Here is a 60,948-nt window from a genome sequence, read left to right on the forward strand (position 1 = left end):
CTTAACCACTGTCCCACCAGTGAAGTCCCAAGAACCATTTGCAGTAACAAAAATTATGATGGAAATTGTTTCTTTATTTTAGATAATACTACACATATTGACTAAATAGTTTTGGCTAGAATTTTATCACCCCAGTCTAGTTACACTGGATATCTATTCCTCATGAGCTCTGATTAACTGGACTCTTTGACTTCTTACCTACTGTGTATAGGGCACCGTGTTCGAGGGAGACAGAGACAAAAAAAGACATTCTTTCCATTTCAGGAAGCTTTCAGTCTAGGGAGGGAAGCATATCTTAAAATATTTTCTTTCAAATTATTATAATATTTTCTTAATGTAAACCAAACAGTAGAAAAGTATTTATCTTTTAGATACTAGAGGGCCGTTGAGGGATATTATGCTCAGGCAAGGCAGTAAATTGGCATTTGGAAAGATGCTCCTGGCTGACATGTAGAGGTTGGCCTAGCTGGGCCTGGCTGGAGGCAGGAAAGCTGGAAGACTTGCAAAGAGGCCATGCAGGCACCCAGAGATGGGGGCCTGACCCAGGGAGGAGGCTGCTGGCGTGGGTTTGAAAGATCACTGGGAGGAAATGTGTTGGGGGACTGAGAATAGGGAAAATAAAGCCACTTTGACTTAAGAAATGGGTTTTTCTAGACAACACTTTTCACAAACTGGTCTCCTGGAAAAGGCCTTGAAGACACAGCTAACCAAACAAGTGTCCCTCCCGGGCAAAGGCTCCCCACCAGGTGAATGGTTTGCCATATTTCCGATTCCGGGAACTGGCTGGAATAACACTTATGCAATGGGAACACATGAGGCCCATGTCCTGGAGCCTGGCTTCTGGAGAACTTGGCAAGGCTGGAGTGCTCTGTGGAGTGGAAAGTCCTGCTGATCTGCCACAAGTGGACTTCCCCTGGATGGCTGGCTCGGGAAGTCAGAGCTGGCTGTGCGGATGGTTGTGTGGACGGCTATGTGGGCCTGAGGTCTCTGGCAAGGAGGAGCTGGGGGTGGGCAGGGAGGGGTGGATTACCCTTCACGGCCTCTTCTTTGATAGAACAGACAGAGGACACTGGTCAGATAGGAAGCTCTACTGTCTCTCCTTTGCAGTGGGTAAAGTGAGGTTTTAAGAGCCCAAATATTAGCGTTCCCCTGCTGGCTCAGTGGTGAACATCCCCTGGCAATGCGGGACACTGCCTGCTAATGCTGGAGACGTGGGTTGGATCCCTGGGCTGGGAAGATCCCCTGGAGAAGGAAATGGTAACTGCCTCCAGTATTCTTGCCTGGGAAATCCCTTGGACAGAGGAGCTGGCAGACTACAGTCCACGGGGTCATAAGGGTCAGATATGACTCAGAGACTAAACCACCACCACAAGAGCCCAAATAGCCTGCTCTGTCACTTCAGCACCGTGGGACCCTGGGCAAGTCATTTAACCTCTTTGATCCTCAGTGTCCTTGGGTGTGTAATGAGGATAAGCATAGCAGTTATCATCTAGGATTGTAGCAAGAATAAGAGAAAATTAGTGATAACTGATTGGAGAAGGCAATGGCACCCCACTCTAGTACTCTTGCCTGGAAAATCCCATGGATGGAGAAGACTGGTAGCCTGCAGTCCATGGGGTCTCGGAGAGTCGGACACGACTAAACGACTTGACTTTCACTTTTCAGTTTCATGCATTGGAGAAGGAAATGGCAACCCACTCCAGTGTTCTTGCCTGGAGAATCCCAGGGACGGAGAGTCGGACACGACTGAAGTGACTTAGCAGTAGCAGCAGCAGCAATGATAACTGATAATACTATTCCCAGCACCTTGCTGAAAGTAAATCAGTGATAATCACCGTTTCAAGGGTCATAACTCTATATGCAGCTCCTGGGAGGTTGGGGTGGGCAGGTGCAGAGAGGCAGAGGCCATCTGTCAAGTCAGAAGACAAGTAAAGAATAAACTTATAATAATAAAGGCATTCTCTGTGCACCTGGAGTAAGTAGGCTTCTGAATATTTGTTTATGATTCAAACATGTGTAAATAAAATCATTCTCAAAGCCTCAAGGAGGGTTCTTGTATCCAGGTATCCTAGTGGGAGACTTTGTAAATCGATGCTATCACTGATTACAATAAATGCTACTGTCTCACCTGGGGCAGTTAGAGGAAAGAAATAATTTTTCTATATAACTTCAGCACCTCTTTGGTCCTCTCTCTTTATTTTTTTTTTGAACCAAATTGCTGAATCTCATATTTATGTAGCGTTATTGGTCAAATTGTTGTTCAGTCATGTCAGACTCTTGGTGGTCCCATGGACTGAAGCACCCCAGGCTTCCCTGTCCTTCACCATCTCCTGGTGCTTGCTCAAACTCATGTCCATTGAGTCAGTGATGCCATCCAACTATCTCATCCTCTGTCATCTACTTCTCCTCCTGCCTTCAATCTTTCCTAGCATCAGGGTTTTTCCAATGAGTCAGCTCTTTGCATCAGGTGGCCAAAGTATTGGAGCCTCAGCTTCAGCATCAGTCCTTCCAATGAATATTCAGGACTGATTTCCTTTAGGACTGACTGGATTGATCTCCTTGTAGTCCAAGAGTCTTCTCCAACACCACAGTTCAAAAGCATGATTTCTTCGACGGTCAACCTTCTTTATGGTCCAACCCTCACATCCATACATGACTACTGGAAAAACCATAGCTTTGACTAGATGGACCTTTGTTGGCAAAGTAATGTCTCTAATTTTTAATATGCTGCCTAGGTTTTTCACCTCTTTTCTTCCAAGGAGCAAGAATCTTTTAATTTCATGGGTGCAGTCACCATCTGCAGTGATCTTGGAGCCCAAGAAGATAAAGTCTCTCACTGTTTCCATTGTTTCATCATCTATTTGCCATGAAGTGATGGGACCGGATGCCATGATCTTAGTTTTTTGAATGTTGAGTTTTAAGCCAGCTTTTTCACTCTCCTCTTTCACCTTCATCAAGAAGCTCTTTAGTTCCTCTTCGCTTTTTGCCATAAGGGTGAGGTTATCTGCATATCTGAGGTTATTGATATTTCTCCTGGAAATCTTGATTCCAGCTTGTGCTTCACCCAACCCAGCATTTCACATGATGTACTCTGCATGTAAGTTAAATAACCAGGGTGACAATATACAACCTATATGTACTCCTTTCCCAATTTGGAACTAGACTGTTGCTCCATGTCCGGTTCTAACTGTTGCTTCTTGGCCTCATACACGTTTCACAGGAGGCAGGTAAGGTGGTCTGGTATTCCCATCTTTTTAAGAATTTTCCATATTTTGTTGTGATCCACACAGTCAAAGGTTTTAGCATAGTCAATGAAGCAGAAGTAGATGTCCTTCTGGAATTCTCTTGCTTTTTCTACACAGAATTGTAGATTAAGGTTAGATTCGAATCTGTTTTATTTATTTATTTATGAAACACTGACTTGAAATTTAGTTGATTTGCAATGTGGTGTCAGTTTCAGGTGTCCTGCGAAGTATTTCATTATAGATATAGATATACCCATTCTTTCTCATATTCTGTTCCACTGTAGACTATTATAAGTCATTGAGTACAATTCCCTGTGCTACACAGTAGGACCTTATTGCTTATTTTATGTTTGGTTAGCCAAAAAGTTCATTTGGGTTTTTCCATAACATCTTACGAAAAACCCAAATGAACCTTTTGCCGAACCCAGTATACATAGTAATGTGTCTATATTGATTCCAAACTCTCAATTTGTCTCCCTACCTCCTTTTCTCTTTGGTAACTATATAGTTTGTTTTCTGTGTCTGTGAGTCTATTTCTGTTTTGTAAATAAGTTCATTTGTATCATTTTAAGATTCCACATATAGGCAATATCCTATATTTGTCTTTGTCTATATGATTTATCAAGTCTCTATTTTAAGGTGAGAAACAGAAGCTCAGAGGGATCAATCACATGGTTTCCCTAAAGTCACTAAGCTAGGAAGGGGTGGATTTAGAATCCAAATCCATGTCTTCTGTGTCTCAGGCCAGTGTTTGTGCTTCTCAGCTTTCAACTTTTCTCAGGGATGTGATGAGCCTTCCCTCTCTTGCATACGTATAAAAGGCAGGACACTGAAGACCCAGTGATGGGGAGTGGGTGGGTGAACAGGCGGTGGGATTTCACCATGGAGCATGGTTGTCTTGTGTCTGAGTGTAAGTGTGTAGGAGAAACACTCACCCGGCTTGTGTGTGTGGGAGGGAATTCTGGGTCACCACCAGCAGCACCACGACCATTAGAAGATTAATAATGTGTTCTTCAGGGCACAGCCTAGAAATCCTCCATCAAACTCATCACCGGGTTCTAGGTTTTAGATAAAGAGTTCTAGCAAGGATTAGCCTGAAAATTTCTCACGTCTCCTTCACCAGCCTCTCCCAGCCTAGATGCTTCTGTGTTAGTGACCTTCATTGCTGGGTAGGAATATCCAGGGAACAGGACTCTTGCCCCTGCTCTGATCAGAAGCAGGACTCACTTTCCCCCATCAAAGTAATGCCCCATGTTAAGGGTTATCATAGATGGGTGTTTTTTAGATTTGTAACAAGTGATTAGGAAGTTCATTTGCATTTTGACATCAAAGGACTGAAAGGTAGTTTCTGCATTGCCCCTCAGAAGAGGGATGATCTAGCTTTGAATTCTGGTGCTCTAAGTGGGGATGGACAAGAGGGGTCCTGGAAAAGGTGGCATTTGAGCTGAAACTTGAGTGAGGAGGAGGAGCTGGCATGTAAATCGATAGGGAAGCACATTCCAGAAGGAGAGAACAGTGGTTGTCCAGGAGGTGCCAAGGCCTTGAGGTGGGAGTGAGGTAGGAGTGATTTTGGAGAGTTCAAGGAACAGAAGGAAGATTAGTATAGCTTTAACCAAGCATGCACCTACTTGTGAGGTGTGGAGACTATCTAAAGAAGTGGGAGAGGCCAGTGTTGTAGGACTTTGATTTTCTCCTGTGCTATGTGCAGATAACTTCTCTCCTACTAGATTCTAGGCAGGTGAAAGAACTTCTCATTCTGGGATGCACTCTTCCAAGCCTACATCATTTTCTCTTGGTCCTGTTTCTCCAAGGACTAGGGGGACATCCAAATACAAGACAGCTGTGCTGGTGGTAGTCGTTTCGTCCCTAAGTCATGTCTGACTCTTATGACTCCATGGACTGCAGCCCATCAGGTTCCTCTGTCCATGGGATTTCCCAGGCAAGGATATTGGAGTGGGTTGTGATTTCTTTCTCCAGGGAATCTTCCTGACCCAGGGATTGAACCCACATCTCCTGCATTGCAGGCAGATTCTTTACTGCTGAGCCACCAGGGAGGCACAAGACAGCTGTGGGCTGCAGTCTTTTCTTGGTTTTCCTGTCACCCGATAGGCAAGAGAGCAAATAGCAAGACCAAAGCTTCTGGTTTGGCAAAAGCACTCTGCTTGTGGCCATCTTATAATCAGCCTGTGGGGTCTGAGTGATGGGCACAGACCGAATGTCATCACAGCCAGCTGCAGCACCACTATCTTAGACTTGAGAGAGCCAGAGGAAGGGCTGGGAGCACTCAGGCCCAGACCGAAGACCCTTTTCCGAGAGCCCTCCTCTCCCTGCTGTCTTCAGATGGTTTGCCATCATTCCTCCAGCATTTGGTGACACGATGTGGCCTCTGGCCAGTGGGAAGCTCACTTGATACAGTTCAATTTCTCAAAAACCCATAGTGTTTGTTTTCTGACAATATGTTCCAGGGATGGTGGAGGGGAAGACCTAAATCTTGTTTCCCTTGTTAGGCTGACTAGGGACTGAACTGGTACAGATGAAAAGTATCAGTGGAGTCAGGCACTCATCTTTGAGCTCTGGTTCATAGGCTAGTGCACGGGGCACACTCAATAATTAAAGGCACATTTCAGAAACATGCTAAGGGTTTCCCCTGCAGGCTTTTTAAGCCCACTCATGTTCCAGGTGCTGCTTGAGGGGGAAACCCACTGTTTCCTTTGTCCTCAAGGAAAGCTTCTGAGACGTGGTGGTGGGGCCCATTCTGTGCTCTTTTTTTGTACTACATTTGGTCCATGCTCCTTTCAAGTCCTTTGCTTCTGTTTTAATTTCTGGACTCACTTTCCCTCTTCACCCTGATAATCAGCTTTATTTATTCTACCACCACTGGGGCTCCCCTTCAACCCTGAATTCTAGCCCCTCATGGTCTAACTCATGCCTGGGAACCCAACAACCTTGATATTTCCCTCCAGTGGGCAATCTTATGGAGCCCCTAGGGACCCTAAAAGCTAGAACTAACACAAAGAATTACCCTTGGGCAACTGGTCTACCCCATGACCCATTGCATTCATGCTTCAGGGTGTAGTATCTTCCTCTAGGGCCTTCCCAGGTGGCAGAGTGGTAAAGAACCCATCTGCCAATGCAGGAGATGCAAGAGATGAAGTTTCTATCCCTGGGTCAGGATGATCCCCTGGAGAAGGAAATGGCAACCCACTCCAGTATCCTTGCTTGGGAAATCCCATGGGCAAGAGGAGGTTGGCTGGCTACAATGGGGTCACAAAGAGTCAGACACAACTGAGCAACACACACACACACACACATATAAATACATACACACACACACACACACATACACACACACACACATCTTCCTCTAGCTCTAAGGGAATATATTCACCCAACAGCCGCACTTACTTTCCAGCATTTATAGGGTATCTAGGAATGTGCTGGATTAGCATTATAAGAAAAGGAGAGGAGGTTTGTTATAACAGAGAAGAAATAGACTTTGGAATACAAGAAGACATTCGAGTTCAAAATACAGCTGCATTAATTAGTCATATGACCTTGGGTCAGTTACTTGACTCTTTTAGCCTCTGTTGTCCCATCTGCCTAATGGAGCTAATTGCTATCTTATATGGTGATGAGTGAATTGGAATGTTCAGTGGGATTAAGCATTTAAAATACTTGGCCTTCAGGAGCTGCTGAATGAATGGCAGCGCTGCACAATGCCCACAGACACACTGGCAAATATTGGGATAAAAAATAAAGTGTTAGCCTCAAGTATGGAGAAATTATCTGTTTCTCCCACTTCTTTGCCCCTGTGCCATCTTCTCCCTGCCTATTAGCATGTGACCAGTTGTGCTTCTCAAATGAGGCAGGTTAATACTGAGATTGCTCCTTTATTTGTAAACCAGCTTTCTTAAATAGGGACCCAGTGTGCTGCCTTGAAATTGCCACCACAAAAGAACACTGCACGTTCCCCTGGGTGTGTGTGCTTGTGTGTGTGTGTGACAAAGCTAGGCATGGTGTGTGTGTGTGATACTATGCAGGTCTTTTATGTGTATTCTCCTATTTGCCCTTATTTATTAATTGTGGTAAAAATACTTAATATAGAATTTATCATCTAAACCATTTCTAAGTGCACAGTTCAATTGTGTTAAATATATTCACTTTGCTGTATAACCCGTCTCTAGAATTTTCTCACCTTGCAAAACTGAAACTTGATAACTCATTAAACATTTCCCCATTTTCCCCTCCTGTTAACTTCTGGAAACCACCATTCTATTTTCTGTCTCTGTGAGTTTGAATACTCCAGGTACCTCATGTAAGTGGAATCACACAACGTTTATCTTTTTAACTGGCTAATGTATTCTCTTGTTTAATCTTTAAAACCATTCTGTGAGATGTATGTGCCTGCTCAGTCGCTCAGTCATGTCCGACTCTTTGTGACCCCATGAACTGTGGCCTGCCAGACTCCTCTGTCCATGGGATTCTCCAGGCAAGAATACTGGAGTGGGTTGCCATGCCCCTCTCCAGGGGATCTTCCCCACCCAGGGATGGAAACTGTGTCTCCTGCATCTTCTGCATTGCAGGCAGATTCTTTACTGCTGAGCCACCAGGGAAGCCCCCTGTGAGATATTCTTTATTATTATTTCTACTGATGGCTGAGGAAATAAAATCTCCAGGACATTAAGAAATTTGTTCAATGTCACATGTGCATGAACCAGGCAGGATTCAAACTCAGTTCTCATAGTTCCATGTTGGACCCCACAGGCACACATACATATGAATATCCTGGAAAATAGTGCAGAAAAAGTAGATAAATATGCTTTTATGTATACATTTAAATCTCTATATACACACACACACGCATGTATTTATAAATATATAACTATATGCAGCATTATCTTAAAAAGAAAGAACTTTTTGGCTCCACATCTGTCTTAGAGGGTTGTTGTGATACTTGGAAATAGAAGTATAACATTTTCCCTGGTGATGGCCATGCTTTGAAGTTTATTTGGGGAAACCTGTGTAGTTGATGGAAAGAGCACAGGCTGGGGAGTAAGGAGAATGGGGAACTTACCATTTAAGCTTCAACATTTACCATTTGGGGAGCTCAGGTTGGTCAGTCTGCTTTCAGATGATAATAGCTGTTCCCCAGCGTGGCCCAGAGGGTCCAGGGAGGTGGTGTGTATGAGAATCCTGCTCTGCCCCCACTCCATCTCCCCCTCCACAGCACACCCTTCTCAGGAAGCACTTTCCTACCTGTCTCTGTGTCCTGGATTCTAACAGAGGCTGTTTTCCCCCCTTCTTTCTCCTCCCTCTTTCTCTCCAAACTTCCTTCTCTCTTCCCTTCATCCTTCCTTCTCTCCCAGATTGTTTCACCTCTAAAGGCTCTTGCCCATGGACGAATTCACTAAGAAACTGAATTCCATGTTCAGGATGACTGCAGAACTCCCACTGCTGTCAAGGAGATTTCTAGGCCTTTAATGAGGGGAGAATTTGATCCTAAGACTCCTTGTTAAGATAAAGACCTGGCTGGTTTATTAACTCTATCCAGCTGGGGTACAGACTCACAGAAAAATAATTAAACGCTCTCTGCCTAAAGAAGGGCCAGAGCTGCAGAGAAAACCTGGCCTGGATCTTGCAAGAAAGAGGGGAAGGGTGATCCCTTGCTGCTTTTAGGAATCATTTCTTCTTGAGTGCCTAAAGCTGGTCTGAGAACTCTCTTCTCCCTTCCACATATCTGGCTGCTGCTGCTGCTAAGTCGCTTCAGTCGTGTCTGACTCTGTGCGACCCCATAGAAGGCAGCCCACCAAGCTCCTCTGTCCGTGGGATTCTCCAGGCAAGAGTACTGGAGTGGGGTGCCATTGCCTTCTCCGCCACATATCTGGACTTTATCATAAAGTGCACCTCAGAGTGGCAGAGTTTATTTATTCATTTGACAAATGTTTATCAAATATCTACTATGTGCCAGATACTATGCTGAGTTTGGGGTGAAAATTGACATACTTAGGGGACATTCGGAGAAGTCAATGGCACTCTACTCCAGTACTCTTGCCTGGAAAATCCCACAGATGGAGGAGCCTGGTGGGCTGCAGTCCATGGGGTCGCGAAGAGTCGGACACGACTGAGCGACTTCACTTTCACTTTTCACTTTCATGCATTGGAGAAGGAAATGGCAACCCACTCCAATGTTCTTGCCTGGAGAATCCCAGGGACGGGGGAGCCTGGAGGGCTGTCGTCTATGGGATCGCACAGAGTCAGACATGACTGAAGTGAGTTAGCAGGGGACATTCAACTCATTAATATCATTTTACATAGAAAGAAATTGAGACCCAGGGAGAAATAACTTATCTATGATAACAGATTCAGTCAGGACCTGGTCCCTCTTTTCCTGATATAAAATACTTTCTCATGCTAAGCAGTTCTGCAGGTGGCTCAGTGGTAAAGGATCCACCTGCCAATGCAGGAGATACTGGAGATGAGGGTTCATTCCCTGAGTTGGGAAGATGCCTGGAGAAGGAAACAGAAATCCAGACCAGTATTCTTGCCTGGAAAATCCCATGGACAGAGGAGCCTGGTGGGCTACAGTCCTTGGGGTTGCCAAAGAATCAGAAACAACTTAGCAACTAAATAACAATAACCCCCTCCATACCTAGTCTGGCCCTCCCTCATCTGTTAGGACTTTAACCCTTTTTGTTGTTGGCACCTCAGAGATTCAGCTGCTAGGCAGTAAGCTCCCTTTGATGGAACCATGCCTTCCACCTCTTGGCTGGCTCTGTAGCCTGTATCTCAGTAATCAGATGACTACAGATAAATTGTTTATTAAAATAGATGGAATATAAGACTTCCCTGGTGGTCCAGAGGTTAAGACTCCATCTTGCAATGCAAGGGATGAGGGTTTGATCCCTGATTGGGGAACTATGATCCCACATGTTGTGGAGAAGTGGGCCTACAAGCTGCAACTGGAGAGTCTGTGCACCATGAAAGATCCTGCGTGATGCAACTAAGACCCCATGTAGCCAAGTAAATAAAACTGGAGAAAACAGTAGATGAAATTCAATGAAGAAGACCTTTCTTCATTGTGAGAGAAAGTATTTAAATAGTCTTAAAAGAAGGGATAGTGTTCAAGAGAGAGATTAAGGATCAGATGGGGCATGTGCTTATGTGTGTGTGTGGTGTGCACACATGCTCGTGTGTGGGCAGGGGTGTTTGTGGATGTATAGGCCATTGTAGACCCAATAACCTAAGTGGGTTCTGCATGAAACTTGGTATGTTTGCAGAATGATAATTTTGAAAGCCTGTCCTGGAAGGTGTTTTCATGAGGCAGGCACATGGGGAGGAAACAGAAGGAAAAAGGACCCAAGGTGTGTGTGGCTGGTGGGGGTGGAGTTCAAATCTCCATTCTCTGACTTACTAGTTGTGTGACTCTGGGCAAGTCCCTTATCTCAGCTGGTTTCCTTTTCTGTGAAATGATCATAATACTGACTACAGCAAGGTGATTTAAGTATTAAGTGTAATCAGGCATGTCAACACCACGTGGCCTAGGGCCAGTTTCTTTTAGGTGTACAGGATCAGTTAGTACTGTCTTTCAACAGAGGAAAGGGTTGTTTTGTGGTTGGTGATGCAAGGTCTAGAAGGAGTCTTAGGGCTGATCATGAAGCATAAAATGTCAGACTGAAAAGTCTGAATAGTGTGCCCCTGATTTGGCAGGTGTTGGAGGTTTGTGAGGAGTGATGTGGACAAATCATTTTTTTGCTTGCTTTTGTCTGTTTGTTGCTTTTAGAAAATTGTGCTTAGGATAGGAACACAGGAATGTGGAGGCAGATCCGGCAGGGAGTTGCTTAAAGGATTTCAGTGAGAAGAGAAATTCCTGAGAATAATGAGCTAGGAGGGGCCTCCCAGGTGGTTCTAGTGGTAAACAACCCGCCCGCCAATGCAGGAGACATAAAAGACTCAGGTTTGATCCCTGGGTCAGGACAGGATAACCCACTCTGTTATTCTTGCCTGGAGAATCCCATGGACAGAGGAACCTGGCGTGCTACAGTCCATAGGGTTGCAAAGAGTTGGACACGACTGAAGTGACTTAGCACACACGTAAGCAATGTGACAGGAGAGGAATGGGGAGGCAAGGCAGAGATAAATGATCAGAGAACAACAAAAATAACATGCATTGCATACTTGCTATGTATAGGTATTGTTCTAAGCATGTTAAAGACTTAGCTTATTTAATGTGTCAAATGTATTATCCTGTCCAATACTTAGAGCGTACCTGAAGGTGAAACTCTTTTAATGCTACTCAGAGGTACGGAAACTGAGGCACAGAGAAATTAAGGTGCAAAGAAGGCATATCTCCACCCCAACTCATTTAGAATGGATTAAAAAATTCTTCACGAAGCATGCTCACTTTCTGGAAAATTCAGGTTTTAATTTTCTACCTCTCTTCTGCACCCAGTGTGAGTATTTGGTATGTTTCTTTTGAGAATGTTTTAGCCTGTTTTCTCCACGACTTACACGGAACTGTAATAGTGGTGTGCCTTTATAGATTTCATGAGCATATTGCCCCTGTCTTCATGATAGTCATTTTAAATAGTGGTTTCATATTTTATTGAGTGGATATACCAGAGCTATTTTTTCCACTAATATGACCATCTTGGGACATAAATTTTGACAGCACCTCTTATTATGTTTTAAAGATACATTTCCTGAATTTGAATTACTGGCTAAAATAGAGTGACTAATTTCATGGCTTTTAATTCACATTGCCAATTTGTTTTTCCCACAGGGTTGAACATACAACATCCTCAACAATGCAGAAGACTATCAATTTCACTGCACCCTTGCTAGCATTGGGCATTATTGTTATTACTAGTAAAGTTATTAGAGGAAATAAGGTTAGTCACTTTAATTTTAATTTGCATCGCCTTTCCCCTCCCATGGGACTGATACTTGCAGTTTCTCTTTAGTTATTATTGTTATTTTTTTTGGAGGCCATTCTTTCAAAGCAAAAATTTGTGTGTTAGAATGAAGTATACAATAGGGTGAGGAGTGGGGTAAAGTTGAGGAACTAGGAGGTTTTGAGCCTAACAAACTGGGAGAAAAGCCATGCTTTGATATCCACCAGCATCGGAGAAGGCAATGGCACCCCACTCCAGTACTCTCGCCTGGAAAATCCCATGGACAGAGGAGCCTGGTGGGCTGCAGTCCCTGGGGTCGCTAAGAGTCGGGAACGACTGAGCGACTTCACTTTCACTTTTCACTTTCATGCATTGGAGAAGGAAATGGCAACCCACTCCAGTGTTCTTGCCTGGAGAATCCCAGGGATGGGGGAGCCTGGTGGGCTGCCGTCTATGGGGTCGCACAGAGTCGGACACAACTGAAGTGACTTAGCAGCAGCAACAGCATAGGGGAGAACAGATTCACTGGTAGACTGCTTGGAACCAGTGTCCATGCTGTTAGGGACGAGGTGAGGCTTACTGTCTATCTTCTGGCTAACATTTTCTTTTTAACTCTTATTATTCAAATGGAATATGTTCATTGCAGAAAAAATAAAGATAAGGAGGAAAGAGATAAAAATCACAGAGTTAAGGTGCAAAGAATATAGATTCCCAGTATTTAAAGATAAGTCCTTTGATGTTTTATTATATATGGTTATAGAATCTCTTTATATACACAACATTATAGGTTGTGTATACTACACACAGGGCTTCCCTGGTGGCTCAGTGATAGAGAATTAGCCTACCAATGTAGGAGACATGGGTTTTGATCCCTGGGTTGGGAAGATCCCTGGGGAAGGATTTGGCAACCAACTCTGGTATTCTTGCCTAGGAAATGCCAGGGACAGAGAAGCCTGGTGGGCTACAGTCCATGGAGACACAAAAGAGTTGGACACAACTTAGCAACTAAACAATAACAATACTACACACATTCCCACATCTGTATCTGCAGTTGGCTGCAGTTATTTCTGTCTCTTTTGTGTGTATATGACTGATATTATTTGTTGCCATATTCCTTTAACTGATAGAGGACCATTTGGCAAAATTTGGAGGTAGAAACATGGGATAAATCTTATGTGTGTGTTCATGTATATAATCACTTTGGTGCATCTCTGATAATTTTCTTCAAAGAAGTGTTGAAAAAGTTCATGCCTGGCTGATCTAATTATCTCTATGATGAAAGAATTAAAGCTGTAAAGGCAGATTTCTTCATAGGCTCAATTTATGGAAGAGGACCCCACTCTGTTCTTATAGTTCTTTCTTGTCTTTTAAAATCGGTTCTATAGGGATAGTTGGGTTTTAATGACGCCCACTAGGCCAACAGGTCTTAAATTCCCAGTCAGAGGCAGAACTTTAGATGGAGGAGTCATCGCACTTGTGTTACACACCTGATATATGCTATGCTCTTTTGTACATGTATAATCTAAATTTTCTAACCTCTCCAAACCTCAAGTCCTGTGGCTACAAAGTTAGGAATAATAAAAATACCTACTTTATAGATTTGCTTAAATGATATAAAGAAGGCAAACATTTAGTAGAAGGACTGGAAGAAGTGAAAAGTCTCTCTTTTTGTATAAAGGAGCTGGAAGGATGTTCTTATCCTATCACTTACCATGACCTGCAGTCACATTGGAAGTGCCACTGGGAAAAGGATCACCTGCAGACAATATGCAGGATGAGTGACACACACCATACTATCCAATCCCTCCATCATCCTAGAAGGCAAACTATTACCTCCATTGTATTTATTTAAGGATTCAACAATAATTATAAGGTACCTTCTGTGGGCCGAGCACTATTCTAGATGTTTCAGACACAGTGGTGAACAGAGTCAAGTGTTTGCTCTCATGCGACAAGCAATTGCATGAATATTTAGGTGGCAGTAAGATAATGTGGTGTTGGAGAAGATTCTTGAGAGTCCCTTGGACTGCAAGGAGATCCAACGAGTCCATTCTAAAGGAGATCAGTCCTGGGTGTTCTTTGGAAGGACTGATGCTAAAGCTGAAACTCCAATACTTTGGCCACCTCATGCGAAGAGTTGACTCATTGGAAAAGACTCTGATGCTGGGAGGGATTGGGGGCAGGAGGAGAAGGGGACGACAGAGGATGAGATGGTTGGATGGCATCACTGACTCGATGGATATGAGTTTGGGTGAACTCTGGGAGATGGTGATGGACAGGGAGGCCTCGCGTGCTGCAATTCATGGGGTCGCAAAGAGTCAGACATGACTGAGCAACTGAACTGAATTGAACTGAAGATAATGAGGGAGAATAAAGCAGAATATGGAGGATGATGGTGCAGGAAAGGAGGAGGTTGCTGTCATGTAGTAGAGTAAGGGGTGGTGTCTTGGATAGTGTGAAATTTGAGCAGAAACCTAAAGAAAAGGGAGTGAGTGAGTCACATGGATAAGCAGGGGAAGCACCTCTCAGGCAGAGGGAATAGCATCTGTAGGGAGCCCTGAGGTGGGATATGCTCACTGCAGGACAGTGAGGGGGGTGGCATGGAATGGGTTGGGGTGACTTGGATGACAGGGAGTGTGGTGGGAGGAAATGAGAGAAGAAGTGTGGGCTGTGAGAGAGGAGGAAATATTTTGTAGAGCCCTGTAGGACATTGTTAAGACTTTAGCTTCTACTGAATGAGGTGGGAGGTCCCACTGAAGGATTTAAATCAAAAGATGATTTTATAAAGTATCACTATGGCTACTGAGGAACAAAAGTCTAAAAGGGGCAAGAATGGAAGGTTGGAAACTTTCCAGGGAGGTGACTGATGCAATTGTCCAAGCAGGAATATTGGGAACTTGGATCTCAGTGGTAATGGGGTGGGTAGTGAGAAGGTGAGATTGAAGGAGGCAGAGCAGGCAGCCTTTGATGATGGACCAGAAGAGGGGAGTGAATTCCAATATGATTCGAAGGTCTATATACCCACGTCTGTCCTAGAATGGAGTTGCTATTTACTAAAAATAGGGAAGACAGGATGGAGCAGGGATCAAGATGTTGGTTTGGGGCATATAAAGTTTGAGATGTCCATGACATGGTCCAGTCGAGATGTTAGGTGTGTAGTTAAGTATCTGGGTCTGGGATTTTGGTGAGAGGTCTGGGACAAACATTTAAGAGTCACTGGTGCAAACAAAGTATTTAAAGCCAGGAGTAAGATCATGGAAAGTGAAGTAGTCAGAGGACTGAGGCTTCCAACTTCTCAAAGTGTTGCAGGTGAAGGGAGTCTGTTGCACATAAGGAAATAAAAACTTGGGAGTCAAGCAATTTGCTTCACAGTAAGAGACAGAGATGGGAATCTGTGCTCAAGGATCTGACCCTGAAGTCTGTGTTATTAACCCCTCAGTAATACTCCAAAGGCTGGAGCAAAGAAGTCTTTTCCTAGAGACATGAATCATGGGTGGTTTGCCAGGACTTCACCTCTAACTATGCTGGGATAGCAAGCTGAGCCCTCTGCTGCTGCTGCTGCTAAGTTGTTTCAGTCGTGTCCAACTCGGTGCGACCCCATAGATGGCAGCCCACCAGGGTCCCCCGTCCCTGGGATTCTCCAGGCAAGAACACTGGAGTGGGTTGCCATTTCCTTCTCCAATGCATGAAAGTGAAAAGTGAAAGTGAAGTCGCTCAGTCATGTCTGACTCTTAGTGACCCCATGGACTGCAGCCCACCAGGCTCCTCTGTCCATGGGATTTTCCAGGCAAGAGACTGGAGTGGATTGCCATTGCCTTCTCCGAGCTGAGAGCCCTCAGGTCTGAGCAAATAAGACACTTCTCTTTTGCTCCTAGAACCTGACGACTCATCTATCAGCCCCACCTGGTGTAGTACTCAAGGATCTCAGGGGAGCAAGAAAGGTCTGGTAATTAAGAAAGATTCCTTTCCTGAGCTGCAGTGGGTCACAGTGACTGTCAGGGTTAAAAGATTGATGGCTTCATAAAGACCACCTGAAAAGGCAATTGACCAGTAAGGGGAAAAAAACTCATTGCCACCCACCCAGTACTGCAGCGTCTTTATTCAGAGACCTGCCCACAAACAGAGCTACTTGGAACTGCTTGTACCAGTCACTACTTGGCCCCATTTTATGGCTGTAAATAATCCTCAACAAGCAAGGGATGTGTTCCTGCATTCCCTGATCAAAGTTGTATCTTCCTGGTTCCTTGACTGGATGTGTAGGGACAAATAAAACTCAGTTCCCTTACTCTCAGGGGTTCATCATAGAGACCGTCACTGCATTCAAGATACTCAACAAGTCTAATATTCTGTTCTATAATATCGCATGTATTTAAAAATTCACTTCTCTAGTGATATGAGAATCAGAGTCCAGCACGTAGTAAATACTCATTAAGTTATTCACAGAAGTGTGTGTGGAGTTGTAGACAAAGAGTCCAGAATTAAGCCAATCTTGCAGCTATAGCTTTGCTAAGACCAAAGGTTCATGACGTCAGATACGTCATTCCTTCCTGCATCTTAGTTTACCTATCAGTCAAAAAGGGGGTTGGATTAAATTATCCTTGAAGATCTTTTATTGACTGATTGATTTTTAATTGAAGTATAGCTAATATGCATGCTTCCCTGGTGGCTCAGATGGTTAAAAAATCTGTCTGCAATGTAGAAGACCTGGGTTTGATCCCTGGGTTGGGAAGATCTCCTGGAGAAGGAAATGGCAATCCACTCCATTATTCTTGCCTGGATAATTCCATGGACAGAGAAGCCTGGTGGGCTACAGTCCACGAGGTTGCAAAACAGTGAGATACGACTTAGTGGCTGAACAACAACGAATATTCCATTATACACAGACACATCGTATCTTTTTAAATCTATTCACCTGTTGACACTTAGGATGCTTCTGTATTTTGGCTATTGCAAATAACACTGCTATGAACACTGGGGAGCATGTATCTTTCCAAATGAGTGTTTTTATTTCTTTCAGATAAATACCCAGGAGTGAAACTGCCAGGTCATATGGTAGTTCTGTGTTTAGTTTTTTGAGAAAACAGTTTTCCATACTGTTTTCCACAGAGGCTGCACCAATTTACATTTCCACCAACAGTGTAGGGGATGGGGTTTCCTTTTCTCCTTGGAGATCCTTTAGATCAAAGGCAAGATGTGTTGAAAGGTCTGAAAAGCCCCAGTAAAATCTCTCTTCCTAAAATGCTGTTAAATGCCATGATGTGTCTTGATAGGATAGGCATTCTAGAGGGTTTAAGAAAAGAAAGCACCTCCATGCCTCCTGTGTGCAACTGGCCCTTGTCTTTGTGGAATCAACCTCCCCCCAACCCCCCAGTATTCTTTAGATCACAGTTCCCCAGGAGTTTAGCCCAATGGGAGACTTGGCTGGGCAGGTTGCCATGGGGCAGCCCAACAGTGGCAAGGTGGAAAATCTGTGAATTACCTTGCCTTTTTAAGTGCCTGCCAGCATCCGTGCATGTGCTGGCCAGGAATATTGCCATGATAGAGCTTGCTCACACCTTAAGCCAAATGACTCCCCAACCCAGAATTCAGGCAGATGGAAGAAGGCATACTGCAAGGCAGAAAGTTAGTCTTTTCAATCAATACATCCTGAAAGAGAACTTGCTCTATTTTCACCTTAAGTAGAGGAAGCTGCCTTCCGGGGGCTCCTAGAGTGGAGTTTTCCCCTGAGGCTGCTCCCTCCATTCTTGCTGCCATCAGATTAGTTCTGGCCTGGCTTTTTTTTTTTCTCAACAGGACAATTATGAAGTCTTCAGTGAGGATCTGTCTCCAATCTCCTTCCAATCCATTTTTCATTAAGGAACTAGTCATCTATTTGGAAAAAAATAAAAGAGAAAAGAAAATATACCAACCAAACTAGGTCATGTTATCCTCAGGCTCAGGAGCCTTCAAAAGTCTCCCCTGCTTAACATCAAGACAAACACCCACCATGGCCTGCAGGAGCCAGGCAGTGTGGCCTGTCTACCCTTCCAGTCTCTTTTGCCCAAATTATGTCATGTCCCTTCACTCATTAATTCCATCCATTTTGGGTTTCTTGAATTTTCTATGTTCCCTCCTGCCTTGAGGGTTTTGCCTAATCTTCTCTTTCTGCTTGGGGTCCTTTCCTTACTCCCTTTCTTTTCTTTCTTCTTGGATGAAATTCACCTCCTTGGAGAGCCTTTCCCTATTCATTTCACCTGAAGTTAAAGCTCTCAGTCTTTTTCTGGCTCAGCTAATTGTCCGTTACAATGTGCAGATGCTTTTTTTCATTTGTTTATTTGTGTTTTCCCCACCACTCCTATTAAACTGTGAACTGTAAACTCCAGGGAAGCAGAAACCATTTCCGTGTTGTTTATGGTTGTCTTCATCTCCAGGGCTTGCTTCAGTGCCAAGCTGGTACTCCATCATTGTTTGCCAAATGATTAATCTGGTTCTGCTCAGCTTCCTAGCGAGATCCTTCACCCCAGCCCACTTCTCCTGCCCTATCAGAGTACCACCCCCTAAGGGCAGTATTCTTCGAGCCTCTGCTCCTGTGATTGCCCTGTGCCTTCTGCCTGAGATACACATCTTCCCTATTTTCCTCCTGAAAAATGAACTCAGCCTTCAAGACTCTGCTCAAATATCATCTCTGCTTTGATGCCTGTCCCCATGCCTCCTGGCAAAATGAAAAGCATATGCTCCATGGTTTGTGCACATCTGAATCACAGCCTTTGTCACTCAGCATTGTCCTCACGCTTTTCTGTGTCTATTTTCCCCACAAGACGGACCTCTTGGGAGCAAGGAAGAGATCTAATTCATCTTACATTTCCACTTCTTAAAAGTACTTATCACATAGGAAGGTTGGATAAAGGCTTTTGGAGGGGATGCATACATTAATAAATAGAAGCATGTCCTTGGTGAAATTTCTCTGTATGGAATCTTCCTCTCTGAGTAATCCTTATGTACTGACACCCTGTTTGGATATTCTCTCCTGGGAATTTTCTCTGGGGTTCCTGCTTTAGGGAGACCATCTCTCTGTGTTTTGTCTTCTAGGATTATACATCTGGTTTGGTTTAGAAAGCAGAGTTAGCTCTTGCCTGCTTTTTAAAAGGAACCTGGCAGTTCATACATGTCCTGTGGTAGGTAGGGGCTTCACAGGTGGCTCAGTGGTAAAAAAAAAAAAAAAAAAAAAATCCATCTGCCATGCAGGAGATGCAGGTTCGATCCCTGGGTCGGGAGGATCCCCTGGAAGAGGAAACAGCAACCCACTCCAGTATTCTTGCCTGGAGAATCCCATGGACAGAGAAGCCTGGTGAGCTATAGTCCATAGGGTTGCAGAGCACTGGACACAGCTGAGCAACAGAGCACACATGCAGGGGAGGTAAGATAATAAGTAGCCAAGCTTCCCCAAATACTTGTTTTTTCTTTCTTTCTTTTTTTCACTACTTGTCCCAGTCTGGTAGAACTGGTTGTTAAATATTCATTCATTCATTGTCTAGCCATTGTTCTCCTGTTATTTGCCAGATACTGTTTTGGTGCTATGTTCACAGTGATGCAAGAGATCCTGTTCCTAAAGTATTTTTCTTGGAGGGGGAAGCACTGACGGACAAACAATGTGATCAGTGCTCTGATGCAGTGTATGTTTGCAGAGTCATGTGGGAGTAGGAGTAAAAAAGGCTTCCATCTACCTGGGGGGTGGGGGGTGTTAAGGAAGTCTTCTTAGTCCAGAGACTGTTTGTGTTGACTTTTGATAGATGAGTAGAATTGTTTGATGGGAAAGGGACATGAGAAAGGGAGGAAAAGAAAACGAGGGGAGGGACAGGGAATAGCACACACAAAGGCAGAAGCAAGGGGTGGTAAGTGTGGTTTAAAGTCCTGAGAAGCTCACAGAAGTCCAGAGCTTTTGCTGCCCAGTTTGATGTGTGGGTAGCAAGTGCCAGCATCACCTGGGAACCTTCTAGAACAGCAGAATTTTGAGCTTCACCCTGGACCAACTGGGCTTCCCTGGTGGCTCAGATGATAAAGAATCATCCTGCACTGCAGGAGATCCACGCTGGATCCCCGGGTTGGGAAGATCCTCTGGAGGAGGGCACGGCAACCCACTCCAGAATTCTGGCCTGGAGAATTCCACACAGAGGAGCCTGGTGGGCTACTGTCCATGGGGTCACAAAGAGTTGGACATGACTGAGGGACTAACACACACACTCACTGGACCAGCGAAGTCAGAATCTACATTTTACCAAGATCCCCAGGTAGTTCCTGTCCACATTAAAGTTTAAGAAAAAGTAGCTAAGGAGGTGTTTTTCTGGCCATGACATGCATCAAAATCATCCGCGGGGCTTATTAACAGACTGGATCACTGAGTCCTACCTTAGAGTTTCTGAATGAGTAGCCCTGGGTGGACCTGAGAGTGTGCATTTCTCAGAATATGTGATGAGATGTGTGCTGATGCTGACTAGGTGATGCTGATGCTTCTGGTCTGAGGACCACACTTGGAGACCCACTAGGGTTGAGTATAGTGGGAAGGGTAATTTCTGGGAAGTGAGCTTGGGCAGGTAGTAGGATTCAAATCCCAAAGGGCTCTGATGGGGCGGCATGGGCTTTATCCTGGAATGCTGTAGACATTTGCATAGTTTTGATGCTGCAGGGTGAAGTAGTCAGACTTTTCTTTGGGGAAGATCACTCTGGCAGCACGTGGTAGCTGAGCTGGGGAGTGACAAGATGACGGACTGTCACTATATTCCAGGTGAGACTGATGAATTCTGAACTAAGGCAGTGCAGCTGCTCTCAAGACAAATTTGGGGGTCAGAATTTTGGGGAGTCAGTAATTGACTATAAGGGTGAGAATCACAAACCTCCCACCTACCCGGAACCTGGGTGCATATCACAGCCCATGACTCCTTCCCTGCCCATGGCTGTTGCCCTTTCATGCCCAGAAAGCCACCCTGTTTCATCTGCCTCCTTTTCACAAGCCTGCCTCTGGCTTCCTCTGACAGGTTTCAGCCTGCAGTGTTTGAAGAAAGGGGTGCAGTGCAGTAAACCATTCAGAAATAGGATTTATTAATGGGAGGCATGTAATTACTGCCAGACACAGCAATCTGAAGAGTTTATGGCCTAAGTGTTTGGTGTCATTCATTAAAACAAAGTGGGTTCTTGGCATGGACACTGTCACCCTGTGACCAGATCCATCTGTTTCTGTGATAGCCCCTTCCCCACCCCTGCATCTGCAAGTTGAGCCAGGCTGGAGAGGCAAAGGCAGATAAATCACAGGGCAGGGGCTTGGCTCCAGGGACCATGGCCCTCGCCTGGACCCCTTGGATGGGCCGGCCCCAGTTCCCAGCAGGGCTCCTGGAGGGGCTTGTGCCCTGAATGCTTTCTGTCTGGAGGGCTTCTGTTTCTGTAGTAACCTGTCAGCAGACCCTCTGAAGAACATCCTGCACACTTAAGACTTCTCCAAAACCTTCTTCCCACCCATTTCACTTCTTAGTCAACCCTCACTGAACCCTGGGATGCAGGGAGCAGAGCTTAGCATCCCCTTGTGACAAGTGGAAGCCTAGAAGTTTGGGTGAGTCTCCCAAAGTCCTAGGGCCTGGAGGACAAGCTTGTGCCAAGACCCCATGAAGCCATTCCCACCTCTCCACCAGGTAGGCTAGGCTGGCCCCACTCCAGGATGAGAGTGCTGCTTTGCTTTGAGGACAGATTGGGCTGTGAGAGGCACAGCTCCTGCAGGCCTTGGGTTCAAGCCCAGGATTTCTCTTGCCTAGTCCTGTGTTCTTGGGAAAGACGCTCTAAGCCTCAGTTTCCTCAAAGAGAAAATGGAGGGAACAAGGTCAGCTCTTTCCCAGGGCTCTCTGAGAACTAAGAGGCCTTGCAGGGCTTGGCGCTGGCTGGTCCTCTTTCCCGTGACTTGTCATCATCTTCAGGCCTCCCAAAAAACCCTGTAGTACTTGACACAGGGATGCTGAGCTCAGATGAGATAATAGAGGGAATATGCTTTGGAAAATTCAAGCACACCATTCAAATGTGAGGTAATAATAGGAACAACGAATCTGCCGTAACCCTGCCAAAAAAACCCAGCAACTTTTGAGACAAAAAGCAGACCTGGATTCTAGAGTCCTCACCATTATGATTGGTTTTGGACAGAGGAACTTTTCTGCCCTTTCAAACATCTATCTCAAAAGGTTGTTTTGTTCCGAGACTTGCAGAGGCTGATATGGGGGGAAATGGATAACTGGCAGGTACTTGTGTGCTAATTAGGAGGCTGCCGTGCCTGGAACTCTTTCAGGAACTGACACCTTATATATCTTTGTATTTGCTAGTGCCCAGCACAGGGCCTGGCATAGGTAGATACTCAGTGATTATTTATTAAATAATTGGAACCAAGCTCGATTCTGTCCTATCCTGTGGGTTCTTTGAAGGCAGGGCCTGTGTTTTACTCATTTCTCTTTTCCCAGGGCCAATCCTAGTGTCTGGCACAGAGTAGGTGCTTAGTCAATTCAGGCTGGATAGAAATTAAGCCCCATGAAATATAAGGCAGACATATCTAGTGTCTGCCCTGAACCACAGGAGAACCCAGGGCTCCAGGTAGGAAAGGAGTCTGGGATTTGTAGCCGGAGTCGGTACTGGTCAGATGACAGGCTCACTTCAAAGGCACGCGGTGGGGAGGGGAGGGGACTGTGGTTTCTCCAATGCCTTCTTGGCTGCGTGGGAGCTCTTGTTGGCGGCAGAGGTGGGGAGGGGAGGTTGGCAGCCCAGTGGAGGCCTCAGCCGGGACTTCAGGATGGAACAAATGAGCCAGAGGAAAGGAAGCAACTCAGATGGAGACGAATGCGCTTAAAATCTCCTTCCCCTCTCTGCATCCGCCGGAACAGATGTGGCAGTTCTGTGTGTGTGTGTGTGTGTGTGTGTGTGTGTGTGTGCGCGCGCGCGCGCATGCACGCATGCACATGTGTGTGTTGGAAGGAAAACAGGCTTTACAGCCAAATAAATCTCTGCGCCTATCCCCTCAGTGCAAAGCCAGGGCTGTGGGATCTTGAGTATGTTTTATTTTTTTTCTGAATCTCCATTTCCTCATCTTAAAAAATGGGATCAGTGATTCTTACCGTCCAGCGTGGCTGTGGCTATGCAGGGTGTTTTGTAAGCAATAAAACAGCCGTTTATGAAGCACCTGCTCTCTGCTAGGCACTGAGCCTAGTAGCTGGATGGATTTAATCTGTAATCCCCTTAACCATCCTGTGAGGTGGTGATTATCATCTCCAGTCTCCTGAGCAGAGCAGAGGAAGCTGAAGTTCAGAGGCAAGGAGCAATTTGCTCAAGGGAGACTGCCAGAAATTCAACTGGGTTCTCTTTGTAGAGATTACACTATGGAAACACACAGGGTGATTATATTTCGTGAATCTCGGTCAAGCCTAAAACTCTCCCGCAGCGGCAGTTTTCCTTTATTGTCAGCACTTTTTCCTCTTCCATCTCCCTTTTGTAAAAAAGCTAAACCTTTGGCTAACCTGTCTGTCTGTGGAAGAAGGGTGAGCTGTACTCAGTGATTTCAATGTGATTTGATTCTCTTTGTCCAGGTGCTTTTTGGTTTCCATGGGAGGGAGATCAGGAAATTATGTCTAGGTGTTTGTAAGAGGGAAGTGGAAAAGCTGCTGAGACTTACACTTTTGGACAATCCAACAACATCTGAAATATCAGAACTATCATTCCAAAAAAAACCTATCAACCCTTTTGACATTTTTGGGAGTCTTTCTTTAAAGCCTCAGCCAAATATGAGGTAAATGTGGAAGGTCAGGAAAGCCAATTCACTTTTATTAAAATCTACCACGTGCCTGGACGCTCCCCATGGTCACCCTGTATGGTAGGTATTGTTAGATCCACTTGCCACCTGAAGACACTCAGAAAGGTTAACATTTGTCTGAGATCACACAAGGATGAAGCATCAAAGTCAAGGTTCAAACCTTAGCCTAAAACACAGGCTCTTTTTTCTGCCATTTCCTGCTTCCGAGCCCCAAGTCTACTGATGTACACTGTTGCTTTCTCTACACTCCTTCTTTTGGGAGCCTGTCCCTTTTTTATGCATGGCCCCAGGCAGATCTGAAGAAAAGGCATACCTGCAGTTTCAGAAGAAAAAGGCCTTAGCATTGAGACTGCAGGAGACCACCAAAGGCAGCATCAGCAAAGACAGATGATCCCAACTTTTGGAAGATGCTCTTTGTGAAATGGATACTTGTATTTTTGGGTGTGAGTTCCAGCACCAGGAGCAGGCTGTATCTTTTTTTTTTTTTGGCAGGGTGGGTTGGGCTTTCTAGAGGAGGAAGAAAGAAGCAGGGAAGGGAAGCTCCCTAAAGCTCATTCAGTTCAAAACAAGTATCATGGTTTTAAGTCACATAATTGCAGATCCCATTATTGAGTGGATTTATTTAGATCCAGGTCACTGAAGGTGGAAGATGTCCTACCTGTCCCTCCTGATTTAATTTTTAATGAACTTTTGAATTGAAGTCTGGAAAAAAATCAAAACAAGCTACCAAATTCTTGGTTAGCAGGTGATCCCCAGAGTTCTTTCTAGAACGCTGGAAAACTCACAGATTTTGGAGTTTATGAGAGGAGAGTTCAACTTTCAGCCATGTCACTTATCTCTGTGGCTTTGGGCAAGCCGTCTAGCATCACTGACCTCAGTTTCTTCATCTGTAAAATAAGTATAATAATGCCTGCTTTAGAAAGTTGTCCAGGTGGTCAAGTGCTTAGCAGACACTCATTAAATGTTAGTTGCTCTTTCCTCCGTATATCACAAAGTGCAAACTCTTTACCTAAATTCTCGCAGGTAGAGAGCTGGGCATGAGTGAGGACCTGTAACTTTTGGGACAGCTCAGATCCGCCCAGATCATTGGCAGGGCCCATCAGCCATGGTTTAAGACTTAAGCCAATGCCCAATATGTCATTATGGAGCCTGCAGAAGTGATTACTAATGTTACTTTTCCAGTTCACTGTGGAGCAGAGGGGAGAGTTTTTCACACTGCTGGCGTTTTGTTGGAGCACGACGATACAAATCACAGATGGCTTCCTCGGCAGATGTGGCTCTGTAGAACCGCAGTGTGGGTTTACAAGGGGTTTAATGAAAACCTGGCACCCTTCCAGGCTTGAATCAATCCTCCGGGGTTCTCGGCTCATGCACGTTAGGGCCAATCTGCAAATGTCCACCCTGTTGATGGTGAGGGGAGTGCGAGGGTGAAAAGTTTTTACCTGGGAAACAAAGCCAAACCTACCCGGCTAAGTTCACAGCCCTGGGGGCCTGGGAGGTGGAACGGTGACGTGGAAGGGAAGTTGGTAGGAGGAGGGAGGTCTCCAGCTGGAAGGTATTCAGATGGCTGTTGCCTGGCTGGGGGTGAGCGGAGCCCAGGACAGAGCAATGACTTTACCAGATGCTTGGGACTCACTCACACTCTTTTCTTCCTTGCTGTGGGTTAAGCTAACGGAGTGAACGGGAGCCACAAGTCAGGGATATGGAATAAAAAAATAGTTTCAATTTAGTTGACAATATAAACTGAAACTGGATTGGACTATCACTGCCTCTGCTTGAAATGCGATTGCTCTTCAAATGGTTACCTTGCTATTATTTCCTCATCTGTTTTATTTTGGTGTCCATGTCATCGTCTTGGATAAGCCTTCTTTATCAACATCCTAAAAGAGAACCTTCCAGCCATAGCCTATCTGAGCTGTGTATTTGTTTCATAATATAAACACAATTTATTTGCCTGTTTGCTTTCTGTTTTAGTCCCATAGTAAAACACATTGTTCCTTAAAAGAAAGAGCTCATGACTGAAATAGCCCAGCACCCAGTGGAGTACCTGGCACATTGTAGACATTCAATAAATATTGTTGGAAGAATGAATACATTTCAGGACAAAAATAAGATAGATCAGTGTTCGTAGCTTAACACCATGATTAATTAGCTGTAAAACTGTCCAAAATACATAATCTTTCTTAGTCTGGGATTCTTCATCTGTAAAAGGGATAAAAATACAATATAAGGTAGCTGTTTATGTAGAGTAGTGTCTAATGCATAAGAAATAGTCACTAAGTCAAAGCTACTATTATTCAGTCATTGAAGAATTAAGTTAACCACTAATACATATTTACCAGTATTTCCATTCAGCTAATATTTACTGAGATCTAGCCTGTGCTGTGCGCCCTACTAAGCACTTTTATATACATTATCTTATGTGATTCTTGACAACAACCTTGAGAGAGAGTCCTCCCACTTTAGAACAAAAGAAACAGAGATTCAGAGGGATTAAGCGGCTTGACCAAGCTTACACAGCTACTGAGTGGCAGAAGCAGTATTAACTCCATTTCTATTTTTAAAGCCATAATTTTCCTCCATAATTCCAGGCTGCTTCCTATTAACACTCACTCTGGATAAATAAACATAAGGAAGCCACATTCTCTGTCCTCTGGGGGCTCTGGTTTAGGTGATAAGACATGTGTAAGAGTAAAACGAACACTAATAAAAACCCATGTTTTTTCACGCTGCTTTGAAGTTTACAAAGCTTGTTCCAATATTTACAATACATTCGAGTTTTAAAAACTGATTAACCAGGATACATAAATAATTCAAACAAGTCAATAAGAAAAAGGCAAACAACTCAATGGAAAAACTGACCGATTGTGAGCAGGCATTTCAAATGGCCAATAATCACATGAAAAGATGTGTGGCATTACTGATCACAGGGAAATTCAGATGAGAACAATGTGATACCATTTGTCATCCAACAGATTGGCAAGAAGAACAGAGACTATCAAGGATTGATGAGGATAAGGATGCCAAGGTGGTGCTAAAAATTGGTAAAATCAGTTTGGGAAGTAACAGTGAGTAGAGGTGACCATGAACATGCCCTGGCAACCAGGGCTGCCTCTGGGAAGTAAATCCTAGAAAAACTCTTGCCTATGCGCAGAAGGAGAGACACAAAAATGATCACTTTCATCATTTTATCTGATGCTGAAATGTTGGAAATAATCTGAAAGTACATCAATAGGGGAATGGATAAATAGACTGGTCATTTGTAGATGAAATATGAAACAACAGCTGAAGGAATCAGAGCTCCACTCAGTGACAGGGATAAATCACAGACACATACTGTTAAATAAAAAAGAGTGAGTTGCAGAAAGACAGACAAGATAATGTCCTTTATACACATTTAAAAAAACATGTAAAGTAAACCCGCATGTTTAAAATGAACTCTCTTTACATGACGTAAATATCTGGTCAGGAAGAGTATTTACACTATGCAATAGTAATTACTTCTAGGGGAGAAGTGGAGGATTGAGGTCAGGGAAGTTTGCAAAGAGAACTTCTACTGAACCTTCAACTAAATGTTTTAATTAAAAAAAAAAAAAACATCTGAAGCCAATACAGCAAAGTGTTAGCATTGTTAGATCTAGGTGGTGGGTTCAGCCATTTGTTCTGTCAGTCTCTGAACTGTTCTGTATGTACAGGATATTTTATAAAGCAAGCAACGATTCACTAATCCACGTCTTCTTCCCTAACCTTATTCAATGTGCCCCACATGTAAAACTTTGGAAGCAGTGATGGAAGAGAAGATACCCATTCTGCAGTGTTCAGGCTTTCCTCTCCTGGCACCTGCCTTTTCTGTTTGTGTGCATGAACGGGGTAAAGTACTGGGCAGATGGAAAATAAACGAACTGATTTTCTTTAGGAAGGGCCTGCAGCTCTGGTGGGGGCAGGGATAGAAGTCAGACAAAAGAGGGAGACAACCAGAAGACAAAGAGGTGCTAAGGTTTTGAGAAAAGGCTGGAGAAACTGAGGTTCAGAGATGCAGAGTCATTTATCCAAGGCCACATAGAGGCAGAGCTGGAATCTGCCTCTGGTTACCTGTTCCCATATTCAGGCCACAGGCAAGTGCTGGGGGCAGGAGGAGGGACACTGGCCTCGCAGGTCTAGGGCAAATCCCAGCCCTGTTGTTTAGCAGCAGTGAGACCTTGGGCACCCCACCTGACTCTCTGAGATTAAGTCACTCTTACTTTTCTCAGACTGACCTTGGGAGGAACATGTAATGCATGTAAAAAGGCTAGTGGGAAGTGCTGGATGTAAGTCTTGGTATTTATTCCATAAACAGTTACCATCACCATCTGCATCATCATTTCAATTTGTTTCAACCATTCTTTAATAACTTCAGTAACTATTTCTCTCTCCCTGCATTTTCCCCCTGCCCCCAATCAATGTCAGGGCAGTTTCCTTGAGGGCAAGTAATCAGTTTACCTGTGTCCAGGGATTGGTCTGTCAGCAATGAAGTCTGTCAGATCTTCCCTTCTAGTAGCAACTATTCAAAACAAACAAACAAACAAACAAACAAAACAAAACAGCTCCCTCCTTGCACCCATGCAAGCTTTTATTTTGTTATTGTCACGGTCTTAATAGTTTTTTCTCTTTATTGTTGAGGAGTGTGCTGTAAATCATTACTAGCATTATTTGTTTTGCTTTCTCAATTGATTTGACCAGTTCTGTTCAGTTCAGTTCAGTTACTCAGTTGTGTCCAACTCTTTGTGACCCCATGGACTGCAACACCAACTCCCGGAGCTTACTCAAACTCATATCCATTGAGTCGGTGATGCCATCCAACCATCTTATCCTCTGTCGTCCCCTTCTCCTCCCGCCTTTAATCTTTCCCAGCATCAGGGTCTTTTCAAATGAGTCAGTTCTTCACATCAGGTGACCAAAATATTGGAGTTTCAGCTTCAGCATTAGTCCTTCCAATTAATATTCAGGACTGATTTCCTTTAGGATTGACTGGAATCTCCTGGCAGTCCAAGGGACTCTCAAGAGTCTTCTCCAACACCACAGTTCAAAAGCATCAATTCTTCAGTGCTTGATTTGACCAGTAGAGATTCCTTTAAACCAGTGTCTGTCCTTTTGATGTGTCTCCAATGATCTCTCAGTACTTCCTCATTCTCTGGCATAAGATGTTCCAGACTTACCTTGTAATTCCTTGCCCCAGGGCCAGAATCAGCTCTTTTTCCAAGGAGCTCTGGTTCTTTTTGGTGGGGAATGGGATTAGAAACTAAGATTTGGACATTATGTGTGCTCTATATTACAGGGGTATCATTGCTTTGGGGACCTTTCAGTACAGAACTAAAATAAATAAATAAATGTATATGTGTTTACCTATCTCTATCTCTGCTTCTATCGAAGTCTGTGATAGTTAATTTAAATATCAACTTGGTTGGACACACATTATTCTGGATGTTCCTACAAGGATGTTTTTGGATGAGTTTAACATTTAAATATGTGACTTTGAATATAGCAGATGGCCCTCCATAATGTGGGGGGACCTCATTGAATTGGTGGAAAGCCCGACTATGAAAAGACTAATTTTCTCTGAGCCAGAGAGAATTCTGCAGCAGATAGCCTTTGATTTGAATCACAAGTTGGCTCTCTTTTGGATCTCTAGCCTGCTGACCCACCCTGTAGGTTTTGGACTTGTCAGCTTCCATAACGGTGTAACCCAGTTATTAAAAAAACAAAACAAAACAAAACCCTCTATATATACACCTTGGGTATGTTTCTCTGGAGAACCCTAACATGAAGTCTAAAATCCCTAGTTCAAATCTAATATGATTGGGTTCTTTCTCAGCTAACTCATTCAGATTTGTTTCTTAATTTTTTACAGTCAGAATCCCAGTTTCTACTCATTTATTCTAAACCAAACACACATAAGTCAACTATCCTGGGCTCTTCAAAAGTGTCAGTGCCATGAAAGAAAGAAATAAAAAGGGCATAAGAACTATTGTATACTAGAATCTGCCTGTAACTCAGGAGTTTGAGGAGACATGGGTTCCGATCCCTGAGTTGGGAAGATCCGCTGGAGGAGGAAATGGCTGCCAACTCCAGTATTCTTGCTCAGAAAATCCTATGGACAGAGGAGCCTGGTGTGCTACAGTCCATACGGTTGTAAAGAATTGGATATGACTGAGTGCACATGCGTGACACTTGAAAGAGACGTGACATCCAAGTGTGGTGTGTGATACATGTTTGGATGCTGGATTGGAAAAAGAAAGAACAGCTGTAAAGAGAATTACTGGGAAATGTTAAATATTAAACATGTATTCCATAGTATTTTATAAATATTAAATTTGGAAGCATGATAATATAATATGAGAGAATAAAATTGTAAGAGATGCATATTAAATTATTTAGAGATATTAGTGTTTTTATATTGGTAAGTTATGTTCCAATAATTCACAAACTATATATATGTGTGTGTGTGTGTGTGTGTGTGTGTGTGTGCACACATATATAAAGAGAGAGGTAAGGAAAGAGCCAATATGGCAAAATATTAACAGTTATTAAATTTGTATAGAAATCATAGGAATTAATTGAACTATTAATTTTTCTGTTTTAATTTCTCTGAAACTTTAAAAAAGTAAAAGGTGGGTGAAATGGTAGCAGGTATTACATATTAAGGATCATATATCTCGTAGCAAGAGTGTTACATATCAATTACCAAGTGCTGCTGCTGCTGCTAAGTCACTTCAGTCATGTCCGACTCTGTGCGACCCCAGAGACGGCAACCCACCAGGCTCCCCGGTCCCTGGGATTCTCTAGGCAAGAACACTGGAGTGGGTTGCCATTTCCTTCTCCAATGCATGAAAGTGAAAAGTGAAAGTGAAGTCGCTCAGTCGTGTCTGACTCTTCGCGACCCCATGGACTGCAGCCCAGCAGGCTCCTCCGTCCATGGGATTGTCCAGGCAAGAGTACTGGAGTGGGTGCCATCGCCTTCTCCACCAAGTGCTAGTGGCATGTATTACAAGTCAAGTGCTGACTGTGCTAGGCTTGTGTTAAGTGTTTTACATACATCATTAATTTATTTAATCCTCATCACAATCCTCTAAGGCAGCTAACATTCCTTTATACTTGAGGTATCTGAGGTTCAGAGAGGTGCAGAAACTTGTTCAAGGTCACTCAGTTAACAGGGAAGGAAGCAGAGGCACCGAGAGAGGAGTAACCTGCCCGGACCATCACCTAAATAATGGTCATGGCAGGGTTAGGACTGAGGTGTCTGATTCTTAACTGGGATTTGGTCAATTGTATTAAAAAGGTTATTCCTCCTTGTTTTCTTGCCCACTGGGACTCCATCTAGAGAAACTATTCCTCCAGCTCTACTAGACTTATTTCAAAGAGAAAATATTCCATTTTTTCATTCCACTTTGAAAAGATAAGGCATCCAGCTTCCTGTCCTGTGGCTGTTGCTCAGACTTCTGTACTAGTTCTCAGCAATGTGTGTTCTCCATGATTATTGGGTCACCACTTTTATCAGATTCCAGAGATAGGAAAACTCAAGCAGCCAACAGAAGCTCCGGACTGAGAGCAATCAGTCTCTTTCATTACTAGAGGGACAGTGATTCTTTGTCTGCTTCTGACTATTCACTTTAAACACAAGCACAGAGTTAGCCTGATACAGGGTTCTGCAAGCTGAGGGTTATGACCCTTTAGTGGGTCTTGAGATCAACTTAGATGGTGGCTGGCAGCGTTTAGAAAATGATTTTGAAGATAACAACAAGGACCTACTATATAGCACAGAGAACTACATTCAATTTCTTGTAATAGCCTATAATGGGAAAGAATCTGAAAAAGGTATATATATATATATAACTGAATCATTTTTCTGTACATCTGAAACACTGTGAATCAACTATTTTAATAAAAAAGGATTTTAGAATCACATTGAATAGAATAGAAAATATTGGTGTATGTTCATTATGAAGGTAGATTTTTTTTGTGAAAGTACTCACATACAGACACACACACAAGTTTTGGATGATGGTATAAATTTCATTTCTTATTATGAGTCACAGTTAAAACAATTCAAAAGCTACTGCTTTAGGACAGGGGGTCAGCAAATGCTTGTTTTGTGGAACAAAATTTATTGGAACGTAGCCTACCCGCTCATGCATGTATTGTCTTTGGCCGCTATCACACCACAGTGGCAAAGTTGAGAAGTTGTGACGCACCAAATGGCCAGCAAAGCCTGAAATATTTACTATTCGACCTTACATAGAAAAACCTGCTGGACCCTACAGTCTAAGATATTGAGGGAAAAATTTCTAATTCAAATAAAGCTTCCATTATATATAATTTCCAGAATTTCTCTCTTTAGTGTTTGTCCCCCACTAAGTTAATATTCACATATAGATTCATGTAAAGGCATATATAACTCCAGAAAAGTAGGCACAGCGAAAGCAATTATCACCTAAACTCTATATTTCTAACATAATACCAGGAGTATTCAGAGCAAGGTCCTGCTGGCACATGGCAAACAGGATGACCTTTCCATCCTAGGAAAATATGTCAATGTTTAACCTCATTGCACTCAACCAGACGTTTCCTTGCACAAATTTTCAAGTGAAATATTTCAATCCTGCATTCATCTTGGGGGCCACTTGTCTTATCCAAGTTAAATATTTCCAGAAAATAAATGTCTAGACACCGTCTCATATAAATTAAGCACCCGGTTTTTAAAAGATTTCTAGCAGACCTCCTTTTTGGTGTGCGGGTGAGTATAATTTGACTCCTGTGAACAACTCTGGGTCGGATCTGATGTGCCTAAGCCTGTGCACCTGCAGGCGGTTAATGAGCGCTGCTGAGTCACGGTGGACGGTGTGGGTTAGGGGAGGGGGTCGGGGTTAGGGGAAGGTGGTGATGGATGAGGGGGACATGACGGGAAGAGAGGACTCTGGAGGATATTCCATAGAAGAGCAACGAGATCTGTTTACTTGGAGGTCATGATTTTCAAGAATCTTGGATTGAAAAAGTCCTTGTATGCTGAAATCCACCTCAGGGAGGCTTGCCATATTGGTTAACCCTCTCATCGGAGAATAAAGAAAATGTGACTGTACACGAAGGTAAAATTCTATTGTATCTCTGACTTTCTGTTTTATTCACATTTGAGATTTTTTCAAATCATGGTGATGGTTTAGTCACTAAGTCATGTCCGACTCTTGTGAACCCATGGACTGTAACCTGCCAGGCTCTTCTGTCCATGGGATTTCCCAGGCAATAATACTTGAGTGGGTTGCTGTTTCCATCTCCAGGGGATCTTCCTGACCTAGGAATTGAACCCAGGTCTCCTGCACTGCAGGTAGATTCTTTACCAACTGAGCTACGAGGGAAGCCCATGGCTCCCAATCATGGCTTTGTTTAATTCAAGTGAACTATTTTTAATGGTTTTGCTATTTATAGTATTTTCTTTTATATATACTTCTGTGTCACAGTGATTATAAATTACTTTTCCCCCCACTATTTAGAAGTGAAATCTTTAAGAAAGAGCAGATGCTTAGAAGAAAGTTCAAAATGGTTTTTTTAGCTACTCATTATATTTTATAACATATATTTGTATTTTATACTTTTCATAAATATTATAGTTACATAGTAGAAATTTTATATGATATAAATATAAAGCTTATAAAATGTTTTATAAAATATAAATATGATCAATATATTCAACATATTTATACAAATATAAATATTATATATAAATAAATTATATACTATATTTTGTTGTATATTTTATTGTATATTCTTATTACATATTTTTAGCAACACTTAAAAAGAAAGAATTCCATATGAGGGAATTTATAATGGAATGTATTGAACCACCTGAAATTCTGTGGGGAGGTGATTCAAGAAGTAGTCATTATATTTTGCTTTTCTAGATTTTTGTGCATAGTGAGGTAGTTGGGTTCAACTTCTGGGAGTTCTCTGGGTTCTGAATATGAGCTCTGTGGCAGACTGCATTCTCCAAAGACAGCCACAGCAATGTCTCCCAGCCCACATGCCCTTCTTACAATATAATCTTGACATTCACGATTTTAATTACGGGAGTCTAGTTTCTTCATCTTGAATCTAGGTGGGCTTGTGACTATACTAGCAGAGAGTCTATGTAACCTCAGAGACCAGATCATAAAAGGTAACATAACTTCCATTTGGTGCTGTCGGGGTGGTAATGCTTGGAATCCAGGTGCCATGTTGTGAGGAAGCACAGGCAGCCATGTGCTGAGGCTTCCTACGGGAGTTCTGACTGATAGCCTCAGAGGCAGTTCTCACAAACAGCATCAACTCCAGACATATGAGGAAAGGAGCCTTCAGATGGTCCTTGCTCCCACCTGTTGAGTCACCCCAACCCAAAGTTTTCCAGTTGGGTCCCCAGACATTGTAATGCAGAAGACAGATGTACCCATCATGCTTTTTACCAATTCCTGATTCACAGAATCTGGGAGAACAATAAAATGATTGCTGTTTTATGCCCTCAAGTTTGGGTGGTTTATTTCACGGCATTAGACAAATGGACGTATCCTTAGCACCTTTATTGTCAGCTGTGGACATTGGTGGTCTCTTTAGGCAAGAGAGGATACCACTTAGGTTCTAGCGCCATTGTACTAAAAAGTCAACCTTGTGAAATCATTTACTTATAAAATGGAATAGTAGGCTAGACTACTCAGACACGTCAAGGTGGGCCAAAAAGTGGTGATGCTCCCCTCCTGTATATCTTTGCTGGTAGGAAGCCAGATACCATCTATGTCCCTGCACACTCTACCCCACGACTTTCATGCTGCCTTCCAGAATGAGGCCCCTCTTCCACATGACCTTTTCACAGAGCTAAAGACAGGCATTGTCTTCTTGTGGTCCAACCAAATGAAGTCTTTTGCCATTCTTTGAGGGTGGTCTGCAAATTTCCACCTCAGAGGATTTGATCAAGGACTCCTCTCCTGCCTTAAATTCTGCATGCTAACACAGCCTTGTCAGCTGGGAAAAATTCTATTATTTACCTCCTTTGCAGTTTATAGCATTCAGTTTAATAACAGACTCTCTGGAAGTATCTGCCTGATTCAAATCCTTGCTCAATAACTTAGTAGATCTAAGTACATTAAAATATATAAGCTTTCCTAATCTGTAAAATGTGCAGGATGATAATAGTACATATTTCATGGAGATAGTATGAGAATTAAATGAGTTAATCTCTAAGACCATTTTTAAAAAGGTGTGGCTGATATTAAGCATTATAGTAAATACATACACATGAAATATATACTGATATTTAATATAATATACATATAGGAAGTATGTAGGCTATATATAGGATAGGTATACATAAGTATTGTGTATCAATATAGGTATATGGTGTGTGTGTGTGTATATATATATATATATATATATATATATATTTGTTATTGCTTAATCACTAAGTTATGTTGGAATCTTTGCAATTCCGTGGACTGCAGAAGACCAGGCTTTGCTGTCTGTCACTATCTTTTGGAGTTTTCCCAAGTTCATGTCCATTGAGTTGGTGATGCTATCCAACCGTCTCATCCTCTACCACCCTCTTCTCCTTTTGCCTTCAATCTTTCCCAGCATCAGGGTCTTTCCCAGTGAGTTGGCTATTCACATCAGGTGGCCAAAGTATTGGAGCTTCAGCTTCAGTGTTGTGTGTATGTGTACATATATATAATATATGTAAATATATATATAATATGTGCATATATGATATATTTATTTATTTGAAATATATGTATATACATACTTATTCCTTAATGTCCTTGCTACCCTCAATATTATATTAATTGTATTATAGCCATGTGGTTATACATATTCCTTTATTTACAAACCCTGCAAACTCATTGATATGAGTGAGCAAGTTTTAGTCATGGTCATTTCATCTTGGAATAATGCTTCATCTTCTCCAGAGTAGGGTATATACCTTACTTACTTCTATGACCTCAGAAATCCAGCACAACCTTGACCATTGTAACAGCTCTATAAATGTTGCTTGAATTAATGAATGGTGAAGTGATCCAGGTGGGGAGTGTCAGTGTGATGTGAAGCCTAACAGTATGATACTGAAAAATAATCAGTGTCTTCTTCCAGGAGCTCTCTGACTATCTATTGCCTCAAGTGGCAGAAGGCCTGAGACAAGACCCAGTGATCTGACATGTCAGCCCCAGAGACAGCCAAGGTCAGAGAAATATGAGTCAATCCTGAACCATGAAGGAAGAGCTAGAGGAACAGAGAATGTTTTCTGTGTTGTAACATCATCTCCCATCTGTTTATAACGGTGAAAGGGGTTTACCAATGGTTCAGGGAATTTAGAAAGAAAAAGCAATTCAACTTTTCCCCTACATTTAAGAATGTAGATGACCCCAGGCAATGACTTGGGTGCTGAGGTCATTCGCTAGATGGGCTTACAAAATTCATTTTTCATCTATTTCAAGACCAGTGCAAAGCAACTGAAAACATGGATGTGGATGGTTCTGGAAGGTGAGGCAGGAGAGATATAATACTTACCACCCATGATCTGAGTGGGAACTTTTGAAATATGACCTCCTAAGCCTAGGACCAGAGCAGGCTGAAGTGATCAGGCACCTGGTTGTGGAATATGGAGGGAGGAGGGGAAACCGAGTGGAGTATACCCCAGCCCAGGTCATGAGGGAATGTGGAGTCCTGTGCATTTAAGTACAAAGAGGTCAATGTGATCTCTGTCCTCATGACATTAATAATCTAACACAAGGCACCAGCATATAAGCAGACATGTGTACCAAGAGCAGTGAAAGAGGGGAGCAGAGGGGATGTGGAAGCAAGGAGGAGGAGCCCGCATACACCTGCCAACATGAGTAGGTACTGCCAGTGGAGGGAGCTGGGTAGAAGGAACCCTTGACTTATGATCCCCGCATGCCTGACAGGGTGAGCTCTCTAAATTGCTAATGTTACCATATTATTTCCTTCTTGTAACACATTTTTATAATGACCATTTCTACAGACTGGATGTTTGTATCCCTCCCAAAGTCATGTATTGAAGTCCTACTCCCCATTATGATGGTATTTGAAGATAGGGCCTATGGGAAGTAGTTAGGTTTAGATAAGATCCTGAGGGTGGAGCCCCCATACAACAAGCAGATGGCTTTTTGTAAGCCAGGGAGACAGCTTTCACCAAACATGATGGCACCCTGATCTCAGACCTCCAGCCTCTCAGACTGTGACACGTAAACTTCTCTTGCTTATTTCCATGATATTTATTGTAACAGCCTGAACTAAGGCAATAATTAAAAATAGTAATAACTAATATTTGCTAAAGGCTTACTGTGTGTGAAGCTCTGTTCTAAGTGTGTGTTTTTTAAAATTTGTATTAACATTACATCCATAGCTTTCTGTTGCTTATAAGAGAAATTTTAGTTTCCTTGGCAAACCAGTCAAGACTCTCCATGATCTGCCTCTAAACTTGTTTTTCCAGTTTCATTTTCTACTACTTCCCCATGAGAACCTTGAACCACAGCCATACTCAAAGGCTTGCAGTTGCTTCTGAAGAAGCTTCCATGCTTTGGCACCTGCTGTTCTGTTTGTTCTGGTGGTGACTTTCTGCACCTCGTTGGTGAGGTCCCTCCTGCTGCTAAGTCGCTTCAGTCGTGTCCGACTCTGTGCGACCCCATAGACGGCAGCCCACCAGGCTCCGCTGTCCCTGGGATTCTCCAGGCAAGAACATGAGTGGGTTGCCATTTCCTTCTCCAATGCATGAAAATGAAAAGTGAAAGTAAGTCACTCAGTCGTGTCCAACTCTTTGCGACCCCATGGACTGCAGCCTACCAGGCTCCTCTGTCCATGGGATTTTCCAGGCAAGAGTACTGGAGTGGGGTGCTATTGCCTTCTCTGGAGGTCTGTCCTAGTCCCACTCAAATTCACATCTTAAAGTCCTTCAAGGCTCTATCACTTCCTTTGGGAAGATTTCCCTTTCTCTCCAGGGGAGGAATTCATAGTCATGCTCTGTGGGCCTCCACAATGCTGTACTAGTGGCCTGGAATGCTCTTTTTCTGGTTGTTAATTTATCTTTTGAATCTTATCTCCCTGATAATTATGTGATGCAACAGAGACATTAGCTAATGTTATGGTGGTAGCCATATTGGAATATATAAATGTATCAAATCAATACATTGTATGCTTTAAACTTGCAAAAATGTTATAGGACAAATACATCTCAATTAAAAAAATCAATCTCCAGAATCACCCTGTGAAGTCTTCAGCAAGTCTGAAGACTTTACAGACGTAACTGAGAAAACCAGCTGTATCCTCCTGATGCTGCCTCTAGGCCGACTTCTGTTGTTCCACCTGTAACACCTGTGATGCTGGCCTGTGGGCTCCCTGAAGACTAGGGCTGTGGTTCTGTCTCCCAATATTCAATCCTTAGTAAATGTTTGGTAAACAAATAAATGGGTGCATTCATCACATCACATTGCAATTAACCTGCCTACATGTCAATGTGTACCACTGTATGTCATGAGCCCCTTGAAAGCAGCAATTTCTTCCTCTTATCTGTTCTGTGTTCTCTTATTCCATTTTTCTTTCTCCAGCACTGCCGTTCACACGAAATAGTTGGCAGTGTTTGCTGGATGAGTGAGTGAAGACTCAGAAAACTCATCTGCTTGCATTTGGCTTATTTTTAAACCTTAGCTGAAGTGACACAATTAAGAGTCTATGGTGGAGTCAAAACACCTTATAAGAAGCCCTAATCTCTGGACTCTGGACCCAGACCTTGGTCAGCACTTATACAATTTGAATGATTTGTCAGTTAGAGTAAGAATATCTAATACACAAAGTGGTTCTGAAGACCAAACAAGACAGTATACATAAAATGCCTGGCTGAACCAATATTAATTTCCTCTCACTTGGTTAGTGTCATAACATGCTTCGGTTTGGTTAGTTCCTTAAAAGCAAAATTCTGTAGGTCTTTGAGCATTATAGTCTAGTTACATTCGTTGTCAGCTAGATGTTAAATGGCACCCTTGAAACCTGACCCTGGGCTTTGCCAGGAAGATATTAGCCTACTCCCAACTTTTACTATTTTGGGATTTGATGGCTTTGGAAAGAAGATAACAGCTAACTTTTATGCAGATAGAGGATGGCTGTGCTCTGGAACAAAGTGCCAAAACCTCAACTAATGCCACTTGGAAAGAACTCAGCAAGCTCTGAAGTTGGGCATTCAAAGGCTATTATTTCCATGCCAACATAAGAGTTTATTCAGGAAGTTGCAAAAAAAAAAAAAAATGTCAAATCTCATAGCAGTGAACTCCAAGGGAACTAGAAAATTCTCTAACCCTGCTGCTTACACAACAGTCAGGAAGATGGAAAAAAGGGTGCATTTGTCAGGATAGTCTTGGTTATGTTGTAGTTACAAATAACTTCAACATTTCAGGGACTTAAAACAGCAAAAATTTATTTTTTCATTAATGCTACATGCTGATCATGTGGGAGCAGGTTTCTGCTGTTTTCACTCCACAATTGAGGCTGATGGACCCTCCATCAGATGTAGGGTTGTTGTCGGTCCTTGTGTTAGGGCTATAGGTCATGGTGAATCATGTACTGAATCTTACAGCTTCTATCTGGGGGTGACCTACGTTACTTCTGCACATATTTCATTGGCCAAGCAAGTCATAAAGCTTTACCAATGTCATGAAATGAAGATGTGAACCCTGAAAGGGGAGTCCCAGAAAAACCCATGAACCACAAGAGAACAGCACGAGCAGATTCAAGAGATATTTGAGGAGTAGAATTAATAGGATTCAGATGAAGAATAAAAGGGAAAGGAAGAAGTTTAGGCTGATATACATTGGTTTCTGGTTTGGATGACTGAGTAAAGATGGCACAAATTGCTGAAACTGTATGCTGGTCTGAGCACATTGCATTTGCTCTGGCTAAAGGCAACCAGGAGGAGATGGTATACAAGGAGTTAAATATATGGATCTGGAGCTTAGGAGAAACTTTTTTTTTCTTTGTTGAGGCAAGGAATAGTGACTTTACTTGGAAAGCCGGCAGTCCAGGAAAATGACAGACTGATGTCTTAAAATAACCATCTTATTAGAGTCTGGACGATGGTATATTTAATTGAAGAGAGAGAGAGAGGAGGTGAGGAAATAAAGTAAAAAGGCCATTAATCTTGCAATTATCTCATTAAATGGCAGGCCTCGGTTGGGCATGTATTACTCTCTTTTTTCTTGCAGCCATTCACAGGTGGGCAGGGTCAGATTGAGGAGAAACATATTAGCTAGAGGTCAATGTTTGGTGGTCAGCAGCTCAGAAGTGGTGGTTGAAACTAGGGGAGAGTTGATAGAGTAAAAATTAACTTAGAAAAGTATGACAAGATCAAGTGTCGGTAAGGATGGCAAACAACTGGAATATTTATGCAGTGAGGATGGAAATATAAGTTAATGCAGCCATTCGTAAAAACAATTTTTACCTAGGGAAAATCTGCAGCCCCTCTCATCCAGCAGTACTGATCCTGATTCTATAACCTAGACAATTTCGGGGATGACATATTAAAAAAGTTCATAGGAGCATTGTGCTAGCAAAAAAATGGGACACAACCCAAATATCCATCAACAGGAGAAAAGCTAAATAAATCCTGGAGTAGTCATACAATGGAATGATGAACCAATAAAAAATAATGAAACAGAACCTCAGAAACATGGATGAACCTCAAGAACGTAAAGTGAAGTAGAAAAGAGAAAATCACAGAAGAGAACATCCAGTATGGTTCCTTTTATATAAAATGCAAGTGCTTGCAAAAGTAAATGGTTGTGGAGAAACTTTAAAATGAGGAAATGATAAACACAAAAGTCAGGAAATGGTAAAAGTGAGAGTTTTCAGAGAAAACTCTGAAGGAAAAGTGTAGGGCATAGGATCCCAGAAGTGCATACAGGGCATTTCAAGATGATATAATGTTCTATTTCTTCAAAAAGTTGGTAAAAACAGGGGCATGAGTTGTCTTTGTTTCTTTTTTAACTTACATCTATTTCACAATTTTTTTTTTGTTTCTACTCATTACTTTTTTACTACTTTGCTTTTTAAACTAGTAATCTAAAATGTAAAAACAAAAACAAAATAAAGGAGTCTTTGTAACAGGAGGGAAAGGGGCAGGGCACAACTTTTGAAAGAATGACATAGCCCAAGGGCATGACCTAAACCAATTAGAATCAAATCCTAGATGGCAGATAAGAATTCGATAAGACCTTGATCCTCAGTCAGCAAGCTAAATGACACACCTAGAGGTGCCATGGAGTTCCAGGTCACTGTCAAAAGACTAAGGAGTGGGCAGTGGCCCAGTTCCTGGAAATCACCACCCCTTCCCAAAAATAGTTGGAATAACACTCCCACAAGATGGTGGAGTAGAAGGATGTGCACTCATCTCCTCCTGTGAGAACTCCAAAATTACAACTCACTGCTGAACAACCGTCGACAGGAGAGTGTTGGATCCCACCAACAAAAGATACCCCACATGTAAGGCCAAAGGAGAAGCCCCAGCAAGATGGTAAGAAGGGCAAAATCCTGTTTAGAATCAAACCCCACACCCACCAGAAACGCTTGGAGGGCTCAAACAAAACTTGTGTGCACCAGGACCCAGGAGAAAGGAGTGGAGACCTCACAACAGACTGACCTAGACTTGCCTGTGAGTGTCCAGGAGTCTCTGGCAGAGGCGCGGGTTGGCGGTGGCCTGCTGCAGGGTCGGGGCATGAGTGCAGCAGTGCATGCATGGGACTTTTTGAAGGAGGTCACCATTATCTTCATTACCTCCACCATAGTTTGGCCCCAGGTCAAACAACAGGGAAGGAACACAGCCTCGCCCACCCATCAACAGAAAATTGAATTAAAGATTTACTGAGCTTGGCCCCACCCATCAAAATAAGACCCTGTACTCCACAGGTCAGTAGGTGCCCAATATGCTATTGGAGGTCAGTGGAGAAATAACTCCAGAAAGAATGAAGGGATGGAGACAAAGCAAAAACAATACCCAGCTGTGGATGTAACTGGTGATAGAAGCAAGGTCCAATGCTGTAAAGAGCAATATTGCATAGGAACCTGGAATGTCAGGTCCATGAATCAAGGCAAATTGGAAGTGGTCAAACAAGAGATGGCAAGAGTGAATTTCGACATTCTAGGAATCAGCGAACTGAAATGGACTGGAATGGGTGAATTTAACTCAGAGGACCATTGTACCTACTACTGTGGACAGGAATCCCTCAGAAGAAATTGAGTGGCCATCACTGTCAACAGAAGAGTCTGAAATGCAGTACTTGGATGCAATCTCAAAAACGACAGAATGATCTCTCTTCGTTTCCAAGGCAAACCATTCAATATCACAGTAATCCAAGTCTATGCCCCAATCAGTAACGCTGAAGAAGCTGAAGTTGAACGGTTCTATGAAGACCTACAATACCTTTTAGAACTAACACCCAAAAAAGATGTCCTTTTCATTATAGGGGACTGAATGCAAAAGTAGGAAGTCAAGAAACACCTGGAGTAACAGGCAAATTTGGCCTTGGAATACAGAATGAAGCAGGGCAAAGACTAAGAGAGTTTTGCCAAGAGAACGCACTGGTCATAACAAACACCCTCTTCCAACAACACAAGAGAAGACTCTATACATGGACATCACCAGATGGTCAACACCGAAATCAGATTGATTATATTCTTTGCAGCCAAAGATGGAGAAGCTCTATACAGTCAGCAAAAACAAGACCAGGAGCTGACTGTGGCTCAGACCATGAACTCCTTATTGCCAAATTCAGACTGAAATTGAAGAAAGTAGGGAAAACCACTAGACCATTCAGGTATGACCTAAATCAAATCCCTTATGATTATACAGTGGAAGTGAGAAATAGATTTAAGGGCCTAGATCTGATAGATAGAGTACCTGATGAGCTATGGAATGAGGTTCATGACATTGTACAGGAGACAGGGATCAAGACCATCCCCATGGAAAAGAAATGCAAAAAAGCAAAATGGCTGTCTGGGGAGGCCTTACAAATAGCTGTGAAAAGAAGAGAAGTGAAAAGCAAAGGAAAAAAGGAAAGATATAAACATCTGAATGCAGAGTTCCAAAGAATAGCAAGAAGAGATAAGAAAGACTTCTTCAGCGATCAATGCAAAGAAATAGAGGAAACCAGCAGAATGGGAAAGACTAGAGATCTCTTCAGGAAAATCAGAGATACCAAAGAAACATTTCATGCAAAGATGAGCTCGATAAAGGACAGAAATGGTATGGACCTAACAGAAGCAGAAGATATTAAGAAGAGATGGCAAGAATACACAGAAGAACTATACAAAAAAGATCTTCACGACCCAGATAATCACGATGGTGTGATCACTGACCTAGAGCCAGACATCCTGGAATGTGAAGTCAAGTGGGTCTTAGAAAGCATCACTACGAACAAAGCTAGTGGAGCTGATAGAATTCCAGTTGAGCTATTCCAAATCCTGAAAGATGATGCTGTGAAAGTGCTGCACTCAATATGCCAGCAAATTTGGAAAACTCAGCAGTGGCCACAGGACTGGAAAAGGTCAGTTTTCATTCCAATCCCAAAGAAAGCTCAAACTACTGCACAATTGCACTTATCTCACACGCTAGTAAAGTAATGCTCAAAATTCTCCAAGCCAGGCTTCAGCAATATGTGAATCGTGAACTTCCTGATGTTCAAGCTGGTTTTAGAAAAGGCAGAGGAACCAGAGATCAAATTGCCAACATCTGCTGGATCATCGAAAAAGCAAGAGAGTTCCAGAAAAACATCTATTTCTGCTTTATTGACTATGCCAAAGCCTTTGACTATGTGGATCACAAGAAACTGTGGAAAATTCTTCAAGAGATGGGAATACCAGACCACCTGATCTGCCTCATGAGAAATCTGTATGCAGGTCAGGAAGCAACAGTTAGAACTGGACATGGAACAACAGACTGGTTCCAAATAGGAAAAGGAGTACGTCAAGGCTGTATATTGTCACCCTGTTTATTTAACTTATATGCAGAGTACACCATGAGAAACGCTGGACTGGAAGAAACACAAGTGGAGTCAAGATTGCCGGGAGAAATATCAATAACCTCAGATATGCAGATGACACCACCCTTATGGCAGAAAGTGAAGAGGAACTAAAAAGCCTCTCGATGAAAGTGAAAGTGGAGAGTGAAAAAGTTGGCTTAAAGCTGAACATTCAGAAAACGAAGATCATGGCATCCGGTCCCATCACTTCATGGGAAATAGATGGGGAAACAGTGTCAGCCTTTATTTTTCTGGGCTCCAAAATCACTGCAGATAGTGACTGCAGCATTGAAATTAAAAGATGCTTACTCCTTGGAAGGAAAGTTATGACCAACATAGATAGCATGTTCAAAAGCAGAGACATTACTTTGCCAACAAAGGTTCGTCTAGTCAAGGCTATGATTTTTCCTGTGGTCATGTATGGATGTGAGAGTTGGACTGTGAAGAAGGCTGAGTGCTGAAGAATTGATGCTTTGAACTGTGGTGTTGGAGAAGACTCTTGAGAGTCCCTTGGACTTCAAGGAGATCCAACCAGTCCATTCTGAAGGAGATCAGCCCTGGGATTTCTTTGGAAGGAATGATGCTAAAGCTGAAACTCCAGTACTTTGGCCACCTCATGTGAAGAGTTGACTCATTGGAAAAGACCATGATGCTGGGAGGGATTGGGGGCAAGAGGAGAAGGGTACGACAGAGGATGAGATGGCTGGATGGCATCCCTGACTCGATGGACATGAGTCCGAGTGAACTCCGGGAGTTGGTGATGGACAGGGAGGCCTGGCGTGCTGCGATTCATGGGGTCACAAAGAGTCGGACATGACTGAATGACTGATCTGATCTGATCCCCCTCAGTCAGTCTCTCCCATCAAGAAGCTTCCATAAGCCTCTTATCCTTCTCCATCAGAGGGCAGATAGAATGAAAATCAGAATCACAGAAAATTAACCAAATGGATCACATGGACCACAGCATTGTCTAGCTCAATAAAACTATGAGCCATGCCATGTATGGCCACCCAAGATGGACGGGTCATGGTGGAGAGTTCTGACAAAACATGGTCTACTGGAGAAGGGAATGGCAAACTACTTCAGTATTCTTGCCTTGAGAAACCCATGAACAGTATGAAAAGGAAAAAGATAGGATACTGAAAGATGAACTCCCCAGACCAGTAGGTGCCCAATGTGGTTATGCTACTGGAGACCCGTGGAGAAATAACTCCAGAATGAAGAGACAGAGCCAAAGCAAAAACAACACCCAGTTTTCGACGTGACTGGTGATAGAAGTCAAGTCCGATGCTGTAAAGAGCAATACTGCATAGGAACCTGGATTGTTAGGTCCGTGAATCAAGGCAAATTGGAAGTGGTCAAACAGGGGATGGCAAGAGTGAACATCAACATTTTAGGAATCAGTGAACTAAAATAGACTGGAATGGGTGAATTTAACTCAGATGACCATTATATCCACTACTCTGGGCAAGAATTCCTTAGAAGAAATGGAGTAGCCATCATAGTCAACAAGTGAGTCCAAAATGCAGTACTTGGATGCAGTCTCAAAAATGACAGAATGATCTCTGTTCATTTCCAAGGCAAACCATTCAATATCACAATAATCCAAGTCTATGCCCTGTCCAGTAATGCTGAAGAAGCTAAAATTGAATGGTTCTATGAAGACCTACAAGACCTTCTAGAACTAACGCCCAAAAAAGATGTCCTTTTCATTATAGGGGACTGGAATGCACAGGTAGGAAGTCAGGAGATACCTGGAGTAATGGGCAAGTTTGGCCTTGGAGTACAAAACAAAGCAGGGCAAAGGCTAATAGAGTTTTGCCAAGAGAACGCACTGGTCATAGCAAACACTTTCTTCCAACAACACAAGAGAAGACTCTACACATGGAAATCAGATGGTCAATACCAAAATCAGATTGATTAGATTATTTGAAGTCAAAGATGGAGAAGCTCTATACAGTAAGCAAAAACAAGACTGGGAGCTCATTGTGGCTCAGATCATGAACTCCTTATTGCTAAATTCAGACTTAAATCAAAGAAAGTAGGGGAAACCATTAGACCATTCAGGTATGACCTAAATCAAATCCCTTATGATTGTACAGTGGAAGTGACAAATAGATTCAAGGGATTAGATCTGGTAGACAGAGTGCGTAAAGAACTATAGACAGATGTTCATGACATTGTACAGGAGGCAGTGATCAAGACCATCCCCATGGAAAAGAAATGCAAAAAGGCAAAATGATTGTCTGAAGAGGCCTTAAAAATAGCAGAGAAGAGAAGCTAAGGGCAAAGGAGAAAAGGAAATATATACCCATTTGAATGAATAGCAAAAGAATAGTTCCAAGGAATAGCAAAGACTAATAAGAAAGCCTTCCTCAGTGATCAATGCAAAGAAACAGAGGAAAGCAATAGAATGGGAAAGACTAGAGATTTCTTCAAGAGAATTAGAGATACCAAGGGAACATTTCATGCAAAGATGGGCTCAATAAAGGACAGAAATCATATGGACTTAACAGAAGCAGAAGATATTAAGAAGAGGTGGCAAGAATACACAGAAGAACTGTACAAACTATATATAAATATACATACTATATATAACTATACAAAAAAAATCTTTATGACCCAGAGAACCACGGTGGTGTGATCACTCAATTAGAGCCAGACATCCTGGAATGCAAAGTCAAGTGGGCCTTAGGAAGCATCACTATGAATGAAGTTAGTGGAAGTGATGGAATTCTCGCTGAGCTATTTCAAATCCTAAAAGATGATGCTGTGAAAGTGCTGCACTCAATATGTCAGCAAACTTGGAAAACTCAGCAGTGGCCACAGGACTGGAAAAGGTCAGTTTTCATTCCAATCCCAAAGAAAGGCAATGCCAAAGAATGCTCAAACTACCTCATAATTGCACTCATCTTACATGCTAAGAAAGCAATGCTCAAAATTCTCCAAGCCAGGCTTCAGTGATACTTGAACACAGAGTCAGACATGACTGAGTGACTGACCTGAGCTGAACTGATCCATAGTACCCGCAGTGCAGTAGAATGGTGCTCAGTTCAGTTCAGTTGCTGAATTGTGTTCGACTCTGTGACCCCATGGACAGCTGCAGCACGCCAGGCTTTCCTGTGCATCACCGTCTCCCAGAGCTTGCTCAAACTCATGTCCATTGCGTCAGTGATGTCAGCCAACCATCACATCTTTTGTTGTCCCCTTCTCCTCCTGCCTTCAATTTTTCTCAGCATCAGGGTCCTTTCTAAGGAGTCAGTTCTTTGCATCAGGTGGCCAAAGAATTGGAGCTTCAGCTTCAGCATCAGTCCTTCCAATGAATATTCAGGATTGATTTCCTTTATGATTGACCAGTTTGATATCCTTGCAATCCAAGGGATTCTCAAGAGTCTTTTCCAACACCACAGTTCAAAAACATCCATCTTTTGGTGCTCAGCTTTCCTTATGGTCCAACTCTCACATCCATACATGACTACTGGAAAAACCATAGCTTTGATTAGATGGGTCTTTGTCTGCAAAATAATGTCTCTGCATTTTAGTATGCTGTCTAGGTTGGTTATACATTTTCTTCCAAGGATCAAGTGCCTTTTAATTTCATGGCTGCAATCACCATCTGCAGTGATTTTGGACCCCAAGAAAATATTCTTTCACTGTTTCCATCGTTTCCCCATCTATTCACCATGAAGTGATGTAACCAGATGCCATGATCTTAGTTTTTTGAATGTTGAGTTTTAACTTTTTCACTTTTCTCTTTCACTTTCATCAAGAGGCTCTGTAGTTCATCTTCACTTTCTGCCATAAGGGTGGTGTCATCTGCATATCTGAGGTTATTGATATTTCTTCCAGCAATCTTGGTTCCAGCTTGTGCTTTATCCAGTCTGGCATTTTGCAAGATGTACTTTGCATATAAGTTAAAATAAGCAGGGTGACAATATACAGCCTTGAAGATCTCCTTTCTCAATTTGGAACTAGTCTGTTGTTCCATGTCTGGTTCTAACTGTTGCTTCTTGACCTGCATGCAGATTTCTCAGGAGGCAGGTCAGGTGGTCTGGTATTCCCATCTCTTGAAGAATATTCTATAGTTTGTTGTGATCCACACAGGCAAAGGCTTTAGTGTCATCAATAAAGCAGAAATAGATGTTTTTCTGGAACTCTCGTGCTTTTTCTATGGTCCAATGGATGTTGGCAACTTGATCTCTGGTTCCTCTGCCTTTTCTAAATCCAGCTTGAACATCTCGAAGTTCACGGTTCACATATTGCTGAAGCCTGGCTTGGAGAATTTTGAGCATTACTTTGCTAGCATGTGAGATGACTGCAATTATATGGTAGTTTGAGCATTCTTTGGCATTGCCTTTCTTTGAGATTGGAATGAAATCTGACCTTTTCCTGTCCTGTGTCCACTGCTGAATTTTCCAAATTTGCTGGCATACTGACTGCAGCACTTTAACAGCATCATCTTTTAGGATGCTGAATGCTGCTAGTGAAATTCAAATTGCATTGGATCAAAACATGAATTGGAAGTGATAAATTCAAATAGAGTATAGAATATTCCTTGGATGGTGGCTGTTTAGTTGCTAAATCATGTCCCATTCTTTTACAACCCCATGGATTGTAGCCTGCCAGGCTCCTCTGTCCATTAATACTGGAGCGGGTTAACATTTCCTTCCCCAAGGGATCTTCCCGACCCAGAGATCCAACTGGAATCTCCTGAGTTATAAGAGGATTCTTTACCACTGAGCCACCAGGTAAGTCCTTAAAGGAGAAAAATAGTCTTAGGCAAAAGTTGCCTTAATGTGGTGATAACTGGCAATCTGGGTAAGTAGGAGAATTATCAGTGGGTTGCAAAATCAGGGATCTGATTTGAATCAGGAAAGAGAGGATGGGAATATGTGAGCAAGAAGGCTCATGAGGAAACAGCCAGGGTAGGTGACTTCCACTTTTAACCAGGATGCAGTAACAATGAATGAACTTCACCTCCTTGCAAACTACAAACATGAGGACAAAATATATAAAGCATCTCTTTTCCAAGATTGGACAACAGGCAGTGCAGGGCTATAATCCTTGAGGAAAGGTAAACAAATAAGATGAATTTAAATTTGTGAACTGCAGGATCAGGACAGAAGAACCTGAATGAGCCTGGAGACCTCACTGACTTGGGGACAACAGCAAAGACGAGGTAGTTGTGCTATTAGGAATTTTTAGGGAAGAGTTACAGAAGGGAGCTATGCCAAAAAATAACTCCAAAAATCTGCATAGGAGTCCCCTAAAATCTTTGCTGAGTAAAAAGTCACTAATATTTAGAGTGAAAAAAAGCCAAAGAATGAGCAAGTGTTATAATCAGAACAATTTCCAGAATTCATAAAAGTCAAGGAAACATTCAATTTCCAAGTCAAATTCAACAGACTTGGTGATCATCTGGGGAATTCATTGAAAACTCTGGAGGGATCATTCCTATCATGAGCTGGACAATTCCCCTAGTAAAGCTTGTTCTGTAACTGCCTTAGAAAAATTTAAAATCAGGTCTCTAAGGAATCAAACAGATCCATAAGCAATTTAACTACCTGCAAAAACAACTGTTTTCAGAAACACATTATGACTGGAGAAGAAAACTATCTAAGATTAAAATATTATGTGCTTACTAATAAAACTCAGATAAAAATTTTAAGATCTCAGTAGACACAGAAAAAGCATTTGACAAACTACAACATGCTTTAAAAATAAAAACTCTTGACAGAATTGGTATAGAAGGAACATACTTCAACATAATGAGTCATTCAATGCAAAACATTTGAAAGCTTTTCCTCTAAGATCAGGAGCAAGACAAGGATTCTCACTTTTACCACTCTTATGCATATGGTACTGGACAACAATCAGGCCAAAGAAATAAAAGGCATCCAAAGTGGAAAAAAATATGTAAAAATGTTGCTATTTGGAGATGATCTAATTTTGTGTTTAGAAAATCCTGAAGACTCAACCAAAAATACTCTTGGAATGAATCAAGAATTGCAATAAAGTTGCAGGATACAAAATCAGCTTACAAAAACCAGTTGCATTTCTACTTACTAATGATCTGGCTTCTTATATTCTTCACGATCCAACCCTTGCTGTTCTGTCCAGTCTCATCCCTCACCACTCCTCTCACCAAGTTTTAAGCTTGTGGTCTTCCATGCCTAATACTTCTGTCACCCTATGCCTAGATTCCACTGTTACTACTCTCTGGAATATCTTTTCTTCATATGTTAACTAGGTTAAGCCATACTTGAATTTCAAGACTTAAGTCACCCGAGAAGTCCTCCTAGAAGGCTTTCTGACTTTCCCCTCTCTGTACTCCATTACCCCAGGGCTGTGCTACATAATGTTTGTCTGAGTCCCCATATACCTTCAGTTCAGTTCAGTCACTCAGTCGTGTCCAACTCTTTGTGACCCCATGAATCGCAGCATGCCAGGCCTCCCTGTCCATCACCGACTCCTGGAGTTCACTCAGACTCACGTCCATCGAGTCAGTGATACCATCCAGCCATCTCATCCTCTGTCGTCCCCTTCTCCTCCTGCCCCCAATCCCTCCCAGCATCAGAGTCTTTTCCAAAGAGTCAACTCTTCGCATGAGGTGGCCAAAGTACTGGACTTTCAGCTTTAGCATCATTCCTGCCAAAGAAATCCCAGGGCTGATCTCCTTCAGAATGGACTGGTTGGATCTCCTTGCAGTCCAAGGGACTCTCAAGAGTCTTCTCCAACACCACAGTTCAAAAGCATCAATTCTTCAGCACTCAGCTTTCTTCACAGTCCAACTGTCACATCCATACATGACCACGGGAAAAACCATAGCCTTGACTAGATGGACCTTTGTTGGCAAAGTAATGTCTCTGCTTTTGAATATACCATCTAGGTTGGTCATAACTTTCCTTCCAAGGAGTAAGTGTCTTTAAATTTCATGGCTGCAGTCACCATCTGCAGTGATTTTGGAGCCCAGAAAAATAAAGTCTGACACTGTTTCCACTGTTTCCCCATCTATTTCCCATGAAGTGATGGGACCGGATGCCATGATCTTCATTTTCTGAATGTTGAGCTTTAAGCCAACTTTTTCACTCTCCACTTTCACTTTCATCAAGAGGCTTTTGAGTTCCTCTTCACTTTCTGCCATAAGGGTGGTGTCATCTGCATATCTGAGGTTATTAATATTTCACCTGGCAATCTTGATTCCAGCTTGTGTTTCTTCCAGTCCAGCGTTTCTCATGATGTACTCTGCATATAAGTTAAATAAGCAGGGTGACAATATACAGCCTTGACGTACTCCTTTTCCTATTTGGAACCAGTCTGTTGTTCCATGTCCAGTTCTAACTGTTGCTTCCTGACCTGCATACAGATTTCTCAAGAGGCAGGTCAGGTGGTCTGGTATTCCCATCTCTTTCAGAATTTCCCACAGTTTATTGTGACCATAGACCTTAATCACTGTGTCTTTTTTGAACATACGGGGCAGTTTCCTTCCAATCTTTCATCCTAATCTTGAAGGCAAGGATTGTCCATCTCTGTTTTTTTTTTTTTTAATAACACCCAGAGCATTGGTTGGTATCTAGCAGGTATCAATAAACATTTATTGAATGGGTGGTTTAAGAATCACACAATTCATAGTTTATGAAAAGAAACTCTTCCTCAATAGAATGTGATATTCCTTTACACCCTCAACCCACCTCCAATGCTTAGTGCAGAACCTTGAACAGAGAAGGGATTTAATTAATGTTGACACCTTTGTTGAAATGTACATTTAAAAGAGGTTGCCTTTAGTACTTCTTTTTATCTTAAAATCAAGACTTTAGTTCTAGATTTGCTTCTGTTGACCTTGTGAATTTGGATATTCATTTTTTCTTCTCTTCACTTAATTTTCTACATCTAAATAATGGGAACAGTAAAACTTACCACTACGTTTATTTTGAGAATTAAGTGAGATGTCATGTAGATCCAGAACTCTTTATTGCATTTGAAATTGTCAAGCAGGGCTTACCCCCAGGGTGATAACCACAGTTATCCAGAGGGATTCATGTCTGGATGACCTGAGAACACTATTTTAGAAAGGTTTCATAGGGTATATAGAACAGTTTTGAGGTCTTGGCTGACAGAAAATCTTGAAAGAGCGTCATGGATTGTGGCATAGCAAGGAGAGGCCAGATATTTCCCCGCCTCTTTCTTCCTTCTGTCACATCTGGTTTAGGTCATCAGGTAAAATTAATTTGTTAGTTTCATCCTGTTGACATCTGTCTCTGTCAATGGAAGCCCCAGGCAACTTGGGTGCAAATCAGCACAAGTGTTAGCCTTCTCCCTGAAGAAACCCAGAGATTATGCCTGGATTAAGAAGGGGATTTGGGGATGAGGGAAAAGCAATTTCATGATGTCGTCTGTGTATATTTTGGGTGCACTAAATGAAAAATCTAGAGGAAGGGTTACCTCTGGGTTTTATAATAGGTTTTAAATCTCTCTCTTACAGATAGTAACACAACAATGGACTCTGAACCAGAAGAAAACCTTCAATTTACAGAATCCTGGAGCATCATAACCAGAGGGGCCTTTGGCCCAGCTCCCGGCACCAACTGTAAAACTCTCTTTCTCCCTCTGCCACCTGATAATTAGGAAAGCCTCAGCAATTTGCAAAAGAAGAACTTCAAGGTCTGTTCTGGCCCTGAGAATCTAGGACAGGGTGCATCTTGATGGGTTCTGGACCAGGTCTGGAGCAGGTCCTAGGAAGGACTTGCCAAGATTCCACCTGTTCTAGACCTCCTCATGACACTTAGGGCCAAATACAATTGTCCTGAAGATTTAGCCAGGTAATTTAACAGGACTCCAACTAAAATGCATTGAGAGAAATAATTGACTTCAAAAATTAACCAGTAAAAAATACATACATATTATCAACAAGTGAATAATGGGCCAAACCAACTCGAGATTACTAATTCCTGGAGTAGAAGTAAAATGGATGGGGCATGAAGAGATGCATTTTAGAGCTGAATAGCTTTGAGTAGAAATTTTGGTTCTGTCACTTGAAGTGACTTGGCAAGTTAGTCACCTGTCTTTCCCTGCATCCTTATCTATAACTTAGGGAATATTCATGCCCATTTCTCTGAGGAATAAAGTGATTTATGGTGTAGGGAAAGAGTAACTAGCCAAGATGGTGGTAATCAGGCTCTTTCCCCATATTTCCTCTCACTCATGCCCCATGTTTTTTCACTCTCCTCCCACAGTCTGTAAACAATGACTTTATATTTCTATATTCAGTTGAGAGCATTTATAGCACTGCACGTGTGCATCACTCCTATATTAGTGCCACTTGAACAGCCCTTGCTGAGCACTGCGGAGGCATCAAACATTAGAGAATAAAGCATGTCTGCCTTGCTGCTGCAAATAAAGAATGTCTGCAATTCCTACGACTCCTCGCATCTTCTTCCAGTTTATTCTTTTCTGATTCCTAGCTTGTGCCTTGCCTACCCTGGGTTCAGCAAACAGCAAGACAGATGGATATGGCACATAGTAGGTGTTCAACAAATTCCAATTTCTTTTCCCCTTCCTAGAAATAATAGGATGTCCAATGATTGAAAATGGACATCAAGAATCCGTCAAAATACTAAGGAAAAAATTTAGGAAATTGTCTACTGCTTTCCTAGACTGAGTGAGGATCAAGGGCTAATGTTATCATCTGTCATTTAGTGCAATTTGAAGCAAAAATGGAAAACTGTGGGTCATTAATCTGGCTTAAGGGGTCACCCTGCTCAAGGCCAAGCCAGACGCCCTTCACCTCTTTGTCTACACTGGGTTTTCCCCTGGACTCTGGGAGCCCTCCCCCAACACCTCGTGCCCCTGTCAGCATGACTGATGAATTCAATATTCCCCTCTCCACAGCTGACAGCCCAGAGAGCTGACTCCAATCAGCAGGTCCCCTGGTTGCCTGACTCAGGCCTCTCCAATCAGAGGCGGGGTCTGCCATGGACAGACAAACAGGTCTGGAGAGGCTGGTAAGTGAGAACACCCCAAGGGCCTCTGCCAATAACCCATTTGATGAAGCTGCCATTCACCCTGTCAGACCAAGTGTGGGATTCATCAGGACCCAACCAGACTCTCCTTCACCCCCATCACTGTGATCTAAATGATTGTTCTTTAAGCTTGATTGCTCCGAGGGCATTGATGAATCTACCAGTTTGTGATCCATCAATGCCTGACAGTCTGTTATTCTAGAAGCATTTATGCTTTGAGCCAGGAGAGTAGGAGAAGGCTTCTTGTTGCCATCATGGGGCAGAGATGCATTGGTTTATTGATGCATCCCACAAATATTTACTCAGTCTGATGGTTAACCATAGAGATTAACTGAGCGGGGAAGAGGTTTACTGGTGGGCCTCCCTATAAAGAACTCCTACTCAATGTAATGGAACCCAGAAGTTTAGACTGAAGAACTATGAATGTTGAAAAAACTATTTTTTATTATTTTTTGTGGGTTAAAAATATTTTATAGAAATATAGTTGATTTATAATATTATATTAGTTTTAGGTGTACAGCATAGTGATAATATTTTATGGGTTACACCCCCTTTAGAGTTATTACAAAATTAAGGCTGTATTTCCCTGTACTGTATAATATATCCTTCTTATTTATTTATATTTTAAATGGTTTTTTAATTCATTTACTTTTTAATTGAAAGATAATTGCTTTACAGAATTTTGTTGGTTTCTGCCAAATATCTACATGAATCAGCCATAGGTATTCATATGCTCCCTCCCTCTTGAACCACCTTCCCATCTCTCTTCCCATCCCACCTCTCTTGGTTGTACAGAGCTCCTCTTTGAGTTCCCTGAGTTATACAACAAATTCCCATTGGCTATCTATTTTCCAAGTGGTAATGAAGTTTCCATGTTACTCTCTCCATACATCTTACCCTCTCCTTCCTCCCATGTCCATAAGTTTGATCTCTATGTCTGTGTCTCCATTGCTGCCCTGCAAATGATTTTATCATTCTCATCTTTCTAAATTCCATATATATGTGTTAGTATATGATATTTCTCTTTCTGACTTACTTCACTCTGTATAATAGGCTCTAGGTTCATCTATCCCATTAGAACTGAGTCAAATGTGTTCCTTTTTATGGCTGAGTATTCCATTGTATATATGTGCCATAGCTTCTTTATCCATTCATTTGTCATTGGAGATCTAAGTCATTTTCATGTTCTGGCTATTGTAAATAGCTGCAATGAGCAATGGGATGCATGTGTCTTTTTCAATTTTGGTTTCCTCAGGGTGTATGCCTAGTAGTGGGATTGCTGGGTCATATGATTGTTTTATTCCTAGTTTTTTTAAGGAATTTCCATACCATCTTCCATAGCAGTGCATCAATTTACATTTCCACCAACAGTGCAAGAGGGTTCCTTTTTCTCCACACCGTCTCCAGCATTTATTGTTTGTAGACTTTTAATGATGACCATTCTGACTGGTGTGAGGCGATGGCCCATTGTAGTTTTGATTTGCATTTCTCTAATAATGAGCGACGTTGAGCATCTTGTCATGTGTTTGTTAGCCATCTGTATGTCTTCTTTGGAGAAATGTCTGCTTAGGTCTTTTCCCCACTTTTTTGATTGGGTTGTTTGTTTTTGAAAAACTATTGAACATATGTGTCAGGCATTGTATATACATCACCAAATTGACTCCATAGTGTCCCTGTATGTAAGACTACTATCTCATTTTATAGGTGAAGAAACTGAGGCTCAGAGGGGCTCAGTGACCTATTCAAGCTCCATAGACAGACAGAGTCAGAAATGGAATTAAAACCAGTCTGGCTCCAAATCCCATGATCTTCCCCATTTTTGTGGTATTGCCTGTTTCTGCTCCTTTTCTTAGTTGTTGGTAGCATAAAAGGAAGACAAAGCTATAAATGGAAGCACTTTAAAAAAATATAATGCTCTCTGCTGTAAGAGAATAATACTCCTTTGGTGACATCTAGAATTGTGCTTGTTGTCCATGGACAATGGAGCGTTTGGATCAACTGACCTCTCCTCCCAGTTCAAGAGGCCTCTCAGGTTACAGCCATCAAGACTGCTTTGGACCCCTGGGATTCTCAATTATTTCCTGGTATGCTGCTCCCAGACTGAGGCTCCTGAATGTGGCCTGAACCTGATGGCCCTCTGCTGCCCACAGAGAGATGAGGTCGCCTGGGACGTTACCCTGCAGTCTTAATCGAAATAATCACTGGAATAGGCTGTATTCAGCACAGTGAACATGTTTATTTCTTATATCAATTTGGAGTAAGTTTCTTTTCCAAAGTCTCCCTACTAAAACTGCAATATGGCTTTTCTGAGAGATTTCTCTTGAATTTCTTAGCTACCTGCTATAGAGATTGAGTCCTTCAGTCCAGAAGACATGAAGGTGGAGTGTTAACAGACAATATAGAGTAGCAGAAAATGCACTGAATTAGGAGTCAGAGTCCCAGATACTGCAGGATTCACTCACTGTATGTCTTTGGGCAAGCTGCTTAACTTCTCTGTTTCCATTACTCCATCTATAAATTGGAAATGACAACACTTCTTCATCATACAGAGCTTGTGCAGGACAAAAGTGATAATAAATTCATTTACCCTTTCTTTCATTCAGTAGCTGATAGAAACTTGAGATATAGTCATGAACCAGACAGTCACGGACTATGCCTATGGTCTCATGGGAGAGATAGATATAAATCAATATTGATAGAGATTGTTTCTGAATAAAATATTTCAGGAGTATTAGGAGAGGAATTTAGGGTGCTATGAGGGCCAGTGGTTGAAAGTGTCATTTGAGGTGAGCCTTGAAGAATGAATAAAAGGTGGTTGAGTGAAGAGGGCGGGTAAGGGCATTTTGGTGAGATGAAGCAGCATACAAAAAGTTGCAAAGGAGTTCAACACAAACCAAGGATGGAAAGGAGAGAAGGCCAATGTGTAGGGTGACCATATGCCACTGCTTGCTAGGGAGAGTCCCTTTTTAGATTCAGAGTACTCTATTATAGAGCCTTCTTGCCCTCTCCAAACTATTTCTTTTTGGTTGAGCAATTATACAGTCATTTCACTGTTGTGGCTGCTCGGTAGTGAACAGAGTGGAGTGGAGTGTTAGGCTGGATTGGTACACAGAGCCAAGTTTTCTGGCCATATTAAAAAATTTAGTCTTTATCTTTTTACCCTACAAACTGAAGGGTAAAAAACAGATAATAGTTGACATTTAGTCAGAACTTGTATAAGTCTGCCTAATGCTTGATGCCTTAGAAGAGGCAGGTGGGTACTATTGCTAACCCCATGTTATATATGAGGAAACTGAGCCTTATAGAGATCAAGAAACTTGCCCAAGGTCACATGGCTGGTTAGTGGCAGAGCAGATTTGAAGTTGGCCTCATTCCAGAGACTGGGTCTTACCCACTCTGACACTGCCTCCCAAAGAGAAAGTCTTTGCCTGTGAATGTATTCTATTCAAAGGCTTCTGGTTTTCTGGACACCTAACTGACTTTAGTACATATATATTGGAATGAATTAAAGTTTCAACAGCAACATCTCTTTAAATGGTGAATAGTAGAACTGAATACTAGCATGACATCAAAATAGTAGCAATACTAGTCACTATGGCATCAAGATTCAGGATGAAGGCCCTGGTTCTGCCAGCTGTGACCTGAGCAAAGCCATTTTACTTCTCAGAGCCCAGTCTTCAACTCTCCGACTGGACAAACCTGGTCCCCACCAGGCTGTGTCCAAGGACATGGAAGATGTAAAAGGGCTCTGTAAGTTGGAAATCTCAACAGTGAGAACAAAACGCACGGCAAACACTTGTGAACTTCCTTCTTCCTTCTTACCAGAGGACTGTGTTAGATGATTTATGTAACTTTTTTCCTTTTACTCCTCAACATTACTCCCTGTGCTATTATTGCCATTTAGCACATGAGTAAATTGAGATCCAGAGAATTAAGTAACTTGTTTAAAGTCACAGTGGTGGCATTCAAAGTCAGCCTAGTGACCTCCAATAGGTCTCCTTAGCCATTATGTAAACAAATAAACAATGATATCCACGAGAAAGAGGACAACGTACCATAAGTGGCACTGAAACATTTCCCCTAGGGGCTCAAAAGCTCCAAGGAAGGGTGAGGGTATTCAAAAGGAAATGTGCCAGAGGGCACTGGCTTGTGGGGGTCTATCCAGGAAAAGACACGGGTTCTCAAGTCAGTGCTCCCCCATGATGCTTTGAGGGGGTTATGAGATGGTCAGACAGGGTTTGGAGAAGTGTCAGTGATGAGACCTGAATTTGTTAGGAGGCAAATGATGGTTTTTGTTTTGAATATAGCTCTCTTTCTCTGCCCCAGTGGCATGGTGAGTGAGAGCAGGACTGCCATCTGGGGAACGCTCAGGTGGTTTATATTAGAGCTGTCACGTGCTTTCTTCCCATCACAAGTCAGCAAACACAAGCCAAAACTCAACTAACATGATAACTGTTATATCCAAGACTTTATTACATGTCAACCATTATTCCATATTCCTTAAGTACATTCTTCATATTAGTCTTTAAATCAGGCTTTATTATCCCTGTTTTGCTGAAAAGGAAACTGAGCACAGAGCTGAAACCTTAAGCCCAAGTCCCCAGAGTTGGCAAGTGGGTTAGAATCGATTTGCTGTGACTTCAAAATTTGTCCGAGTTGTTGTTTGAGTTGGTACTCTCAATTGCCGGGCAAGATGGCCCTCCACTGACAGAACACCACAAGGACTTGTCTCCCAACTTTCATATTTATGGAATACCTGCTGTGTGCCAGGTAAGGTATTTAACCCTCCTGGGCTTCTGCTTCCTCATCTGTAAAATGGAAATAATAATAATGCTTATCAGAGGGCTGATGTGAGGAACAGAGGAGATAAACAATGCAAAGTACTTAATACAGAATCTGATGAGGAGCATCAGTGCTTGCTAAATGAATAATCTCCACAACTTTATTAAGTAGTTACTTTATTTCATTATTCCTATTTAAGCCTGGAGTTGGGTGCCCTGAAGAAGTTAGCCCTCGCCTCTGGGGTGATATAGAAGAGCTACTTTTAGAATTGTAACCATGCTTCTTCTCTTTTTCTTTCTCTTACTTCTTCTTCATATACAATATATTGCATGTATCTCAAGTGTACAATTTGATAAGTGTACATATATACCTGTGAAACCATCAATGTAATCTGAATACTTAATACATCCAGCATCCCCAGGTATTTCCTCCTGCCCTTCAGAATCTTTTCTTCCTGTCCTTATCTGCCACCCTCCCAACCCTCACCTCCAGGCAATCACAGATCTGCTTTTTGTTACCACAGAGAGGTTTGCATTTCTAGCTTTTTTATATAAACAAAATCATAAAGTAAAATATTCTTTCAAAATCTCACTGCTTTCAATCAGAGTCATTATTTTGAGGCTAACCATGTTATTCCCTGTATGCACAATTATTCCTTTTTATTGTGAAGTCCATTGTAAATATGTACCATAATTTATTCCTTCACCTGTTGATGAACATTTGGTTTATTTCCAGTTTTTGACTATTAAGAGAAGGCTGCCAAGAGCATTAGTCTTGTTAAATTCCAGAAGCAAAATATGTCACATGATAGATGTGGGTTTAACTTTTTAAAAAGCTGCCAAACTGTTTTCCAATATGGTGGCAGCATTTACATTTTTACCAGCACTTGGTATATCAGTCTTTTAGAATTTTAGACATTCTCAGTTCAGTTCAGTCACTCAGTCATGTTTGACTCTTTGTGACCCAATGGACTGCAGCATGTCAGGCCTCCCTGCGCATCACCAACTCCTGGAGCTTGCTCAAACTCATGTCCATTGAGTCGGTGATGCCATCCAACCATCTCATCCTCTGTCATCCCCTTCTCCTCCTGCCTTCAATCTTTCCCAGCCATCAGGGTCGTTTCTAAGGAGTCAGTTCTTCACATCAGGTGGCCAAAGCATTGGAGCTTCAGCTTCAGCGTCAGTCCTTCCAATGAATATTAGGGACTGATTTCCTTTAGGATTGCCTGGTTTGATCTCCTTGCTGTCCAAAGGACTCTCAAAGGGTCTTCTCCAACACCACAGTTCAAAAGCATCAATTCTTTGGTGCTCAGCTTTCTTTATAGTTCAACTCTCACATCCATACATGACTACTGGAAAAACCATAGCTTTGACTAGCGGACTTTTGTCAGCAAAATCATGTCTCTGCTTTTTAATATGATGTCTAGGTTGGTCATAGCTTTTCTTTCAAGGAGCAAGTGCCTTTTAATTTCATGGCCGCAGTCACCATCTGCAGTGATTTTGAAGCTCAAGAAAATAAAGTCTGTCACTGTTTCCATTGTTTCCCCATCTTTTTGTCATGAAGTAATGGGACCAGATGCCATGATCCTGGTTTTTTGAATATTGAGTGTTAAGCTAGCATTTTCACTCTCCTCTTTCACTTTCATCAAGAGGTTCTTCAGTTCATCTTAACTTTCTGCCATAAGGGTGGCGTCATCTGCATATCTAAGGTTATTGATATTTCTTCTGGCAATATTCATTCCAGCTTGGGCTTCATCCAGCCTGGCATTTCTCATGATGTACTCTGCATGTAAGTTAAGTAAGCAGGGTGACAATATACAACCTTGACATACTCCTTTCCCAATTTGGAACCAGTCTGTTCCATGTCCGGTTCTAATTGTTGCTTCTTGACCTGCATACAGATTTCTTAGGAGGCAGGTCAGGTGGTCTGATATTCCCATCTCTTGAGTGAGTGAAGTCACTCAATCATGTCCGACTCTTTGCGACTCCATGGACTGTAGCTTACCACGCTCCTCTGTCCATGGGATTTTCCAGGCAAGAGTACTGGAGTGGGTTTGCCATTTCCTTCTCCAGGGGATCTTCCTGATCCAGGGATCGAAACTGGGTCTCCTGCAGATGCTTTACAGTCTGAGCCACG

General features: G+C 42.4%; 1 long non-coding RNA gene across 3 annotated transcripts; it reads left to right on the forward strand.

Moving 5' to 3' along the window:
- The first annotated feature begins 11,194 nt into the window (after positions 1-11,194).
- Positions 11,195-53,416, forward strand: LOC129656224 (uncharacterized). 3 transcript variants are annotated; one of them, XR_008716273.1, is made up of 5 exons: positions 11,195-11,336; positions 11,505-11,695; positions 12,025-12,133; positions 19,361-19,532; positions 52,494-53,416. It is a non-coding gene; the product is annotated as an uncharacterized LOC129656224 (long non-coding RNA). The 3 variants fall into 3 exon arrangements; XR_008716274.1 differs by lacking the exons at positions 19,361-19,532; positions 52,494-53,416 and adding an exon at positions 17,930-18,297; XR_008716275.1 differs by lacking the exons at positions 19,361-19,532; positions 52,494-53,416 and adding an exon at positions 13,815-14,130.
- The last annotated feature ends 7,532 nt before the right edge of the window (positions 53,417-60,948 follow it).

Source organism: Bubalus kerabau, chromosome 6 (genome assembly GCF_029407905.1).
Source record: "Bubalus kerabau isolate K-KA32 ecotype Philippines breed swamp buffalo chromosome 6, PCC_UOA_SB_1v2, whole genome shotgun sequence".
Classification (NCBI taxonomy): domain Eukaryota; kingdom Metazoa; phylum Chordata; class Mammalia; order Artiodactyla; family Bovidae; genus Bubalus; species Bubalus kerabau.